This window comes from Nannospalax galili, unplaced genomic scaffold, assembly GCF_000622305.1.
Source record: "Nannospalax galili isolate Female #2095 unplaced genomic scaffold, S.galili_v1.0 scaffold548, whole genome shotgun sequence".
In the NCBI taxonomy this organism is placed as follows: Eukaryota; Metazoa; Chordata; class Mammalia; order Rodentia; family Spalacidae; genus Nannospalax; species Nannospalax galili.
The window spans coordinates 550,176-620,731 of NW_008358999.1; the positions used below are offsets into that span (position 1 = coordinate 550,176).

General features: G+C 51.8%; 1 protein-coding gene across 1 annotated transcript; it reads left to right on the plus strand.

The window, feature by feature from the left end:
• Window positions 1-28,643: 28,643 nt before the first annotated feature.
• On the plus strand, window positions 28,644-56,274 carry Epha2 (EPH receptor A2). The gene is made up of 17 exons (XM_017795487.2): window positions 28,644-28,877; window positions 33,807-33,874; window positions 35,771-36,440; window positions 44,041-44,196; window positions 44,270-44,602; window positions 45,840-45,955; window positions 46,317-46,470; window positions 47,386-47,485; window positions 47,969-48,024; window positions 48,140-48,265; window positions 48,381-48,569; window positions 48,706-48,767; window positions 48,848-49,060; window positions 49,172-49,321; window positions 49,940-50,133; window positions 50,814-50,969; window positions 55,335-56,274. The coding sequence occupies exons 1-17, from the start codon at window positions 28,793-28,795 to the stop codon at window positions 55,438-55,440; spliced, it is 2,934 nt and encodes a 977-aa protein (XP_017650976.2). The 5' UTR covers window positions 28,644-28,792; the 3' UTR covers window positions 55,441-56,274.
• The last annotated feature ends 14,282 nt before the right edge of the window (window positions 56,275-70,556 follow it).

Genomic DNA, 70,556 nt, shown 5'->3' on the forward strand with positions numbered 1-70,556 from the left:
GGGTGGCTCCACAGGACAAGCCTGCTGCTTCTAGGGCTGGGCAAAACCTGCCCAGGGGCCCCCGGCCTGGCTGGGCTCCCGTTACCCGCCCTGTACTGTGGCTCCTGTAGGCACCCAGCCCTGCCTTCCTCACTCTCCTTGTCTCCCGTCCCACCCTGTGGCCCCAACATCACCTCATGCCCAGCCCAACCTCTCTCCAATTCCACAGATGCCAACCCTTTTATCCTTGGGTAGGCTGGGGTGTCAGAGACCTGGATTTGAATGCAGGGCCATCCTTCCTCACTTTGCAGTCTTGAGCAAGTTCCTTGACTTCTTTAAACCAGTTTCCTTGTGGATGAGATGCTAACCAACCTCCATCAGATCATACTGTGGAAAGTATATTAAGTGCCTGGCATGGTGCTGGGCATAAGGAGGGGTTCAGGAAGTGACTCTTACAGAATCCCAGCAGGCTCTTCACCAGTGTAGCCTGTTCTCCAAGGGCTTCTGGGGAAGGAGGAAGCGTGGGTCCTTGTGGGCTGTTAATCAGCATGCACTGTTCAGCTCCCCTCCAACTCCCAACTGTTCACTGGGGAAATGGCTCTGGTCCGCAGACTGCAGCAGACAATACCAGGCCTATGGCTTTGGCACCCCAAAGCCTGAGGTGTGGGTAAATGGAATTAGGACTTGGGAGACTCAAGCTATCCAAGAGAGGAGGGTGGGGGTGCAGCTTAGTTGGTAGAATGCTTGCCTGGCACACATAGAACCCAAAATTCAATTCAATTCAATTCTCAGCACCTTTTTTTTTTTGGTCTTTTGGAGACAGGGTCTCCCTATAGACCAGGCTGGCCTCGATCTCACAGAAGTCTGCTTGAGTGCTAGGATTTAGGATTAAAGGTGTAAGCCACTACACTCAGCTAATTCTCAGCATTTTGTAACCTGGTAATTCCAACATTCAGGAGGTGGAGGCAGGAGGATAAGGAGTTCAAGGTCATCGTTGGCTATATAGAAAATGTGAGCCAGCCTGGGCTACAAGCGACCCTGGAGAGAGAGAGAGAGAGAGAGAGAGAGAGAGAGAGAGAGAGAGAGCTGGTGTCACAGGCTTGTGGCTTCAGCTACTGGGAGAGGTGTGCTAGTGCACGCCTTTAAACTCAGCACTCAGAAGGCAGAAGCAGGCAGATCTCTGAGACTGAGGCCAGCCTTCTCCATATAGCAAGTTCCAGGCTAGCTGGGGAACAGCAAGACCCTGTCTCAAGCAAAGCAAAACAAAACAAAACAAAACAAGTTCAGGGACGGCCTAAACAACTTAGTGAGTCCCTGTCTTAAAATAAAAGTGAAAAAGAGACCTGAAAATATAGCTCAGCAGTAGAGCACCTGTCTAGCATGTGCAAGGCCCTGGATTTGATTCCCAGTGCAGCCAAAAATTTAAATTTAAATTTAAAAAGAGGGTAGTAGGTAAGGCTGTTAGGTAAGAGCATCGGCCACCTCTGGCAGCTCTGGTGCTGGCCCCTGGCCAAGGGACTACTCAAGGGACTGAGAGCCCACACCCTGGTCCTGGTCTTAGCATGTTACCCTGATCCAGAAAGTTCTTGTTTGGGGTTTGGAGGAATTAAAGAAACTGCTAGAGTCATTAGCAGCTTGGTGGCACAGTTGGGCATGGGAGAGGGGTTGGGAGGAAGGAGCAGTCTGGGTACTCGGGGATTGCCCAATGTATGACTGGTGAGGAGGGAGGAGCCTGGGATTGGTGGACTGAATTAGGGAGTGAGTCAGTGAATGAGTGAGTGAATTAATGATTGTATAAGCGAGCACCTAAATAATGATGTCATTGAAGGCGTTAAGAATTCTTACTAAGCATCCAGTATTTTACCCAGCTGATGTAAAAGCTCTATGGAGGAGGCACTCAGAGAGGTGAAGTAACTTGTCCAAAGCCACATGGTTTGGAAGTGACTGAGTGAGGATTGGACCAGGGCAGGCTGGCTCTTGAGTCTCCAAGTGGGACCATGAGGAGGGGACATGCACAAGGTGTGGGAGGACAGGTGCAAACTTCAGACTTCAGTCAGTTCATTTTGTGTGTCTTCAGGCACTTGATCAGTCATCCTCTTGTCCAAGCCGTGAGACTGCAGAGGGTGACGTTAAGATTCCTGCCCTACTAGACTTCGCCCTTTAGGGCTCATCTCAAGTTCCACTTCCTCAGGGAAGCTTTGTCCAACTTCTGCAGAGAGACATTCCCCTCCCCAGCCTGGCTCCCCAATGTCCTCTTCCCCCAAGGGTCCCTCACTGCTCTTCTCACGTGTATGTACTAATGGTGCTTCTGTCTTGAGTTCTTAGAACACAGTAGGTGCTCAGTAAGTGCCTAATGGGCATCCCCTCGCTGCTGGGCCGCCTCCTAGCTCTCTTGACTCTCTCTGCTCTTGGCCTTTTCCCTTCCCTCACTCTAGCCAGGATGCTCTGGGATTTGGTGGAGGGAGGTGACATCCCCTATGTGTCCCCCATCTCATGATCTGTGGAATGGAAACTCCCCAGACACTGACTCTGCCCTGGGCCATGGTCAGCTGGACTGGGATTCACCCCTGCCCCGGAGGAGGGTTGGCCTGCCCTGGCTCAGCAAGCAGGGGCAGCCTCTTCCTTCCCTGGCCCAATGTTTGTTTTCAAATTCCTGAGGCCTGTGTCACCTCTACCAGGAGTGGAGTCCACTGGCCCTGGGCCTGCCTTCACTTCCTTCCTTTATTAGCTTGACCAGGCTGGTCTACAGGGTGGGGCACCCAGCCAGGCCTCTCCTTGTCATTGCCCACCAGATAGGCTGGAGGACTGGAGGGCCTGGAGACTGGTGGGATGTGGGAGAGGAGCCCTCAGGAGCCCTATAGGCCCTGTAGAGAGAGTTTGGAAATGCCTGCTCATTTGATCTGTGGGAACAGTGCATGCTTACATGGAGTCAGCCACTGGTGGCCAGAATTAGTTATCTTCAAGTCTGTGTGAGCTAGGCTGGGGAAGCTCTGGGGGGTGTGGGTTACCCCAGCCTCTACATATGGCCTGGTCAGAGCCAGGAGCCCAAGCACAGGGAAGGCCTTGTACAAACTTTTCCCAGCCAGGAATCTGGAACTAGTTGGGGGGTGAGGGTATCTTAGACTCTACCAAAATCACCAGGGGAGCTGGGTAAAAACAGTCCAGGTCCTGTACTCCTCGGTGCTGACTCTGTGGGTCTGAGTGGAGCCTAAGATTCTGCATTTTATTGTGTCTCTGAAGACTCTGATGTAGGAGGTCCCAGCAGCTGAAGCAGTGTCTAGAAGCCTGAAAAAGACCAACCTGGGCAAGGTGAGCTGGAGTTCCAGGGCTAGCTCTGGCCTTTCCCTTCCATGTGGCTGATTGAGTTCTGTAAGCCCTAGCTATCTGCAGATGTTTAACTTTTTTTCCCCTTGAGACAAAGTCTCATATAACCCAGGTTGGTCTCAAACTCACTACATAGCTGAGGATAACCTTGAACTCCTGGTCCTCCTGCCTCTACCTCCTGAGTACTGGGATGACAAGTGTGTGCCACCATGTCAGGACTGGAGGTCAAATCCATGGCTTCCCTTCTAGCAGACAATCTATTAACTGAGCTTCATCCCTAGTCCCTTTTATTTTAAATTTTTATTTGAGACAGGATCTTGACATGTGGCCCTGGCTAGACCCTTGTGGATCCTCCTGCCTCTGCATTCTGAGTGCTGGGATTCCAGGCACCTAACTGCACATCCAGCTTTTGTTTAACTGTGAGTTCATTAAAATGAAATAAAATCAAAGGCAGCTTCTCTTTGTTTGCAGGAACTATAGTCCAAGCACTCAACTGCCTGGTGGTGTGTGGCCACTGGACTATGCAAACTGTGACAGAACACGCCCATCCACCTGGCATTGGAGCCAGAGAAGGTTCTCGAGGACAGAGCTGTTCTAGAATCTTAGCTCCACAAAGGCAGGAGTATTTGTCTCTACAGTATTCAGTACAGCACTCAAAAAAAAGTTAGGGAGCAGTGAACATTTCTTTTTTTTTGTTTTATGTGTATAAGTGCACTTGTGTCATGCAAAGTCCTCGGAGGTCAGAAGAAGGTGTCAGATCCCCTGGAACTAGAGTTACTGATGGTTGTTATCTGCCATGTGGGTGTGGGGAATCAAACATGGGTCCTCTGCAAGAGCAGCCAATGCTCTTAACTGCTGAGCCATCTTTCCAGCCCCACATTTCTTTCTTTCTTTCTTTCTCTCCCTCCCTCCTCTCCCTCTCTCTCTCTCTCTCTCTCTCTCTCTCTCTCTCTCTCTCCCCTCCCTCTCTCTCTCTCTCTCTCTCTCTCTCTCTCTCTCTCTCTCTCTCTCTGTTTTTGTTTTTGTTTTGAAGCAGGGTCTCCCTATGTAAGCACTGACTGGTTTGGAACTCACTTTGTAGGCCAAGCTGGCCTCAAACTCAGAGATCTGCCTGCCTCTGCCTCTCAAATGTTGGGATTAAAGGTGTACACCACCGTGCCTGGTTTAGTAAACATTTTTTTTTTTCTGTCTTTTTTGAGACAGGGTCTCCTTGTAGCCCCAGCTGTCCTGGAACTCACTATATAGACCAGGCTGGCCTCGAACTCACAAAGATCCGCCTGCCTCTGCCTCCCAATAGTAAACATTTCTTAATTTTAAAAAATTATTTCTTTGGGGCTGGAGAGATGGCTCAGCAGTTAAGAGCACTGGCTGTTCTTGCAGAGGACCCAGGTTCAATTCTCAGCATCCGTATGGTGGCTAACAACCGTCCTTGACTCCAGTTCCAGGAGAATTCAACACCCTCTTCTGACCTTCCCAGGCATTGCAAGACACCAGTGCCCTTATGCACATGCAGGTAATACACACATTCATACACATAAATACACATACATACACTCATACACATAAATACACTCATACACATAAATACACATACATACACTCATACACATAAATACACTCATACACATAAATAATAAATAAAGGTAGATGTGGTGGTGCACGCCTTTAATCTCGGCACTCAGGAGGCAGAGGCAGGCAGATCTCTGTGAGTTCGAGGCCAGCCTGGTCTACATAGTGAGTTCCAGGCCAGCTGGGACTATAGAGAGACCCTCCACGGCATTGCACTATGTGGGTATACTCACATACATGCAGGCAATACACGCATGCACATAAAATAAAAAAATAATAAATATATTTTAAAAATTATTCATTTTGGGGCTGGAGAGATGGTTTCGTGGTTAAGACTGCTGACTGCTTTTGCAGAGGGCTTGGGTTCTGTTCCCAACACCCTTATGGCGGCTAACAATCATACATAACTCCAGTTCCAGGGGATCAGACACCCTTTTCTGGTCTCTGTGGGCATTGTAAGCACATGGTGCATTTACATGCATGCAGGCAAAACATTCATACACATGAAATAAAAACATAAACTTAGTATGGTTATAAAGAAACAAAAAAAATCTCTTTTTATTACATTTGTTTATTGTGTGTGAGTGCAGGCATGGGCCATGCTTGTTTAGGTCAGGACAATTTGCAGGAGTCAAATTCCCTCCTTTCACCATGTGGATCCTGGGATCAAACTCAGATCTTCAGGTTTGGTGGCAAGCACCTTTACCCGCTGAGTCATCTCATTAGCCCAGTTTGGGTCCTTATTGCGGTAAAATAAACAGTGTAAAACTGACCATTTTAACTTTTTAGTTTTGTTTTAATTTTTTTTTTATTTTATGTGTGTGTATTGCCTGCATGCAGGTAGGTGCACCAGTGTCGTGCAATGCCTGCGGAGGTCAGAAGAGGCTGTTGGATCCCCTGGGACTGGAGTTACAGAGAGTTCTTAGCTGCTATGTGGGTGCTGGGATTCGAACTCGGGTCTTCTGCAAGAAGTCAGTGTCCTTAAGCGCTGAGACATCTCTCTAGCCCCTAGTTTTTGTTTTTTGAGACAGGATCTTGCTATGTAGCTCAGGCTGGCCTTGAACATGCCTTCCTTCTGCTTCGGCCTCCTGAGGGCTGTAGTTTCAGGTGTAAGACACCACACCCAGTCATTTTAGCCATGTTTAAATACGCAGTTCAGTTAAATCATGTTCGGAAGAAGGAGAGCACAGCTTGCGGGAATCACATGGCTATGTTTTGTTTCCAGGGTGTGAACTAGTGCTGATCTTTTGATTCCTGTCAGACTAGTCACCCCAATGACCAGCGGCCTGTACTGGTGCTCTGTTACACCCTATAGGTGGGGATAGAAATTGGAAGGCTTCCTTGCATGATGCCATTGTACAGACAGAAAGGCTGAGACCCCCAGAACACAGGAAGTCAGGGCAGAGCCCAGGACTCAAAGCAGAAATCAGACGTCACTCTTATACCTTCTATGTGTGGGTGACACATAGGAGCCACCCAGGGAATGAATGAGTGAACGAACGAACGAACGAACGAATGAATGAATGAATGAATGAGGGAGTGGATGAATTGATGTACAGCTTAACAAAGGATAAGGCTGGCCTTGATCTCACAGAGATCTGCCTGCCTCTGCCTCCTGAGGGCTGGGATTAAAGGCATATGCCACCATGCCCATGAGAAAATACAGATCTTAATCCTTGTTTTCTCCCACTGTCTCTGTCAGCAAATTTCAGCTGACAAGTTTGTGGTTAGAACGGTAACACAGGGACTGGAGAGGTGGCTCAGTAATTAAGAGCACTGACTGCTCTTGCAGTGGACCCAGGTTCAATTCCCAGCACCCACATGGCAACTAACAACTGTCTGTAACTCCAGTTCCAGGGGATCCGATGCCCCCTTCTGGCCTCCGTGGGTATTGCACAACATAGGTGCACTTACATGCAGGCATAACACTCATACACACAAAATAAAAATAAATAAATCAAACAAAAATGTTTTAAAATGCTAACACAGCTAGCTAGAACCACTTGCCTTGTGTCCCCATGAAACTTTCTCAATTCTGTTTGTCTCAGACAGAGACTTCTGCAATGATTCTCAGACAGAGAATTTTTATAACCATTTATTTTCTTTCTAAATTTATAATTATTTGCCTAATTTTGAGGTTATACTGATAGCTAATCAATATGTACATTTCCTTCTCACTGTGACCTAATGCCCAGAGTACAAAAGATGTGCTACTTCCCTTCGGGGTCCAGATTTTGATGTTTGAGTTGATCAGACCAGGCTGCAGCCTAAATAAAGTTACTTGCTTCTTGTACACTTCTGGTACCCACATTTCCCACAACAGAGTGAGTAAGTGAATGGGTGGGTGAAGGCAGTCAGATGAGCCCCATCTAGCAGATGAAGAAACAAACCCCAAATTAGGCATGGTGGCACACACCTTTAATCCCAGAACTCAGGAGGCAGAGGCAGGCTGATCTCTGTGAGATGGAGGCCAACCTGGTCCACATAGCAAGTTCCAGGTCAGCTGGGAGACCCTGCCTCAAAACCCCCACAAAAACCCAGAAGTTAAATGAAGCACTTGGCAAATATTTATTTAATCAATGACACAGTGTCACAGGGCAGGACTGGCTGTCCAGAGGCTCTGAACCTGCAGAGGTTAATCCCTTCCCAAAGGGACAGTCAGGACCATTCCTTTCCCTGGACAGGAATTTGTGTGGTAGACTCTTCAGAGAAGCTATCTCTTGACCACATGAGGGAGGAAGGAATTTCTTTGGTTTTTGAGTCCTTAGCTCAGATCTATCTCCTGGCATAAGACCAGGTATCAGCGTGTCTAAGCGCAAGTTTTCTAAGGCAGGGATCCCTCTGAGACATTGTGAAAGTGGTGGCCTCCAGCCAAGAGAGCTGGTAAATGTTTAACATTCTACTCTCAGGAAGAAAGGAAGGAAGGAAGCAATGGAGGGAAGGGGAGGGAAGAAAGGAAGGAAGGGGGTGAAGGGAGGGAGGGAGGGAGGAAGGAAGGAAGGAAGGAAGGAAGGAAGGAAGGAAGGAAGGAAGGAAGGAAGATTGGTTCCCTGGGAACTCTTCCTCTGCTGACCAGCAGAGATGCCCACATAGCCCTCTTCATCTTCTCTTTCAACCAGGTTCAGAAGCCCAGCAGGGAGCAGGCAGAGCACCTGAGGCTATGTCCAGTTTTTTGGAAAGACTGCCCTGTCCTGCACCTCCTCTCACTAATCCCCGGTACCCTGACTCAACTCCTGGCTCTGTGGGAGGGGAGAAGTCCCCTCTACTGCCAGAAGTTCCTCCCACCCATCTCTGAACACTGCGGTGACCTTGGGCTCCTCCAAGGGGGTGAAGCCTTGACAGTGGAGTGTCAAGGTGCCTCCTACACTCATACCGTGGCCATCTCCCCTCAGTGATGTCATCCAAGGCCCTTGCCTGCTGGGGACGGAGTGCCTGAGGTCTAGTGGAATTGAGGTCATGCTAAGGGTCTTTGCTAATGGGAGGTAGGCTACATTCCTGGCTAGATGTTCCAGAAATTCTTTCCACAGAAGGAGAGAGGATCAGAACAGGAAGGTGCTCTATGCAGAGGTAAGCCTTCTGCTACAAAGATGGGGAAACTAGGTGGGCATGGCTGTACATGCCTTTAATCCTAGCACCGGGGAGGCAGAGGCAGGTGGTACTCAAAAAGACAACAACAAAAAAGATGGGGAAACTGAGGCCAGGGAGGACAAAGGTCATGTCAACAATCACACAAGGACCCCTGTCTGGGCTGGGAGCTGGGCCCAGTACCTGCATGGTCCATCTTTCTTCTCTCTGCCTAGCACAGGAGCTGGGGGGGGGGGAGAGATACTGCAAGGTGGTTGTCCTGGGAAGAGGGGTGACCGGCCAAGGCCCGGTGCTTCCTTGGGGTCCTTTTGTTGGATGACCATCTCAGGGACTGGGTGTCACCCTCCTAGGAAGCAGTTCTACAGAGGCCCACTGTGATCCTGAGTATGGGTTGAGACGGGACGGCCTTCCCCTTTCTTAGCAAAGGACTGGCTTTGCCTGGTCTTGCCCCTCACTCCCACATGGCCTTAGGGCCCCTTGGCCCCCTCTCTGGTTGCAGAATGGGAGGTACAGGTCAGACTGATGTCATTTTGTTCAGTGCTAGGGATGGTACCTACAAGGTAGGCAAGTACTCCACGCTGAGCTACACGTCCAGCCAACTATTGTTTTTTTTTTTTCGGTCTTTTTGAGACAGGGTCTCCCTGTAGCCCCAGCTGTCCTGGAATTCACTATGTAGATCAGGATGGCCTTGAACTCACAGAGATCTGCCTGCCTTTGCCTCCCAAGTGCTGGGATTAAAGGCATGTGCCACCACGCTCGGCTAGCTAACTAATGTTTTGAAACTTATTTTCAGCTGCAGAACGACTTCCTAGAAGCGTAGTGTGGAAAAGAGATGTGGAAGGGCAGACCAGACTGGAAGCCAGGGGTTCAGGGAGAGGCCTGCTTAGACACCCCTTCCTGGGAGAGCAGGATGACCTCCTGGGGCTGAGGCACCAACTGGAGGTTTTATAGCAGCAGTGAGCCTGGTCCACACTGGAAGGAGGGGGCTAGAGAGGCCGGAGAATCTGCCTCCTGGAAGCCAGAAAGGAAGATGGGGAGAGAGAGAGAGACAGAGAGACAGAGACAGAGACAGAGAGAAAACACACACACACAAACAGAGAGAGAAACACAGAAACAGAGTGTATATGTGTGTGTATATGTGTTGTGTGCGTGTGTGTGTGTGTGTGTGTGCGTGTGTGTGTGTGTGTGTGTGTGTGTGTGTGTGTGTATGCGCATGTGCTAGGAGAGGGGGAAGCAGAGGAAGAAAGGAAGAAACACACATTTCCATTTGTTCTCTGCTGTTGACAATTGGCTGGCCCAGGCAGAATGTGACCACGGGGTTCCTGGCCCCTTGCCTGGAAACTCAAGTCATCATTGTCTCAGGCTCCTCTGCCTGGGCACCTTGTCCCCTGATACTGGCTCCGGTCTGAGAGTTCCTGGAGAGAGTCCTGGACAGACACGGCTCCTGAGGTGGTTCCCACATGCCCTCAGAGGTGACTAAACCTGTTGGTCATTTCTGGCTGGGGAAGCTACCAGAAAGCCTGGAGCTGAGGGCCAGGCAGGAACTGTGCCCAGAAAGGCCTGAGAGGGACAGGCTGGGGCTCTCTGTTTTAACTTGGGGTCTGACCAGCAGGGGTTGGGTATCCCCAGCAGGCAAGGTCTCCATTTCTTTCCAGGGACACAGCCCTGGGGGCCCTCAGCTGGGAGTGAGACACATGTTGTAGGGTTGTGGAGGTATGAGGGGCAGATTCAGGTTGGCCAGGTCTTAAAACCTCTGGATCTGCTTACTCAGAGCCCCCATCACACTTGCACGAGGGCATGCGTGTGTATACACACACGCACATAGACACACACACGTTTTCATATGTTCTGCATTCAGACCCAACTTTTGCTGTGGCTATGCCTGGCAGGCTTAAGTCTAGATTGAAGCTAATTTAAAAAAATAATTTATCTTGTTAGTTTTAATTGTATGTGTGTGGGTCTGTGTGTGGATATTTACCAATGCCCACAGAGTCTAGGATCCCTTGGAATTGAAGTTGCATGCAGTTGTGAGCCACCTGAAGTGGGTGCTGGGAATTGAACTAGGGTCCTTTTTAAGGGCAGTACACGTTCTTAACTGCTGAGCCATCTCTCCAGCCCCGAGATCAAAGCTAATTAACCTCTGTCCTGTGGCTGGGCTCTGGCAGTGTTTATTTATTTATTATTTATTGTGTGTACATGTGTGTAGGTATATCCATGTGTGTATTCATGTACATGTGTGGTGCATGTATGTATATGTATATGTGGTATATGTATGTGTGTATGTGGGGGGGGATATGTGTATGTGGTGTATGTGTGTGCATGTGTATGTATATGTGTGTTGTGTGTATATATTGTGTGTGTATGTGTGTGTGTATGCATGTGCATCATAGGACAACTCTGTGGAGTCAGTTCTCTCCTTCTACCATGTGGGACCCTGTATCAAACTCAGATTTTCATGTTTAGCTGCAGGAATCTTTACCCACTGAGTTACCTCACCAGCCGAGCCCATCATATCCCCTTTTAAATATTTCATTATTTTTATTTTACATGTATGAGTGTGTTGCCTGCATGTATGTAAGTACACCCATGTCATGCAATGCCCAAGGAGGTCAGAAGAAGGCATCAGACCTGGAACTAGAGTTACATATAGTTGCTAGCCACCATGTGGGTGCTGGGAACTAAACCTGGGTCCTCTGTAAGAGCAGCCAGTGCTCTCAACTGATGAGCTGTCTAGCCCTACCATGGCCCCTTTTAAAGGACAGTGAGACTGGGGCTTGGCAGGCTCAAGTGCATGCCCCAATAACCTGATGATGAAGAATCAGAATTCTAGTTTGCTCACCCACCACAGTTCCACATCCAGGGAACTGGGAACCAGGGAGCACCCAGAGTGGTGTGACTTCCCACTGTCAGGCCCAGAAGGGGCCCAGCACATCCCTCAGACTCAGACTTCCGGGAGGGAGCCTCTCAGATAACAGCTGATCCTCAGGTTTTGTTCCTGGTACAAAGGCACCCGGATCCAGGCTTAGCAGTGAATGGTGAGTGGAGGCCGCAGCCCCCTCCCTTGGCCAGGCTGGCAGCTCTGTGTGGCTGGGGCTCCTTTGGCTCTTCCAGGGCCCAGAGTGCTCAGCTTGCTGTACAGGACCTGCCTGGATCAGTACCCACAGGAGCAAAGGCAGGCAGATCAGGGGCATGGAAGGAGGCCGTGAGGGGCTTGGGGCAGTTGATGTGGGGTTGGGACACACATATTGGACTTTCACTATACGTTGGGACGCCCTGTTCTTGGTGCACTATTGGTAATACAGCTCAAATATCCCTTATCTAGAAATTCAAAACCTGAAATTTTGTGAGTACTAAAGAGTACCCTATCAATTCTGAACTTTAGACTTTCAGATGAGGGATGTTCAACCTTGGTTTCCAAAATCTGAAACGTTCTGGTCCAGAGACAGTAAGACACCCACCCAGTATCACACAGAAAGTCAGAGACCAAATCAAGAAGCAAGTCCAGCAGGCCTAGCTCTGAGCTGAGGCTTCTATCCATGAAAGAGTCCCCTCCTCTCTGCCTCAGACACCCAAGTCCCAAGAAACACAGAAAAGAACAAAGGCAGCCGGAGGAGTGAGAGAGAATTTCCTGGGGGAAGAGCCTCCCCTGACCTGCTAGCACCCAGTTTAGTGGTGGAGCCCTGAAGGACCAGGGTCCCCTTTCGGCTAGAGATCCTGAAAGAGGGGAGGTAGAAACATAGAAACCCAGGTTTCCTTACCAAAGCCCCCAACAGCCTATGCTCTCTGACCTGGAGCTCAGATTTGCCAAGGAAAGAAAGAGTGCCATGCTGGAACTCTGGTCAGCTGTGGAGGTCAGTGATAACCAGCAGCCCAGCTCCTGAGTCTGGCCTTGCTGTGTGGCCTCAGGGAGATGCAAATCCCTCTCTGGGCTTCAGTTTCTTTCCAGGGTCTCAAAGCCTCAAACTCCCTTCATTCTGCTATTGTGGTATGAGCTCTATAACTGGGGGTCCCCTCACTAAGCCCCTCCTCAGGACAGGCAGGTTGTCTAAGCCTGGTCAGCTTGCTAGAAGGTCTGCCTTACAGATGAGGAACTGAGGCTCACGTTTCAGAACCCCTTGGGGCTGGAGAGATGGCTCAGTGGTTAAGAGCACTGGCTGCTCTTACAGAGGACCAGGTTTCAGTTCCTAGCACCCACATGGTAACTAACAACCATCGGTATCTCCAGCTCCAGGGGATCCAGATCTGGTGCCCTCTGCCTCTATGGACATTGCATACATGTCATGTACTTAACACACATGTAGGCAAAACACTCACACATAAAATAAAAGGTCAAAAAGAAAAGGATTTCAGAACCTCTTGACCCTCACTTTAACCCTGATCCTTCAGACTGCCAGGTCTTGACATTGGTTTGGGACAAGGTAGACTGGCCCTAGCAACAAGGCTGTTGCCCAGCTCTGAACCCTGGTATGAGGCTTTCTCCTGCCCAGTGCCAGGGTGGCAGAAGAAAGGAGGTGAAGGTGACTACCTGCCCCCTCCAGTCCCAGCACTGCTGCGGCACCCCCCAGGAATGCTCTTGCATTCCTGTGGTGGGGGTGTGGCTGTCCACAGTTCTGTTTGCCTGAGGCCTGGCCCGTTGCTAAGTAAGCTTTAGCTCCAAGCGCTGAGTCAGCAAGCTAGCCCATCATTCTATCAGGAGGAAGGTAGTGGCAGGAGCTGAGGAAACACCACTTCCCCTAGAGGAGGGAGGGGTTCCTGGGTGTTCAAATTCGGAGACACAGGCTTGAGGGGGGGAAGAAGCCAAGCCCGGAGGTCTAGGGGAGGTGGTAAGAAGTTGGGGAGCTGAGGATTTTGGACCCAAGGGGACTGCTTTGCCAATCACCTGCGCATACCTGGCGCCGTGCTGGCTGCTCTGTTCCGCTCTCTTATCTCATATAATAAAACTGACTCATTGATTTTTTTTTTTTCATCCTGGATTTTACATACAGGAAAACTGAGATATATCTCAGGTCTGGCTGTGAGAACTCCTCCTCCTCTGAGCCTCAGTTTCCCTTGCTGGCTGGGGTTCACAGAGGATCTTTCTAAGCCCTGGAAGGAAGGGAAACGTGAGCCCCATGGGCAGGCAGGACAGGCCATATCCCCTGGCTGGCCTCTCCCCTGGGACCGCCTTTGATCAGCCAACAGTGCCTGCCGGCAGCCTCGTATTCCCTTATCTTTATGGGCAGCGTCTTTGGCCTGCCGCCTCCACACCCCAGGCTGGTATCCTGAGGGTAAGACAGGGCATCCTCCTGAGAAACAAGATTAGTGTGTGGCCAGGGCCACAGGGCAGGGGACTTCGGAGGTCTCAGATGTTGGCTCCCTGGGTCAGGTCTTCTCCCTCTGGGGCCTGCTGGGAGCTGAATGGGCAGGGTGTGGGACACTGGGTGCCAGGGTGGGGCAGGTAGGGCAGACAGGGTGGGGTGTGAGGGTCAAGAGGCTGGGAGTTTCGATGGCTGGTTTTGGTGGTTTTTGATAAGAGAGTCAAGGCACGGACTAAGTCCCTGGGAGATGAGGTGGTGGGGTGCTGGGGTGACTCAAGGTGCCTGAGAACTGACCCAACTGTCCAGCCCAATCTGAGGCCCTGCTGTTCTCTGCCTGGCTTTCTACTCAGAGCCTCAGAGCAGATGACATTAATTTGGGTAAGGGCTGCAGGTGGCAGGTCTGCCATTTCAATTCCCCCTTCTCTGAGACACTGATGGGGGAGGGGGTTTCAGTCTGACAGTGGAGACTGACCTCAGCTGTGGGAACATCCCTGCCCCTGGGTGGCCGCACACTCTGTCCCTAGAAGGGTTGTCGTCTCAGGTGGAGGAGGCATTGGCTTCCCCTTGGGGAGTTTACAGTATGAGGGTAGGGGCAGACTTGTTCTCGGCCAGGCCTTTCTGCTGGGCTTAGGCAGCCAGTCTTGAAGTAAGGGAAACAGGGTAGGGCCCCAGGACTCTGGGGTCAGACCTGGATGAGGACAGGGCAGGGGAGGGGGGTCTTCCTTGGGTGTGCCCGAGGCACATGTTCAGGCCTTAACATGAAGCAGATGCTCTGTGAAAAACAGTTATTACCTATGCTCCCGGGTGGCGAGACAGGGAGAGTCTGTTACAGGGCAGCACAGGCAGGCTCCTCCTCCCCAGCTCCCACAGCACACACTCCTGCAGGGACTGACACACTCTCCTGCACACGCACACCACACTGGAGGACACACTACTTATATGATTTTGTGAGTGTGTGGTATGTGTGCAGGCATGTGTGTGTGGAGTCCAGCTTTTTTTTTTTTTTTTTTTTTATATTGAGACTGGGTTCTCACTGACCTGGTGCTTCCCAAGAGGCAAGGCTGGCCCCTGTCTCTGCTTCCCTGGCATGGAGATTACAAAAGAATTACATCATTTCTGGCTTTTTATGTGGGTTCTAGGGTTGGGACTTAGGCTCTCCATGTTTGCAAGGCAAACTGAGGACTGAGCTATCTCCCCAGCCCTAAATTTGTTTTATTTATTTATTTTTAATATATTTTATTATTTTTATGTTATGTATATGAGTGTTATGCCTGCATGTAAGTGCACCTGTGTCAAGCAATGCCCTCAGAGGTCAGAAGAGGGTATTAGATCCCCTGGAACTGGAGTTACAGATGGTTATTAGATGCCATATGGGTGCTGGGAATCCAACCTGGGTCCTCTGCAAGAGCAGTCAGTGCTCTTAACCATTGAGCCATCTCTCTAGCCCTTATTTAATTATTTTGACAGTTTCATGTAACCAAGGATGGCCTTGAACTCCTGATTCTCCTGCCTCTACTGTCTGAGTTCTGGGAGTAGAAGTACGTGTGTCATCACACGTGGCTCTTTTTTCTTTTGGTTTATTGTGATAGGGTCTCACTTGGTATCCCAGGCTGGCCTAGAACTCACTGTATATCCTAGGTGGACATTATACTCAATGCAAATCCTCCTCCCTCAGTCTCCTGAGTGCTGGGATTGCAGGTATGAACCATCATCACATTATATCCAGCTAGTTGTATTTTTTTTTTTTTTGAGATAGGGTTTCATGTTTCCTTGTTTCTTTCATATTTGATGTCTAGGAAGATGCCCTTGAACTTCAGATCCTCTTGCTTCTACCTCCCAAGTGCTGGGATTACAGGCATGCAGCGCCATGCCTAGTGTATGTAGTGCTGGGGATTAAACTCAGGGCTTTGTGCATGGTAAACAACCTCTCTATCAAGCTGCCTTCCCAAACTTGGTTGTATGGTTTTGAGCAAACTGTTCACCCCTCTGGGCCTCAGTTTCCTCATTTGTGAAGGAGGATGCTGACAGTGGCCTGTCTGATGTGGTGTCTGCGCATCCCAGAGCTTCCCTTCCTATCCCATCCTGTGAAGCTGGGACATTCAGATATGGATGGAGATTTGGCCCGACACATTTACTTGAGCTCTTTCATGCCCTGCCACCAGGCTCAGCCTCACCTCTAGGCTCTCACGTCATGTGCCTGCTGACCCTTGTTCATGTGCCTTCATACAATGGCCCAGTAATGTATCTATGACATGGAAGGGCTATGAACAGGGTGCCAGAGGAAGCCTTTACCCCCTTCACCAGCAGCATGCTACCTCTAGGGCAAACCCCAAGTCAGCTAGACCCCATAGGGTTCAAAGTCCTTGTGCCTCCTCTTCTGGGAACATGCCAAAAGGACAGAGTGATAATGAGTGTGGGAGCCACACAGATCTATCTGGTTTCAAATGCCAGCTCTGCCCCTCAGTTTCTCCATCTGCAAAATGGGGAAATTAATGGTCATTGGGAGGTAACTGGTGAAGACGGGGTTTGACTCTGTGTGATGGTCTATATGCAATGTGACATGTATGAAGTTCTGTTCAACACATACTGGCTCTGAAAGACAAGACGTCCGTCCGTGGGGCTGGAAGAAGAGATAATTACCAGGTGCATCCAACAAACCTGTTATGTTCCAGGCTGTGAGCTGGGCGTGGGAGCTTCAGATTAAAAACAAAGTAAAACCAAGCTCCGTCCACTCCCTCCCTTTCCTGAAGGCACTCATCCAGGTCCTGAGATGCATCAGCAGTCAGTTTCAAGTCAGTGCAAGGTACACTGGGAAATGCGGGGTGCAGGAGGACAGGATTGATGGTTGTAAAGTGATTCCCTTCCCCCTTTTCTTTTGAGAGAAGGTCTCCCTGTGTGACACTGGCTGGCCTAGAACTCACTATGTAGACTAGGCTAGCACAGAGATCCACCTGCCTCTGCCTCCTAAGTGCTGGGATCAAAGGCATGCACCACCATCACCACTACCACGCACAGCTGGCTGTGACTTTCCCTCTGACTTGGTTTTCCCATCTATAAAATGGGCATGAACTGATACCCTGAAATGACATTCCAGAGGTACTGGCACACAGCCAGGCTCACCAGCAAAAGGGATGTTGGTTCTGGGTGGTTGCCACCCTGGAATGGTGTGGTTTCTGAGCCCCGAGCCTCAGAGTGTGCTGAGGCTGTCATTCCCACTGTAGGGCCCACACCCAAAGACACCCCATCTCAAGGCGAGGGAGGAGGCCTGAGAAGGACCCCTTGAATGTGCTTGGCCAGCCTGGCTTGGGCATTTCTAGACCCAGGAAAGTACTGATCCTTAGTGGCACTGTGTGAAGGAAGAGGCATTTCCACCCTGGGACCACTCAGAGGAGGGAGGCAGTACAGAGTCATGCCTGGATGACCCCAAGACTGCCCAAGACTGCAGGATGTGGGAGCCGGAGGTCCTTAAAGATGTCAGCAGGTACCAGGAACAAGGTCCAACTGGAGCTGCTTATCCATTCGAAGGTGTTCAAAGTCAGTGTTGTGAGGCAGACAGAGTTCAGTGGGAGAGTGCTTGCCTGGCATGCTCAAGACCCTGGGCTCCATTGGGGGTGTCACACAGCCCTTCTGAGGCTCTTTCCCACCTTGGCTATTCAGTTTCGAGACTCTGGTACTGTACCCTTCCCCTTTAAAAATTGTTTATTTGTTTGTTTATTTATTTAAACTTTTTTGGTTTGTTGCTGTTGTTTAAGACAGTCTCACTCTGTAGACCTGGCTGGCCTGGAACTTGCTATGTAAACCAGACTGACCTTGAACTCAGAGATCCACCTGCTTCTGCCTCCAGAGTGCTGGGATTAAAGGTCTGTGCCACCACACCCCACTTGATTTTCTTTTTTAAAGACAGATCTTCTTCCTGTGGTCCAGGCTGGCCTCAAACTCCTCGGCCAAATTACACTTATTTATTTTTATTATGTGTGTGTGTGTATATGTACATGTGTGCACATGCAACAAACCTGTGGAGGTCAGAGGACCTTATGGAACCCGACTCTCCTTTCAACTTGTGGTTCCCAGGGATGGGGACTGAACTCAGGTATTCAGGCTTGGCAGCAAGCACTCCCGCCAGCTGAGCCATCTCCCTGGCCCCTACTCTTCTTACAAATGGGGAAACTGGCTGTCAAGGTGGCCTGCACCTTTAATTCTAGCCTGGTGGATCTCTGTTCTGGATCTCTGGTGGATCAAGGCTACCCTGGTTCACATTGTGACTTCCAGGTGTCTATGACTAGAGAGAGACCCTGTAAAAAAACCACCCCCCCCAAACCTGACAAAAGACAAACAGCAACAACAAAACCAAAAAAAAAAAAAAAAAAAAATTGGGGCTGGAGAGATGGTTCAGCGGTTAAGAGCACTGCCTGCTCTTGCAGAAGACCCGGGTTCGAATCTCAACACCCACATGGCAGCTAACAGTCTGTAACCCCAGTTCCAGGGGATCCAACAGCCTCTTTTGTCCTCCGCTGGCTTTGCACAACACGGGTGCACTTAACATACATGCAGGCAGTACACTCATAGACATAAAATAAAAATAAATAAAATATTTACAAAAACAAAAACAAAAAACGAAACAAAACAAAAACAAATGGGAAAACTGAGGTCGGAGGAGATTTTTTTTTAATTAATGGTTGTCCTCAAGGGGTTGGTGTGAGGACATTTGATGGCATCCTGTAAAGGGCATCTTGGTGCCTGGCTTTCACAGTGTTGGTTACCAGGACTCTAGGGCACACTGTTAGGAAGCGTCAGCCCCGAGCCCACCCCCACCCGGACCCCCTGCAGGTGACAGTGGCTGAAGGGCCCGCCCCCCAGAGGAGGTAACTCTCAAAGGCGCTTGGGGAGAGGGGCGGAGAGAGGCGGCTCGGTGGGGAGCATCCGGAAGCCCGGATGTGGGGTTCCCCGGGTCGCCACCCCTGTTTCCATGGCAACAGAGGCAGCCCCTCCGCGGGGCCACGACCCCTTTTTACGAGATGCAGAGCCGGTTCCTCCTGGCGGGAAGCAGACTCAGCCGCGCCATAAACCGCACGCGGCGACCCTCAAAGGCGGCACCTGCGGGGTCGGAAGGCGGGCGGCCGGGGTGCGAGACGGGGCGGGGCGGCTGCCAGGAGGACCAGGTCGGGGACCCCCGCCCCGCCGCTCTCCCGGGACCCCCGGGAGTCCTGGCAGGTCGCACCGACCTCGGCAGCCCTTCCCCTTTCGTCCCCTCCTGGGCCCCAGGGTTCCACGTGGCCGCGGCTCGCGCCCGGGCTTTTCTGGGCTACAGCATTTTCCGTGTCCCTGTGTCTGCCTGGGTCTTGTCTCTCAGCAACTGGGAGGGCAGAGGGGGCAAGGGTAGGAGTGAGGGGCCCTGGGGGAGAGGCTTGGGGGATAGGCCTGTCCTTCCTGGACTGGGCTATCTAAGACCCTCTTGGGCCCCTCTTAGAGCACTCAGGAAATAAGAACTAAGAACGTTTTGGGCCTTTTTGAGACAGCGTCTCCCTGTAGCCCCAGCTGGCCTGGAACTACTATATAGACCAGGCTGGCTTCCATCTTACAGAGATCCACCTGCTTCTGCCTCCGAAGTGCTGGGATTAAAGGTCTGTGCTACCACACCCCACTTGATTTTTTTTTAAAGACAGATCTTTCTCAGTCAGACATAGAGGCTTATGCCTTTAGTCCCAGCACTCAGGGAGGCAGAGGCAGGCAGATCTCTGTGAGTTCAAGGCCAGCCTGGTCTACATAGTGAGTTCCAGAACAGCTGGGGCTACAGGAAAACCCTTTTTCAAAAAAAAAAAAAAAAAAAAAAAAAAGATCTTTCTCCTGTAGCCTAGGCTGGCCTTAAACTCTTAAGTAACCAAGACTGGCCTTGAACTCTCCGTCTTCTGGCCCTCCACCTCCTTAGTGCTGGGATTACAGGCCTAAATCATCATACTCAGAGGGTACATGTGTGTTTTGTGTGTGTGTGTGTGTGTGTGTGTGTGTGTGTGTTGAGACAGGTCTCCCTCTGTAGCCCAGGCTGGCCTTGCATTCACTATGCAGCAAAACCTGGCCTCAAACTCACAGCAATCCTCCTGTGTCAGCTTCTAGGATTCTAGGCGTAAGCCACCGCACCCAGTTTATGTGTGTATTTTGAAGAGACCATTGATATATCCGTGTTCGAAGAGTGAACACAGAGAAAGAACACACAGTAAACTAGCCACCCCCTCCCTCCAGGAGGTTCCCACACAATCACACTGGGTCCTCATGCAAGGTAGTGGCTAAGGCTCTGGGCTCCTGGGGTTCCTGGAACTCAGTATGGATGCAGCACAGCCACAGTGGGTCATAGAGATACCCAAGGGCACATCCCCCTTTCCCTTCAGTGTCTGCTGAGGGGAACCTCAACCAGGGAGCATGTGAATGGTGGCAAAAATGGACAGGTGGCTTGTCGCATGATGGATGAGCTGGTGGACAGATGGATGGATGGGCTGGGAGACAGATGGATGGATGGGCTGGTGGACAGACAAACAGATGAGTGGCCAGGAGGTGATTACCTGGCAGGGCATGGCTGTCTGATAAGTGATGGATGGGACACAGGGAGGGTTGAGAGAGATGGGGCCCAGCAGGGAAGGGAGGAAGGAAGGGTGGATGGATGGATATACCGACAGACAAATTGACAGATGAGAGCCACAGATAGGAGGATGGGGGATGGATGGGTGGGGGTTGGACGAGTGATGAGAGACCCTGCTGAGGAAGGGAGAGGGTCTTGCTGGGGTGGGTGTGGCAGAGATGAAGGACAGAACCAGTGGGCGAGGAAAGATTCTTCACTACCAGGCAGGCTGCAGACAGACAGATGGATTCACACCAGATGGATGGGTGGAGGGGGCTGGGAAGGAATGAGCTGGGTCCTCCTGGGGACTGGCCGATGGAAATGGATGGACAGTAGAGAGGAATGGGACAGGAAAGGGAAACAAGGATGGGGTCACGGAGGAGCCTGGGTCTTGTCCTAAGGTGGTCCCTAGAGAGCCCCAGAGATCTGGCCATTAGGAATGTGTATTTCAAGATAGTGTCTCTTGTACACATACACAGATGTGCATGTTTGCACATGTGCATGCATGTGAACTTGTGAGGGTAAAGGGCTGGTAATAGGTGTGGGGGTTGGGACTTAGGAGGGTGGGGGCCTGCCTCTTCTCTCAGGGTTTAGATATGAGTCTAATGGGTTTATTAAGAAGCAGGGAAGGACAGGGCTCTGGAGCAGGTTGCCTGGTGACTACCCTACCCCTTAGTGCCAGCAGGGAGGGGAAGGTCCTACCTTCCCTACCCTTCCATTCTTTCTCCTTCTGAGCTTCCACCCAGGCCAGCGGCCAAGCTGTCAGGATTCGGGAAGGGGGTGGCACCTGTCAGGTCCCATGCCAGCCTGGGGCCCCCAAATAGGGTGTCAGTGATAAAAATAATCAGAGCTGACGTTTTCAGAGTACCTGCCATGTGCCAGGCATCGTGCCAGCCTTTCACACTTGCCTGTCTACCCCCACAAGGTGGGTATTGTATTATTTTTATCCCCACTTGACCAAGGAGGAAATAAATTCAGATCCCAGAAGCACCTCCTCGACCTCCTCACAGTGAGTGGTGGCTGTGGAAAGCCAGGGGAGGGTGTTTATGACCCTCCTGGGGACTGGCCGATGGAAATGGATGGACAGTAGAGAGGAATGGGACAGGAAAGGGAAACAAGGATGGCCTTTACATGCATGTGTATGACCCTGGGCCAACGGTAACTCCATCCTTTCATCTGCCCAGGAGACACTGGTTTTCAGGGGAGGAGGCTGTGAGTAGCTGAGGTATACCAGGACCAGATGAACTCGATCAGCTTATGGTTTTACCATTGAACTGTGGTGCAGCCTTGAGCAGGTTACATCATCTGTCTGAGCCTCAGTTTCCTTGTCTGTGAAATGGGGCTGTAATGAGGATGAAATAGGATAATACAGGAAAAGCACCTGGCATAGAAGGCCCAAGGGCCAGAGTGGAGGATTCTGGGACTGGGGTGAGGTCACTTCCTGGAGACCCTCTTGCTCCACTCTGCAGCAGCAGTGGGAATCTCCCACTATTCATGATCTCTGAGGCCTCTCTAGGGCCTCTAGGCATGATGTCAGGCTTTGTGCTATGCATTCCATGACCTGAGCCAACCTGACACCTCTCTTAGTGGGTGAGATACTGCCATCCCTGCATGTACCCTTGGGTAAAGTGACAACTAGCCCAATCACACACTGCATGGCAGGGGGCAGGGAGGGCAGGCTGAGGTGTGACTTTTAAATACCGTGGTCAGGAAGTGTCACAGGTAAGCTGAACCAAATCAGGAAGGAACCGAAGGGAAGTCAGCCCTGGAAACGCCATGTGGGGAGGCGGAGGGATCCAGTCAGAGATAACAGGAAGTGCAGAAGCCAGCATGAGGCAGGATCTCCCAACTTCTGTCTGAATTGCCAATTGACTTGTTCAAAGGAACCAGTTTCATAAAGCCCACAGCCTTAGCCCACAGCCTTCTGAGCTTTGAAAGTAAGTGACCAGATAGAGCGCCAGGACAGAAGTCAGAGCAGACTTCAGCCTTCATACTGGCTGTGTGATCTTGAACAAGTCCCTTCCCCTTGGTGGACCTGTTTCTTCCATATAAGAGCCAACACATGGGGGCAGGAAGGGTGGCTCTGTGGGTAAAGGCACTTGCTCCAGCCAGATGACCTGCCTTTGATCCCTGTGGCCCACAGAGCAGGAGAAAACCAACTTGCTCAACATGGACTTGATATCATATCCTGATATTCTAAACTTGGTTGAGGGAGCTGGGTTCAGGGGTCCGGGAAACTGGTTTCAGAGCAGGGACTTTAGAGACACATTGGCCTTTTCAGGCCTTCAACAAGTGACTCCAGCTTCCAGGACCTTAATAGTTTTATCTGTAAAATGGGGATAGAATTCCCACTTCTCAGATGACTTGGGTGCTGGGATGTGTGAGACCACAGGTCTGGACACATAGGTGCAAGTAGGCACCTATTTTACTTTGATTTTTGCTACGTAGCCCAGGCTGGCCTGGAACTCTCAAACAGTCCTCCAGCCTCTGATTCCCATTTGCTGAAATTCCAGGCTTCATCCACCGCCTGGTTTGTTTTACTTTTTAAAATACCTAATTGCAGATGGGCACTCAGAGGCTGGAGAAAGGCCTGCGGGTGGACAGGGCAGGAAGGGGAAGGAGTGGAGATCTAAGCCCAGCTGGAAGTCCAGGAGGATATGGACAGATGGGGGAGGGAAGGTGGACGGGAATGGGAGGGAGTAGTGGGACTAGAGGAGGGGGCTGAGAATCCCGAAGGGAGGTGGGCGGAAGGCACCCCTGCCTCCCTGGGGGCGGTGCCCGGCTGAGTGGAGGCCCCTCCTTTCCAGGAGGCCCCGCCCATCCAGGCCCCGCGGGCAGGATTTGTGAAGAACCCACTTCAAAGGGTCCCAGGAAGTGCTAGCTAGCCCCAGAGGAAGCGGTGCAGCCTCTAATCCAGTTCTGGGGGTGGGGGAAGCCCAGCAATTATGGAGGGGTTTCCTTCCCCGCCACCCCCTTGAAACTCTGGGAGCCCACACGTGAGTCCTCGCCTCAAACCGCCTTTCCCGGGTGTGTGGGGAGGGGAGCGGTGCTCAGGAAAGCCTCACCTGGAAAGCTGCACAGTCAATCTCACTTGCCTCCCCTGCGCTTGAAGACAGGGCTCTAGTAAAAGCCTGTGTATACAACCCACAAACATTTGCTGAGCACCTACTGTATACCAGGCACCACCGGAGCCAGAAAAATGACATGAACTGGGCCTAAGTGGTATAGTACACCTGAGTTTAGGTTGATTCCGCGGTGGAACCATTTATTTGACCTGGGAACCCCAGTCAGCTTTCAGAAATGACTTAATTGTAGAGTTAGGGATAGCTGAGATTTAAGGTACATTCACTACCGGCCCATTCGGGGTGCCAAGGGCATTAGCTTTGTGATCTCTTGAAATCCCAGCAGCTGCCCTGGAGGGGTACAAATCTTTATCCCATTTTACGGACTACGCAGCTAAGCCATTGATTCGCTACATGGCAGTAGACAGATCTGCTGGACCACCATCCCCCCATCCTTCCCTCCTTGAGTCCATTTATCCCTCCACCTATCTCTCCCTCCCTTTCCGTCCATCCAGCATTCATCTATCCAGCATCCAGTCATCAAATCTGTTTTTGGTTCTCTCTGCACTCTGGGCTCCATTAAGTTAGGTTTGAAAGAATGTATAGGAACCGCTCAGATGGAAAGGGCATCCAAGGGGGCTGGAGAGATAACTCAGTGGTTAGAAGCACTGCCTGCTCTTGCAGACGACTTGGGTTCAGTTCCCAGCATCCACATGGCAGCTAACAATGGTCTGTAACTCCAGTTCCAGGGGATCTGACGCCCTCTTCTGACCTCCATGGGCATTGCACACATGTGGTACACATTTACACATACATAAAGGCAAAACACTTATACACATTAAATAAAAATAAATCTTTTTTAAAAAAGAAGAAAGAAGCTGAGCATGGTGGCACATGCCTGTAATCCCAGCACTTGGGAGGCAGAGGCAGACGGATCTTTGTGAGTTCAAGGCCAGCTTGGTCTACATAATGAGTTCCAGGACAGCTGGGGCTACAGGGAGACTCTGTCTCAAAAAGACCAAAAAAAAAAAAGAAAAGAAGAAGAAAGGGCATCCAGGAAGAGCACAGCTTGGACAACAGCATGAAGGTGTGAAATCTCATGATGTACCCAAGTGTGATGATTCATGCTTGTAATTCCAGACTAGCAAGGCTAATACAGAAGAATCAAGAGTTCAAGGTACATGCAAGCAACTTCGTGAGACATTGCTTCAAAAATCAAAAGTAGGGGCTGCAGAGATGGCTCAGCCATTAAGAACACTGGTTGTTCTTATAGAGAACCAGGGTTTGGTTCCCAGCACCCACATGGCAGCTAACAACCATCTATAACTCCTGTCCCAGGGTTTCCAACAACCTCTTCTGGTCTCTGCAGGCATTGTATAACACAGGTGTACTTACATACATGCAGACAAAACGCTCATACACATAAAATTAAAATAAATAAAAATGAACAGGGGCTGGGAGAGATGGCTCAAGGGTTAAGAGCACTGGCTGATCTGCCAAAGGACCCAGGTTCGGTTCCCAGCACCCATATCAGGCAACTCACAACTGCCTGTAACTACAGTTCTAGGGACTCTGATACCTTCTGATCTTCACAGGCACTGTACACGTGTAGTCCACATACAGATAAGCAGTCACACATGCATACACATTAAAAAATCAAAAGTACAAAGACAAAAAGAAGAAGGAAACTGACTCAGAATGTGACCATCAGACAGGAGCATCTATGGAATGACTCCTGTATGCAGGGCACTGTTCTGATGGCGCCAGGAATGTAGATGTGTCATCATCTTTATCCCCTGTCCCTGCCTCAGGGAGTTTTTCAGGCTGGTTGAGGAGACAGTGAGTTCCATTGGCTAAACTGAGGATTTTGAAGCAGCCGGTAGAGCTCCAAGGTTTAGGGGAGGGTGGAACCCTGGAAGTCCACTAAAGAGAGAGTCCAGCCATTACACTGCCCTGGAAATCCCCACTGCAGAGAGCATGCATGCTGTTCCAGGTGGGGGACTGAAGAATTCAGAGACAGAGGAGGAGAGAGAAACCCCAGAAGGTGCACTGGGTCCAGACTGGCTAAGATCCCAGCTCTAGTTTTCCTGAGTACATTTGTTACCCCTGTACAGTGAGAGCAGGAACTGTCCATCTAATGGGGAGTATTGAAAACTAAGGGGGTCAGCATGACAAAGTCCTTAGACCTGAGCCTGACACAACTTAGTAAGCCCTTTATAAGCACTTGGCTCTAACTGTCCTTTTTGATTATATCTGGCTCTTGACCAAAGGCAGAAGCAGATCAAAGCTGGGGTGGGGAAACCAGTGTCAAATTTCTTGTAGGTGGTCTGCCTGTGCCCAGCTCTGAAGTAGAGTTCTAGCCAAGCTAGGCACCTGAGCGGTCAGGTGAGGCACAGACACACACACACACACACACACACACACACACACACACACACGCTCACCCTAGGGTTCCACCTGCCTGTCCTGGAAGCCTTGCCTGCTGCAGTGGCACTTAGGCCCTGAGGGCTCCTTGGGGCCTTTACAGGGTAATTCCATCTTCATTAGAGTAGATTATGTCGCAATAAATACCATGTTCCAGGGCTACTTTATGAGACTCACTAGGGAACTTTCCCCCTTAGCATCCAGTCACCCAGAGCCAGCCAGGAGAGCAGAAGGGACGGAGTGCCAGCAAGTGGGTAACTAAAGGCCCCCACTCCCTACCCTCCTACCACCTCATACGCCTCTCCTTCCCACCAGCTTCTGGTCCTGCTATGTGCTGTAGGGACACCTAGCTTTGTGCTCAGTCCCCAACTGCAGCACACACCTTTGGATAAATGACCCGAAGCCATTGGGGTCTGACTGTAGCCTAGCATGTGTGTGTGGGCAACCATTTGGGGCTATGCATTAAACCCATACTTTGTACAAAGATTAGTCAATGCTACACAGGGAAACTTTAGCAGAGAGCTGACGAACAACACTTTTTTCATTCATAAGTTTATTCATTCAGCAAATTTTTTTTTTGCTGAATACCTACTAAGTGCCTACACTATTTTTCACAAACATCCTTGCCCTCCACAATGTATTTTCTAGAATCATACTTAACATACAGAGTCTGTGAAAGGCAGGCCACACACATATACAAACAGGGTCTTACAATGAGCTCTCAAGGCTGAATATATTGGTGCATACCTGTAATTCCAGCAACTGGGAGGTAGAGGCAAGAGGATCAAGAGTTCAAGGCCAGTCTCAACCACATAGTAAGTTAAAGACTAGCCTGGGCTACATGAGATCCTGTCTCAAAGATCAAATCAAAACAAAATAAAAGCAACTCACAGAAAGTTTTACAACAGTGTCTCTAGTGTGTCCTACAGAACATATAACGGTACCGTATCATGTACTAAACACATGGACAAACTCATCTCTACACACATGCACGTGCCTATCCACAGGACCCAGGCACACCACATTCCTGCCTCCCCAAATGTGACTTCCTCTTGCTGAACCGCATGTAACAGTAATAACAGCTGAGATTTGACTAGCACTTTCTGTGTCCCAGTCTGTGCGGTTTTCATGCATGACCTTATTTGATCTTCACAGTAACCCTCCCAAGTCAGTTCTTAGTCTTCCTGATGAGCAAATGGAGGCTCAGAGAAGTGAAATGACTTATCCAGAATCTCACTGGCTGGCTGCACAGCCTATGTCCTCCACTGTAGTGAAGCAGGCACACCCACACAAATCCTCTCACACACTTGTATACACACTAACACTTGCATCAACACACACATCCACACTCAATTTTATTCTTCTTCTTCTCCAGCACACACTGTCTCCACAGACACTTACATTCTCAGAGGACCAATGCTTTTCTCCCATCATCCTGATCAAAGGCTTTAATTAACCCCAACACCTGTAATTAACCCTTCCTCTCCCCCTTCAGGAGAGATGTCTGGACCCGCTTCTCAAGGGCAGGAACCAAGGCCAAGATGTCCACCTCTGGTGGGGAGGACCTGGTACCCTAGTAACACCATATGGGGCCAGGTGGACAGGGCCAGGAGGGTCAGAGAGAAGGAAGTGGCAGAAGGAGCTGTGGAGAGCCAGTCCTGCTACAGCTGTTCTTCCCTACTGGCCAAACAGTAGTTGGGCAACAGGCAGCTGTGGGTGCCTGGGCTAGCTGGCTTCAGAGACACATTTCCCATTTGTTTCAGTAACTAATGCTAGCTGCTTCTGTCCAGAGGGAAGATGAACTCAGGTCTGAGGAACCTTGGCAGAGAAAGGGCAGGTGGGAGGCAAATGTCTCCAGAGTATCAAAACATACCAGCTCATTCTGCCATTCAAGGATGGGGGTGGGGGTGGAGGGGTGGGGGTGGGGGGTACTCTGCTGGAAGTCAGAGTCAGAGGTCCAGAGAGGCACCCACAATGCTGTGTGCTGGGTCCCCAAATTAGGGCAGTGGTTAAAGCAGAGCCCACCCAGATTCAAATTCTGCCTCTGGGACCTGTAAGTTGTGCAACTTTGGGGCATATTCTACAAATTCTTGGAGTCTAGTCTCAGTTTTCTCCCAAGATAGATACTGGCCTCCCAGATAAGAATTAAACGAGACAGTTGCATATCTGATCTGACGTAGTCCCAGAGGCACCTATAGAGGTTCCTGGGGACAGAGATGCTTTTGACCTTCCTGGGTATGACATACCTCTAAGGAGGTCCCGGGAACTCTCTCTCTCATTCTCTCTCTCTCTCTCTCTCATTCTCTCTCTCTCTCATTCTCTCTCTCTCTCTCTCTCTCTCTCTCTCTCTCTCTCGTTTTATTTCCAGGCTCCTCTTCCAGGCCTGCCCCTAAGGAGACATCTACTTCTTGGACCACCAACTCACTTCTGCCCAGGTCTTTAAGCCAAAAGGGCAAAAAGCGAGGGCGGAGGATGGCTCAGCGCAGATCCATTGCCACATCTGGTCTAAGGATCCCCGACTCAGAGCTCTCCGGGGACTAACACGTGGAGGCGCTGGCACTTAGAAGCGCACAAACTCCGCAGGGTCCGGGTGTGTGTATGTGTTGGGGCGGGGGGAGGGACGCCGGTATGCGCATAAGCCCCTTACAATCTTCTCCAAATCCCTACCCCCGCCCCCCCCCGCTCCCTCCCACTTCCCCTCCCTCCTGTCCCAGTGCCAGCCCGGCCCCTTTAAAGACATTCCTGAGGGCGTGGTTTCGGTGACGTCAGCGCGGGGCATGAATGAACAGGAGCGGGTTCTCACCCAACTTCCATTAAGCACTTGGGGCAGGAGGGTCAGAAGTTGTGCGCTGCGGGCGGGCAGGAGCGGGACACCGAGGCTGGTGTGCGGGCACCGGGCATCGCGTGGCAGCGGAGATCGGACTGAGAGCGAGGCGCGCGGCATGGAGGTTCGGGTAGCCGGCGCCTGCCTGGCGCTACTGTGGGGCTGCGCGCTGGTGGTGGCCGCGGCGGCGCAGGGAAAGGAAGGTGAGAGGCGGGAGCCCGCCGGGACCCTTGGGGGACCCCGGGACCCCCGAGCCTCCTGGAGCCCGGAGCGCCTGCACCCGGCGCAGCTTTGGAAACTGGCGGGTGGCTGCCGGGTCCAGGCGCGTTGGGGTCAGGAGGGCGCACGAGCTGCGGTCGGGGTCTCCCCCCAACCCCCCACTTTGGGATCGTAGCGACTCCCGGGGCCTTGGAGCGCGCAGGGCTCGGAGGCTGCGGAGACCCGGACGCGGCAGCCGCCACACGGTGCTTGCGACCGGGCGAGGGGCGCAGGGTCCCTCGGAGGAAGGGGGCGTCTGAGCACGCTTTCCGGGCCATCAGCGTCTTAGCAGCCCAAGTTCACTTAACTCATCTGCTCCGATTTTGCAGAGAAGGCGATTCGTTGAAGGCCCCGATTCTTGGGGAGGGGGTTCTCGGCTGCCTGCGGGCGGGCGCTGCCAAACACCTGCTGGGTGGGGGTTTCTCTGCGCCCCGCTTTTGCCTCCCATCCAGAGGTGAGAACCCGGAGCTCTTGGGGTCCATCCTGGAGGCCCACACCCTTCCCCTGCCCCAGCCGCACTCCCAGTCTCCGGAGACAGGTTAGGGGCCGGGAGCGAGGACAGGAAGTCCCAAAGTCAAGTGTTCTGAGCAAGGGGTGACTCAGTACGTGGATATGCTGCAGGTGGGGCTGCGGCCTCCGAGGTGTGAGGAGCCATCACCTCTGGGCCACCCGGAGCCCGGGCACCTGGAGGTGGGGGACTGAATCACCCGCCCCCGCCCCAGCGTTCCTGGAGCCATGCTGGGTGAAGGTGGGGGGGGGGCGCAGACTTGGACTTTGCCCAGGGCGGGGCCCATGTGTGGCTGGGGGCGTTGTCCCTCTGCTGGGGTAGCCGAAAGGATGGAGGCTCCTGCCCTTGGCCGAGGACCTTTTTGTCCCCCCACCCCACCCCCCCAGCCCAGGCTGGCTTCCGTTTCCCACTGCAAGAACTTTTCCCTGCCTGCCGCGGCTCCTGCAGGCTCCACCAGGGGGAAGCGAGGAGGAAACCCTGGTGGGTGAGAAGTTTCCTTTTTCTGCCTCCCCACTTGGAGATTCTACCCTTCCATACTGGAAGGATAAAAGGCCAGTCTGGAGCTCTTGGAGGGTGGGGAGTTGGGGCTAGGGGTGTCACATCTTCGCCAGATTCCTAGGAGATACTACTCCCCAGGTCCCGCCCTGAAACTGTGGTTGTCAAGGTGTGCGCGACTGGTCAGAGATTTCTGCGACCCTCGTTACTTCCTCCCTTCCCCCACTTCAACTTTTGGTTCACCTCCTTCCTGGGAATTTGGTTGGAGAGAACGGGAGACAGCTGGAATTGCTACAGGCCTTTCTTGGACTGCTTTCGAGTTGAAGATTAGACGTTTGCTTTGCTTTGCCGGCCCCCGGGGCCCCAGCAGGGAAGCCCGGAGCAGCCTGGTTCTTGTGCCTCTGGGTGCATCTGTCCCCCTCACCCTAGCCTTTATGATTAATCCAGTTCCGTACGGCATGGAGGAGAGAAGGGAGCATATTGTCTTGTGGTTGTGGAGAAATCTTGTGTAGGCTCCAGGGTCCCTGGGAAAAGCTCTCCAGGTGCTGTGCCTGTGTAGGGCAGGTGGGGAATCCCAGCCCAGCTGACAGAGGCTGGTTTCACTTCCCTCGGGTTCAGGCTGGATGTGCTGGGTCCCCCTGGAGAGTAGGCCAACAGCAGGTAGGAGGGCTTTTCATGTCCTCTTGACCCAGCTGCCTGAACTCCCTTTCTTTACTTAGTTTAGGAACCCAAGGGGAGCCTGTTAGGTCCTTAACAACTCCTGTATCTTATTTTTTATACAGTGACTTCAGTTTTTTATTACTTTTATTTATCTCTTGTGGGTGGCTGGAGAGGGGGGATGAACATGCCATAGCACGTGTGTGTGGAGGTCAAAGGACAACTTACAGGAGTTGGTTCCCTCCTACCATGTGGCTTCTGGGGATGGAACCCTGGCTTTTACCTGCTGAGCCATCTCACTGCCCTTGCACTTACAAATGGGGGGAGTGTGGGAGGTCTGACACTGGCCTGCCAGTGCCTTCTACACAGAGGGTCTGGCTTCTCAATCTCCTGAAACTGCTGGCCACTTACTGGGGTGCTGGGATGGAAGGGGGTTACTGTCTCAAGAGGCCTAGAGAGCGCTGGGCTTCTTGGTTCTGCAAAGGCCCTGTCTGCTTTCCAGTCCCTTCCCTTTTGCATCCAGTGTCCAGCCTGCCCCCTTCCTTTAGGTGTAAGCTGATCTTGGGTAAAGACCTTAGGAGGAGGTGGCAAGGGGGGGAGCGTATTGCACTGTGGGAAAGGCTATAAAGCAATGTGGAGACAAGGGTGACATTATGGTGGCGAGATGTTTTTTCTTAGTGTCTCTTGGGGGACAGAGGAGTTATGGGGTGCCCAGTCTAGGCCAACTTTTTGATGAAGCTCCTAATGGGGGAGTCATGCTGAGGGCCTCCCAAGTTCCCTGCTTCCAACAAGCCCTGCTTCCAACAAGCCGGGGCCTCTGATTGCCTGAGCCCAGGGCCTCTGTCAGGGCAGAGAGATGGCTGGGCTCCCTCGTTCCTGGTGGTTGGTTCTAGGGAATTTCCATGGGAGGGGGCTGTGGTGGGCAGGCCCTGAGGAGGTGCCTTCCTGCATGAAGCCTTCTTTTCTTCTCTGATTGAATCTGGTGATAGTTCTAGACCAAGCCTGGGCTGGCCCTCCTGTCAGGTTAACCCTTCAGAGCCAGCCCCTCCCTGATGGGCACAGCCTGAGGTTTCTGTGCTACAGAGTGTGCAGGTGGTGTGTGTGTGTGTGTGTGTGTGTGTGTGTGTGTGTGTCTGTGTGTGTGTGCCTGTGTGTGTATGTTTGTTGTGTTGAAGTGCTCTTGGGTTGGATGTTGTTTTAGAAGGCAAAATAATAGCTTTGAACTCTCCAGAGTACCATCAACCAGTCTTTCAGTTCTACAGGGTGGAGGTTTAGGTTTCACAGCAGACCACCCATGAAGAAATAAAAACAGCATCTAAGCCTTCAAGCAAGTTTTTTACTTAGAATTATGTGTGTGTATGTGTTGTGTGTACTGGGAGGAACACTCACCTTCGTCCTCCTACCCACCCAGCTGGATTCAGGAACCCCCAGATTCCTTCCTGTGCAGTTGGAACATTCCACTTGCTAGTGGGGTTAGTGAGTTTTCCAAGCTTGGGACCTGGGCATGTCTGAACAAATCCCTGCCCTTACCCACCTCACCCACCACTCTCCCCAATCCACACCCTCTGCCGGCTGCCATGGGGCCCTCCACTTCAGACTTCCTCTTCCTTGTCTGAACTGTCAGACCCTTCCTAGAGAGATGTGGCAGAGGCCAAAGTCAGGGTGACAGTGCTCAACCCCAGGGCCTTCACCAGGTCAGAGGCTGGCTAACCGCAGAAGGATTTTCTTTGTTCTTTTTCTTTCTTCTCTTTCTTTCTTTCTTTCTTTCTTTCTTTCTTTCTTTCTTTCTTTCTTTCTTTCTTTCTTTCTTTCTTTCTTCTTCTTATTATTTTTTTTTGAGACAGGGTCTCACTGTGTAGCCCTGGCTGACGTGAACTCCCTGGGTAGACCAGGCTGACTTCGAAATCAGAGCTCCATCTACCTCAACATTGGTTGTTCTGTTTTTGGAGACAGGGTCTTATAGAGCTCAGGCTGGCCTTGAACTTCTGATCCTCCTACCTCCACCTCTGGGAATATAGGCTTATGCCTCCACACCAGATTTATGCTGTGCTGGGGATCAAACCCAGAGCTCTGTGCATGGTAGGCGAGCAGTCTGTCAACTGAGCTACACTCCGGCCTTCTTCATTATTCTTTTATTGGTGCTGGGATACGGATCTGGGGCCTTGTACATGCTAACTGTCCACTCTACTGCTGAACTACATATCCTCAGGGCTGTGACCCCTCCAACTCATCTCCTATCTCTGGAACCTCAGCCTGCCTCAGTTTCCCCTGGTGAGTCATTCTCCCAGGTCTGGATATGGAAGAGTTTTGCTTCTTGGGGCCAGATCTCCAAGCTGCAGGGACCTAGAAAGTGATTACAGTCTCTTCTCCCTCCGCCATAAGGCTTTGCCTTCCGACTGTGAGAACCTTACATAGGTTCCAAGCCTTAGTTTCCCCAGCCTCCTTGCTCTCCAGGAAGCATGACACTTATTAAGCATGACTTAGCCTTTACTTGGATATGGAGGAGGGACAGAGCCTTGGGTCTTGGCTGCAGTCACTGAGCCTGGCAGAGAAGCAGAGGTGGCCCCCGAGGCCGCCCGAGGGCAAAGCCAGGTTAGGGAAGCCCCTGGCAGAGAATCCCTCTGCCCAGCTCCAGATGCCTCTTGGGGGAAGGAGTGTGGTCATGGCACCTGGTTCCTCTGGGCCTGGAAAATCCCCTCTGAGGGTTTCCATCCACCACCGCCATGTGTGTAGCTTCGGGCTTCTTCTAGAGACCTCTGCGGGTTCAGAGCCCGTCTGCTCCTCCATGGTTTTGTGGTAGGAAGATCAGTTTTCCGGTGCCCTCCTTTCCATAGAGCTGTTCCCACCTGTTAACAGCCCTTTCTTATGGAATACCAGAGACACACGTACCTATGTACTGATGTGTGTGCTGAGTGGCCCCGAGTTGGGTCAGGGGTTTTATGCCAGGGGGATGTGACAAAAACACCCAAGGCAGATGGGGTGGCAGGTGTCACTTTATACTCTGCTCTCCCCAGTGCTCTGCCCAGTGACTGCTCTCCCTGTGTGCATCCTGCTCTGCCCGGTTCGAGTCTCCTCAAGGGGGCAACATAGCTGCCACGGGTCTAGTCCTGTCCCTGGTCTGTTGTGTGGCACTGAGCCCCACCTCTTCCCAGGTCAAGGCCACTGTGGCCACCTCGAAGCAGACCTACTCACCCCTTTTCTATCTCTCCTGCAGTTGTTTTGCTTGACTTTGCTGCAATGAAAGGGGAACTCGGCTGGCTTACACACCCCTATGGCAAAGGCGTAAGTATAAACTCCAGGGCTGGGGGTGGGTGGGAAGGGGGCTGCTAGTGCCTGGAGAGATGGAGGATGGGGGTCTGGTTCAGACCCAACAGTTCAGCCAAGCTTCAAACTGTTCCCCTGCATTGGACTGAGTTAGTGGCCCAAACCATGGCAAACTGGAACTGGGCAAAAGTGAAGGGACCTTGAGGGTGGCTCAGCTGGGGAAACGGTTGAAGGCCTCAGCAGAGTGGGACCCTTAGATGCTCCAGAGGGGCTCATGGCTCTCTCCACCTTTCTCTTGGAGGGAAGGGTTAAAGGCTGTAGTCTTGGAGGTCTTAGCCCAGGAGGTGAAGAGTAAAAAAGATAAGGGACAGTGACTCCCTCCTGCCTGGCCTCTTTCTCCCACTCATCAGCTGTTTTTGCCCTTGCTGATGCTCTGCCTTACTCCCAGCAGGGATTTCTCCAGTCCAGCTGTGACCCTGGGAGCAACCAGTGTGTGTGTGTGTGTGTGTGTGTGTGTGTGTGTGTGTGTGTGTGAGGTAGCAGTTGTACCTTGGGGAAGATACTGCTGTGTCTTGGGCCTCAGTTTCCCCCTCTGTACGATGTACCCTTGCTTACTTTGCCTTAGGGCTCTGAGCCAGAGAGAGGGGTGTCTCCAGGGAGCTCTTTGGGGCAGTTCCTACAGCTGGCCAGATCTGAATGACTCTGGTGTCTCTCTCTAGTCACGGCGCCAGTGAGGCCCGAAGTGTAGCTATGAGCAGACTCCGAGGGGCCTTGGAATGTTCAGCTGGAGGCAGGTAGCCTTATCCAACCCAGTCATTATACAGAGTGGGAAACTGAGCCTGGGGGCATGTGGGTCTTGGCCAGTGTTTCACAGTGCAAGCCAGGCCTCTTTCATCGCCTCCTGGCTGCCTTCATTTAATTACTCATTAATTTTTTCCTTCCTTCCTTCCTTCCTTCCTTCCTTCCTTCCTTCCTTCCTTCCTTCCTTCCTTCCTTCACATGTTCGTTCATTCATCCATGATCTTCCTAACTAAGTACCCACTCTGTGCCAGGGAGGCGCTGGGGATTTAGGGCTGAGTCAGATGTAGCTCCCTAACTAAGAAGTTCAGAATTCAGCCTGGGAGTCAGGGGGATGTCACCATGTGCCCTGCAAGTTCTATGATCAAGGAAACATGGAGATTGTGAGGGTGCATGGTCCCACCCGAGCCTATGCTGGGAAGTCTTTCTGGAGGAGGCTGAACTGTATATTAAGCATGAACAGATCAACTCCAAGTGCTGGAGGCTCATCCATTGCTTTGATGTCACCGCTTTTCTGGCTGCTGTACCTGGACAATGGCACAGTGTTTGTGATGGCCATAGCTATAATGACACAATGGCTCTTACCCCAGGCCAGGTGTTGTGCTCAGCATTTTGTCATTTATCTTTAGACCAGTCCTATGAGGTAGGGCATATGGCTCCCAATGTATGGATGGAGACCCTTGGCTCAGAGTGCCCAAATGACGAATGATTACACAGTGCCCCAGACTCCACCCCAGGCCCACAATCTGATAGGGAGTCTCAGCACCTAGATAATAGGGCCAGAAAGACCCACGGACATAGATCTTGGCCCAGCTGCTTTGAGTAAAACCTCCACTCCTTTCCTTCCCTGTAGAATGGGGACAGTGAGAGCCAGTGGTACATGCCTATAATCCTAGCACTTGAGAAATGGAGGCAGGAGGATCAAGAGGTCAGGGCCATCCTTGGCTACATGGTGAGTTCCAGGCCAGTCTGAGCTGCAAGAATACTGTCTCAATAAGATTAAGAAAAAGAAATAAAGGGAAAGGAAAGAATTGTTTAGCATTACTCCTGTGCCCTGTTCTGCGACCCGGGCCACAGTCTCTCTGGAACTAACTCTCACCTGTCACCCCACAACAGTGGGATTTAATGCAGAACATTATGAACGACATGCCCATCTACATGTACTCGGTGTGCAACGTGGTGTCCGGCGACCAGGACAACTGGCTCCGCACCAACTGGGTGTACCGAGAGGAAGCTGAGCGTATCTTCATCGAGCTGAAGTTCACAGTGAGAGACTGCAACAGCTTCCCAGGCGGTGCTAGCTCCTGTAAAGAAACCTTCAACCTCTACTACGCTGAGTCGGATGTGGACTATGGTACCAACTTCCAGAAGCGCCAGTTCACCAAGATTGACACCATTGCCCCTGACGAGATCACAGTCAGCAGCGATTTCGAGGCTCGCAATGTCAAGTTGAACGTGGAGGTTCGCACCGTGGGGCCGCTCACCCGCAAGGGCTTCTACCTGGCATTCCAGGACATTGGTGCCTGTGTGGCGCTGCTCTCTGTCCGTGTCTTCTACAAGAAGTGTCCCGAGCTGCTGCAGGGCCTGGCCCACTTCCCCGAGACCATCGCCGGCTCTGAGGCACCCTCTCTGGCCACTGTGGCTGGCACCTGCGTGGATCATGCTGTGGTGCCATATGGGGGTGAGGAGCCTCGTATGCACTGTACAGTGGATGGCGAGTGGCTGGTACGAATTGGGCAGTGCCTCTGCCAGGCAGGCTACGAGAAGGTGGAAGAAACCTGCAAGGGTGAGTGGAGGTTCCTAGGGGGCCAAGAAAGGGGCACTGGGGTGGGAAGTTGCAGCCATGGGACTAGGGCATATCTTGGGAAGCTCATGGTGGGCAGTGGCCCTGTAATAGGAAGCTGCAATTCCCTGTTCATTCCTGGATTCCCTCCTTCTTGGAGAATGAATGTCTTGAGAAGCCAGACAGTGTGGGGATTATGAACCAGGGCTCTAAGACAACAATGCCTGGGCTCCATTCCCAGCTCTACATTTAGCCATGGGAGTTTCGTCCATTTCCTTCACCCCTCTGCCTGAGTTTCATCATCTGTAAAGTGGAGAGGGTCATAGTATCTGTCTTGAGGGGGGGTAGTTGTGATAATCACATGACCTCATGCTTGTAAAGTGCTTAGGTCAGTGCCTGACACATAAATGCCTGTAAGCGTAACTGTTATTTTTGATTCATCTCATGACTACTAGTTCCTGCTTTGCTTGGGCACTGCAGTCTAGTCTCAGGAGCTAGTTCTGATTCTGTTAACTTGCTGTGTGACCTCAGGCAAGTTGCCCAACTTCCCTGGGCTTCTCAGCCTCCTTGTTAATAGATGTTGTTGGTTCAGACCCAGGATCTATATGCTAGAATCAACTAGAGAGTGGTGAAAGGAGGTACAGTTGGCTACAGACCCAGTTCCTCTGATGGGGTGTTACTGATGACACGTTGAGAGCACAAAGGGCCTAGTTCTGATAAACTCTCTGGTAACAGTTCTGGGCATTACTGGGTTTACACAGAGGAGGCTCTGGTTTGGGTGGCAAAGGCCTGTGCCACCGGAAATGTGCAGCACCTCAGATTTGCGATGGATGACTCTGGAAGCACTGTGGGGCAGGGCATGTGAGGAATGCGGCTGACCTTTGGAAGGCCACACATCCCCTCTCCCTGGGAGCTGCTTTGCTGAGATAAGGCCGCTGTTGAGAAATTGGGAGCTAGGGCCTTGGGTTCCTTGTAAGCGCACATACCTGCTGGGTGACCCTGGGTAAGTCCCTCCTCATCTCTGCCCTCAGGTTTCCTATGAGCAAAATGAAAAAATTCTCTTCTATCTGTAGATGATATACTTGCATACCACAATGGTGGCTAAAGTACTAGAGGACCCTGAAGCCCTTGCTTATGGGTGCCTTATGCCTCCCTGGGCAGATCTCAGAACCTTGTTTAAACACAGTGTATAAGCCCCTGGGTGAAGAGTTTCGAATGCACCTTTCTGGCCATGTGATTATAGAGCTCTTCCCATCACCCCTGTTGTCCTCCCAGCTGCTCACTGCTGAGAGCCCCCTTCTCTAGGCAGCCCCTGCTTAGGTGACCTCAAGTGCACACAGATCAGACAACGATCATGGAAGCAGGGGGGAGGACACATGAAGACCAGGGGGTCCATAAACCCCTCCCATATGACATCTTCACACAAGAATGCGGGGTGGGGGTGGGGGGGGTGGCGGAAGGGCAGCTGAAAACTTTCCAGCCTAGTGGTTCAGGCCCTGCTGAGATAAGTGGGGGTTCTGGCTTGGGGGGCAGTCCTCCAGGCATCTTGGGGCAAAGGGAGTGGCTACCTCCCCTTGAATAAAAGGTCAGGGTACTTGGCAGGCTTTGTTTGTAAAGAGTCAAGCCACCCCCCTTGGGAGGACTCGTTGCCGAGAGGGACGGTTGACTTAGCCAGCCAGACCTTCTCAGCTGCTAGCCACACGCCATCTATTGCCCTGGTTTTACTGTCTTGGCATCCCCCTCCTGGTGGGGTAAAGGTGCTTTACGTGCAAGCCTGGCACCCTTAGTTCAATTCTCTGAATCCACATAAAGGTGGAAGGAGAGAGCCAACTTCACAGAGTTGTCCTCTGACCTCCATCATGACCTCCGTGACATGTATGTGACAATCATAATAAATACAGTTAAGTTCAAAATTCCTTCCCCTGCAAACTGCTCAGCAGCACTTAGGTGGTGACACGGATGGGGATGACGACAACATGTTCTGAAAGCTTTGTCTGAATATGCCTTTCACATCCTTTCAGTGAGGCTGGGACTGTTGTCAGTCCCACTGACTAGATGGGGAAGTTGAGGTTCAGAGGCTCCCCTGGAGTCACATAGCTATGTCAGGGTTTGAATCCCAGTGCACCAGACCGCCATGGGTCAGGAAGTGGGGCGGGAAATGACCAGATCCTGTGGAATCCCTGACTCAGCTCCGGGCCCTGAGATGGGCTCTCTGGGCAGTGCTGGGATGGCAGGTCCTGGCACTCAGGCTGAGGTTTCATCCGAGGGAGGGTGACTAGAAGGCCATCACTCAGCATGGTGGGGACATGGTAGGAGATCTTTCCTCCCTGTTGGCCTTCCCCAGGCCACAGCCCCAAGCTTTCCCATTATAAGCATCCCCTGATGAGAGAGGGGACGTGGTACCCCAAGGCAGCTTGTCAGGAACTCCCAGTGTCATCTGGCTGCTCGTCTGTTTCTCCTTGGGATTCTTTCGCCAAGTGGGCCAGAGTCGGTCAGGAAGGAGTTAAGTGGACAGCAGAAGGGAGGCACCTCCCAGGTACAATGTGGACAGGTGGGCACGCTGCCCGGCTGAGCTACTGTGAGCTATGCCAGGAATGAGCCAGCCCACCCCCCAGTCCCATCCAGGGGACAGTGGAGTCACTCAGGCTGACCGCCATCTCCCCCCGGGGCTGCTTTGTCTCAGCTGAGCTGGCGGGGGCCCCTGGCTGGCGCCTCGGCCCAGGAAGACCCAGGCCAGGTGAGCAGGTGGCCAGCGGCCTCCTCCAGAGGCTCAGCCCAGCAGCTGGGAGACAGACTCCGTTGGGGGAGTCCTTTCCCAGCTCCAGTTTCACAGCCCCCTCCTATTCACAGGGACTTTTCATTGCAGGCACCAGAGTAAATATCTTCCTGGCGGGATCTCCTATAGTCTGCAAAGCTAGAACAAGTGAGGACTGTGTCCCATTTTACAGCTGAGAAAACTGAGACCCAGAGAGAAAATAACGATCAAAGAATGGGGGCCTGGTTCCAGCAGGGAAGTCTCCAGCTGCTTCTAGAGTGGCATAGCTGTGTCAAGGCCCATGTGGATCTCATCCTCACTGAATGTGTGGCTCCAAGGAACCCTGTGATCAGACGCTAGTTGCTGTCACTTTCTGGAGTAGCTTGGTCTGAGCTGTTGCACGTGACTTACTACATATAATGAGAAGAGAGCCCTGCACTGGGATCTGAGTGGCCCAGGCCCAGCCTGAGGTCCACAGCAGTGAGGGAGTTTTTCCTGGGCAGAAGGTGGCCCTGGGCTATGGCTGGCTGGCACGAGAGCCTGGTGGGACTGGGGGCTCTATGGCCTCTTGCTGGCAGATTTCAGGCTTGTGCTTTCCCTAGTGTGTGATGCTGGGCCTTATTTCTGTGGGCTGCAGGGGTAGGGGTCATGGTGGCAATCATCCAATCCTACCCTTGTGTAGTTCTGACTTCCGTGCTCCCAGGGACAGGTCTGGCCAGGCAGGCTCAGCCCCTCCCTAGTCACCGGAGGTAAGGAGGTAAGCGGGTCCCCAGAACGGAAGGAAAGAGGCAGGGAAAGCAAACAGAAGATAAAGGCTGGAGGTAGAAGAGCTGGGTGGGCGGAGGGGAGGGCTTAGCTTATCGGCTAGGTGGCGGATGTGTCCACAGATAGGTCCCAGGGTGTGTATGTAAGGGACAGGCCCCTGAGAACGAGAATGGGGCCCCCCATTTTCTGCAGGTACCCCAGGGGCCCTCAGTAACTAGTTCAGTAACTCACAAGTTCACTGTCAGGGCAGAGAGACAAAGTCCAGACTCCGTGTGCTGAGCCGAGGTGGTGTGGTGGATGGTCACTGTTGTTCCTGGCTCAGAGGTGAATTGCCACCATGACCGACCTCGACCTCTTGACTTCATGACCTTGCCACCCAAGGCCTGGGAGGTGGTTGGGCCTGGAGGAGGGGTTCTACCGTGGAACTTGGATTAGTGCTACACAGAGGGCGTCTGTCCCTGAGTCACCCTGCGCTGCCACCTGAGGGCGGGCATCGGGAACTGGAAAAACCGGGGTACAGCCCTAGCTGCAGCTTCTGTGCCCCAGTTCCCTGCTTGGAATGGCCTGGGCCTGCCAGGCAATTGGGGCCAGAGACGCGTTCCACAGGTGCGCCCCAGGTGCACCCAAGCCAGGCTCTCGTGCCAGCCAGGTGGGTGTCCAAATGGATGGTAAACCCTGGGTGCTCAAACCCCACTCATCTCTGGAGCTCTTGGCAGGTTTTAATCATGGTGGGTTCTGTCACGTTCTTCATTACCACCTTTATTCACTCCTTCATTCCTCGCTCCATTTATCCAAGACCCATCAGCTGAGTACCTACATCACACCAGGCCCTGCACTCAGCCATGTATAGACCAGACTCCCTTCCTTCTCTCCCAGCAACTGCCAGTCTCAGAGAGAGAGGATCCTCATGTGCACAAATAATTTCAAATGAGGCATAAAAGCTAGGCTGTGAATTCCCCTGGAGCTGAAAGATGCTAATCTGTCACATCACCCCATCTCAGTTCTCAGCATCATGCCAGACACGTAGGACGAGCTCATTTCTGTTTGGTAAACATTAGCTTAGGCAATAACATGCCCTAATGGAGTACTGGGGCCCAAGAACTGAGCAGTTTGGGAGGACCTTAGAGGAGTTAAGCTGGGTATTGAAGGATGCATAGGAGTTCGCTTGTTGGCTAGGGGACAACCAGTGGGTATTTGGTGTGGTAGATGTGTTTGTGTGTGTGACCCCTGTTCTTATTTGATTGCTCAGGTTACCAAGAGATTCAAGCAATTCAGAGACTGCCCATGGTCCTCATGTACTCTGGGACCTCCCCCTGAGCACTTGCAAACTCTGGCAGGCAGGGCCTGGGGGCTCCCCAGAGCTCTGTGGTTGGAGGAGGGGGGCAGTGCATTTTCGGCAGGCAGGCGCATGCCCTGTAGATGCCGCCTCTCTTGCATTATCTGGCACATCCGTAAGCGGAAATCTCTCCAAATTCCCTCTTTCCTGCCTGCAGCAGGCAGGCCACCCCCAGGCTCTGGGGCCAAAGAATGGAACCCATCTCTTCCCCCACTTCCTCTCTTGGCATTGGACAGTGGGAAGCAGGGGCATGTGGGGGTTGGCAGAAGGCTCAGGCCTTGTGGTCCCCTCCACAGGGTGAGCACTGGGACCAGGAAGATTTGATTGTGGTTTGGGGGCTGGACCCTTCATCTCCCATTCCCCTAATTCCTGGGCCCCAGAGAGCTAGCACGTACATGCAGGCATGCCTGGCTTTAAGTCATAGCATTTAGGGGAGTGGAAACCTGGGATCAGTGTGACCTAGGGTTCTGGAGTCTCATTTTTGTGTGAAAGTTGGGGGGGAGGAAAGAGCTATTTTTGTATTATAGCAGAGCTATGTTACTTGGGAGGGCGGCCAAAGACACGTGGCTTTCTCAAACCCACCAAGAGACTGGAAAGACATTGGAACTTGGAGGAGATCACTGTAGCTAACCCCACAGACCCCTGGGGTGGTATCGGAAAAGATCTGGGGTGCTCCCCACCAGGCTGCTCTGGATTGAGTCTGGCCCTTCTGTCCGGTAAAGCAGGATGCCAGGACTCATGTCTCTTTAGGCTTTGCACAACATTAATTGTACTTTGCTCCAAGTTGAGGTGTTTATGGAACAGAAAGGGGCAACAGGAGAGGTGCTCAGTGTCAGGCATCTTCAGTTTACCTTTGACTTGGAGACCTCGGGCAAGTTGTTTCATCTCTTCGGGCCTCTGTTTCCTCATCCGCAGAATGGGGTGAATGTTAGCCACATCCACTTGTTAAAGATGACAACTAAAGGGACAAAAAGCCCAGATCTTGCACACAGTAGGTGCTTCACCCTTAGGGGATCAAGCTTTGTGCAGGTTGAGACCTGGTGTGGGTCCCTCTTGCCTTGCCACATGGCCCTGGATAAGTCCCTTCCAGTGATGGGTGCCTAAGTTTGCAGGGCCTGTATATTGGCAAGTGGCTGTGTGTTTCCCATAGGCTGGGCTGCCTTGAGGGGCTTTGGAAGGTGGGGATGTTACCTGTCTGACCTCTAGAAACTCAAGTCACTGTCTAGCCCATCCCCCTCCCAACTCTGTTATGTTTCACAAGGAGAGCTTGGCTCCACCCTCTACCCTGGCTTGGTCAGAGATTTGTTGAGGCCCAAACCTTGAAAGTTGTCAGACCGTTGGGGTCGGGACTGCCCCATATCTCAGGCAATCTTTGTCCCAGAATTTTTCCTTACGGTACGAACGTGACTGTCATTATTCCCGAAATCAGACCTTTGATGGCTCCCTGCTACCCTCAGAATAAGTTCTAGCTTCTTTGCCTGGCATGCAAGGCCTTCCTCCACTGCCTTATCGCCTGTTGCCTCCCTTCAATTTGTACCCAGAAAGCTGCTTGTACCCCTGCTTCAGGCTCTTTCACACCCTGATTTCTTCCTCTAACACCTGTGGGTTGAACGTCTCTACAGCCTTTCACTCCCAGCTGAAGTGCTCCCTCCGTGACCCCCTCAGACTCCTGGTCACCCCCTTTGCTCACCACCTGACTATACACACCGTTGTGTACTCCTGCTCCGTGTTCATGAGGCTTAGTTTTCACTTTGGGTCCACGTCCCACACGGGACCAGGCAGAGGAGACAATCACCGAGAGTTTGACACAGGAAATTAGGGGTATCTCAGGACCCTCCCTGCAGAAAGAATTAAGGGGGACATTGCAGGGTTGCAAAGGGAGGTCCCTAGGGACAGCCCACTCTGACTACTTCTGCAGCCGTTCAAGCCCCGAACAGCCACGTAAGCCCTGGACAGCCATGTGAGGTGGGCCCTGTGTCTGAGCAGTTTCCTGTATGTAAGCCAGGAAGGGGCTCAGTGGGGCGGAGGCCGCAGGAGAGGGTCATAGGCGGAAGAGGTTCCGGGAGTCAGGTGCCTGAGCCCCTAGCCTACTGGGCTGGGATGGACCACTAGGGGAGGAAGAGCTGTTTCCTGGCGTCCCCCTGAGAGGGAAATGACTCTGCTTTGGAAATGGGTCCAGAGAAAGAGCTAGGGGCCCGGCCTTTCCTGGTTCCTGGGGGCCAGCCCCGGAACAGGAAGGTGGTGGGGTCCTGGGGTAGAGGAGCCTTGAGAGGAGGACATCCTGAATAGGGAAGTCCAGCTGGTCAGTCATGGTTGCTGATAGTCAATCAATAAACACCGTTGGCCAAGCAGATATAGTCACTACCCTGGTCAGCGCAAATCAGCTCCAGACAGGGTAGACTCTGGCCAGGCCAGTCTGGACAAATCAGCTGATAAAACACGGCTCGCACTCCATCAGGTGCTGAAGCAGGATTCTTAGGGTCTTGAAAGGCAAGCTGTGGTCCTCGAGTGCCAGGCTTAGGGGTGTGACACTTCCTGTGAAGTGGTGGTGGCAGATGCCAGGGTTTTAGAGTGCTTGCGATGGCTCTTCCTGGTGCCCAGCAGGCACTGGTCCTGAATGGTGACACTCTGAATCATAGATCTGTGGATATGCAGTGACTTGCCTGGGGCCTTGTAGGGATGGAGGTCATGACCTCTGGGGAGGGTACAGACAGAACTGACCTCCTGTCTGTCCCTGTTCCTCTTAGCCTGTTCTCCAGGATTCTTCAAGTCCGAGGCATCAGACAGCTCCTGCCTAGAGTGCCCAGAGCACACATTGCCATCACCCGAGGGCGCCTCCTCCTGCGAGTGTGAGGAAGGCTACTTCCGGGCACCAGGAGACCCACTGTCCATGTCCTGCACACGTGAGTATCCCAGAGGTCCAGGGAGGGGTAGCTGAGTGAGGGGCGGCCTGCCTGACCTCCATTCTCTGTGCAGGCCCACCTTCTGCTCCGAGCTACCTCACGGCTGTGGGCATGGGTGCCAAAGTGGAGTTGCGTTGGACAGCCCCCCAGGACACCGGGGGCCGCCAGGACATTGTCTATAGTGTCACCTGTGAACAGTGCTGGCCAGAGTCTGGCGAGTGTGGGCCCTGTGAGGCCAGTGTGCGGTACTCGGAGCCTCCTCACTCCCTGACCCGAACCAGCGTGACAGTCAGTGATCTAGAGCCTCACATGAACTATACCTTCGCTGTGGAGGCCCGAAATGGCGTGTCAAGCCTGGTGACCAGTCGAAGCTTCCGCACTGCTAGCGTCAGTATTAACCAAACAGGTGAGCCCAGGGTGGTGATTGGTGCTGGGTGGTGGGGGCACCTACCCAGGTGAGACTTGAGGACAGGTACCCAGGGGTTGGCTACACTCAGAGAGGCAGCAGAGCAAGTGGTTTCAAGTGCCATCTCTGCTGGGGGCGGTGGCACATGTCTAATCCCAACACTCATGCTGTGAAGGTGGAAGCAGAGGGATTGAGCTGAAGGGCAGCCTCAGCTTTGAGGCCAGTGTGGGATAAGTGAGATAAGTGAGACCCTGCTTCAAAATCCGAGGCAGGGGAAAGGCTGTGGAGATGGCTCAGTGGGTAAAGTACTTGCCATACATGAGGACCAGAGATTGGATCCTAGAGCCTATGGAGGTTGAGACAGGGAATCCCTGGAGCTGGCTAGCCAGACTAGACAATACATCAAGCTGTTGGAGATTCTGCCTCATATGCGAGCTGGAGAGCAATGGAGAGAGACACCTGACATCAACTTCTGGCATCTACATGCACATGCATGCATGTGAATGTTCACACACACATACACATGCAAAAAAAAAAGTGCCATCTTTGGAGCCACTCTGAGCTCTGGGACCATGGAGAAGTAGCTTAACTTCTGAATTTTTTTTTTTTTTTAGAAGAGGGCTGTTGAATATATATTATATCAGGGATAGGGGAGATGGCTAGGTTGGTGAGTGCTTGCTGTATAAGCATGAGGTCCTGAGTTTGAATCTTGGCACCCATGTAAATGTCTGACAGCACAGTGTGTGTGTGGCTATAATCCCAGTGCTGGGGACGCAGAGACAGGTGAATTCCTGAAGGTCATGGGTCAGCCAGCCTAGTGGAATCAGTGAGCTCCAGGTTCAGTGAGAGTCCTTGTCTCCAAAAATAAGGTGGAGAGCACCTGAAGAAGACACCAATGTCAACTTCTGGCCTTTACATGCATGTACACACATACATACATACATACATACATACATACATACCCACATGTATTGTGTGTTAAGCTCTGAGAGCCTTGACTGATTTCCAGAAGGATTCAGAGGCAACGAGCTATTGTTTTAGTTCATTATTTATGTGTGTTCATGAATACCCACAGGACCTCCGGTGGGCTAGCCTCTATGGTGGGCCAGGGTGGCATCTAAGCCCTGTACTCTGGAACTGGAAGTAAAGAGCAGGAGTGTTGGGAACTGGCTCTCTATCCTTGCACCACCCCCCCAGCAGATCTTCACACCCCTTCCTCATCTTCTTTCCTATTCAGAGCCCCCAAAAGTGAGGCTGGAGGGCCGCAGCACTACCTCACTAAGCGTCACCTGGAGCATCCCAGTTCCACAGCAGAGCCGAGTGTGGAAGTACGAAGTGACCTACCGCAAGAAGGTAACTAGCTGTGGGTCAGTGCTGGCCCTGCTGGCCATGTTGATGTTTAATTCACAGTCATTGGGAAAATGAGGTCTAGAGTATCCCAGGGATGCAAGCAGAGGACTACTATAGAGAGAGAATGTTCTGGGTCCTCAGAGCACTGGTCAGAGTGGGGGAAGTTTGGTTATTTGGGATCAACAGTCTTAGGCTTGTATCCTGGGGGTTGCATGTACCCTTTCTGGCCTCTCGTGAGTTGTTGCATTCTGAGCATCCATTTCCTCATCACAAGCGTGTCCATCTGGTTGGCTACTGCTGGCTGGGATCTCAGCTCTTTACCAAAGCTCTGCCCTGCCCTCACTGCCCGTTCCTCCACCCACAGGGGGATGCCAACAGCTACAACGTGCGCCGCACTGAGGGCTTCTCCGTGACCCTAGATGACCTGACTCCTGATACCACCTACCTGGTACAGGTGCAGGCACTGACACAGGAGGGCCAGGGTGCTGGCAGTAAGGTGCACGAGTTCCAGACACTGTGTGAGTTGGGGGACCAGGGTCTCTGTCTGAGCTAAAGAGTGGGGCATTGTGGGAGGAGGAACCAAGAGTTTAGAAATGCCCCCTTTTCTTTCAGCCAGGGCATGGGCCAGCTCTGTGTGGGGAGGTGCAGGGCTGAGAACAAGGGGTGTGCATGAGGAGAAAAAAGACTGTTGCTCTGGCATTGATATGCCCGAGTTCAAATCCTGCATAAGAAAGTACCAGAGCTGGCCTCGGGATAGAATTTAAATGATGGAGTGTTTACTTAGCATGCGCAAGGCTCTGGCTTCAGTCCTTAATGCTGCAATACACCAGGCATGGTGGCACATGCCTATAATCAGAAGGCTCAGGAGGTGGAGGCAGGAGGATCAGAAGCTCAGAGTCATCTTCAATCATGTAGTGAGTTCATGGCCAGCCTTTTTTTTGAGAACTTATCTCAAAAAAAAAAAACCCTAAAACTTAGGGTCCCCACTCCTGTGAGACCACTAGGAAGGCCCCCCCTTTTTTTTGCCTCATTGTGGAGTAGGAATTAATAGCCTAAGGCGAGGGACTTTAAAGAGATGGCTCAGCACTTAAGAGTCCATATTGCTCTTGCAGAGGACCTGAGTTCAGTTCCCTGCACCCGAGTTGGGTAGCTCACAGCCGCCTATAGCTCTAGCTCTAGGGGATCCAGTGCCCTTTTCTGACTGCCGTGAGCACCTACACTCACATGCATATATATATAGTCCCCTATATATACATATAATTGAAAATATACAATATATCTTTATAAATATCCTCAGGAGATGTGCAAGTAAAGCACACTATGTTGTAGACGGTCAGGCATCTCAGGTCCCCAGAGAGGGTCTTGGGTGCAGCAGGGTATGCTTCCAGGATTTGGGAGGAGGACTTCTGCTCATCAGCTGATCTTTCCAACAGCCGTGGAAGGGTCTGCCAACATGGCCGTTATCGGTGGTGTGGCTATCGGCGTTGTCTTGCTTCTACTTCTGGCAGGAGTCGGCTTCTTCATCCACCGAAGGTTTGTTACACCCACCCCCAGGTTCCCCAAAGGCTTGGGTAGGACACAGAAAGTCAGAACCCATTTCCCCACCTGAAAAACAGGCGATGGATATTTAGTCTTATCTGATCCTATGGGACTCCTGCCTATGGGAGGATGAACTGAGTTGTAGTTGCCTAGCACAGCTCCTGGCTCATCAAACAAGGCTAGGCCACGGCACTCACTGTCTTTGTTAACGGTGTGTCCAAACTTCCTCTGGATGTGCTGGCCAGCTCAGATGAGGAAAGCCCTCATTACAGCTGCTTACGAGGCCATTATTGGGTGTGGTCTCTAAGTGTGAGTCCAGGCTTGCTCACTTCCTCTGCCTTCTCCACACCCTCTGCCCCAGATGGAGGCTGAGTGGAGCGCTGGGCACAGTGAGGCCAGGGCACAGTCAGGAGGTCATTCTGGCCAGCGCAGGCCATACTGACCATATGTGTCTGGGTTCCGGGGGACTTCTTTCAGGAGGAGGAACCTGCGAGCCCGCCAGTCCTCTGAGGATGTCTACTTCTCCAAGTCAGGTGGGATTCGGCCTCCCCACTTACAGTCCCTGTACCCAGGAGCTTCCCAGGGGCTCACCTCTCTAGGAGCCCTCTCCAAACTGTCTGTGACTCAGCTTCTCCTTCTGCCTTGCAGAACAACTGAAGCCTCTGAAGACCTATGTGGACCCCCACACCTATGAAGACCCCAACCAGGCTGTGCTCAAGTTCACCACCGAGATCCACCCATCCTGTGTCACAAGACAGAAGGTGATTGGAGCAGGTGAGGCTCGCATACCCACTGTGTGCACCAAGGGGGCACGTGATGTGTGGTCTAGGCAGGACCTACCCAATACCCTGGCTCACTGGGGAACTCTCCCCTCCTTGCCTGTCTCCAGGAGAGTTTGGAGAGGTGTACAAGGGGACGCTGAAGGCGTCTTCAGGGAAAAAGGAGGTGCCCGTGGCCATCAAGACACTGAAAGCTGGCTACACAGAGAAGCAGCGTGTGGACTTTCTGAGCGAGGCCAGCATCATGGGCCAGTTCAGTCACCACAATATTATCCGCTTAGAGGGTGTTGTCTCTAAATGTAAGCCTGGGAGGTGTTCAGGGGTGGTCTTTGGTGGGCAAGGAGAGGGTTTATTCCCTAGGGCCTCTTGACCCTGGTTGTGCCCAGTCATGTGCCTACTGGCCTCCCTCTCACACCTATGTCCGTTGCCCTACAGACAAACCCATGATGATCATCACAGAGTACATGGAGAATGGAGCCCTGGACAAGTTCCTTAGGGTAAGGACGTGGTCTGTGGCAGGTAGGGTGGAGGCGGGGGTGTCTGGAGCCAGCCAGCACTGAGGGCCTGTGCTCTACAGGAGAAGGACGGTGGTGAGTTCAGTGTGCTGCAGCTGGTGGGCATGCTTCGGGGCATTGCATCTGGCATGAAGTACCTAGCCAACATGAACTACGTGCACCGTGACCTGGCGGCCCGCAACATCCTTGTCAATAGCAACCTGGTGTGCAAGGTGTCCGACTTTGGCCTGTCCCGAGTGTTGGAGGATGACCCTGAGGCCACCTACACCACCAGTGTGAGTTGGAGGAGGGGCTGTCATAGCTGTGCCTGGATGGCTCTCGGCCCATGGAGAAGGGGCTGTGATGGCCAGCTAGGACAGTAGTAACTGGGGCTGGATGTCCTGCAGGGTGGCAAGATCCCCATCCGCTGGACAGCACCAGAGGCCATTTCCTACCGCAAGTTCACCTCTGCTAGTGATGTGTGGAGCTATGGCATCGTCATGTGGGAGGTGATGACTTATGGAGAGCGGCCCTACTGGGAACTATCAAACCATGAGGTAGGCCCCTCTCCCAAACTGACCCACTGTCAAGCTTTTCCTCATTTCCAAACCCTGATGGAGGAGTTCTGGGATCAATCTGCATCCAGTAGAGGCTACATAGATACTTGTTTAGCAGCCTCCCATGTGGGGGACCCAACCCCAGTTTACAATGAGTACAAAGGCAGCGAACAGGGAGAGAAAGAGAGAGAGAAAGAGAGAGAGAGAGAGAGAGAGAGAGATGCTCGCCCTGTGTGTGTGTGTGTGCGCACATGCATGTACCTGGTACCTCACCCAGCCTGGAGATCTGTGACTCTGCTTGTGGGAATTGCATCCTTGCAGAGATCTGGAGCACAGTAAGCACAGGCTAAGACTTGGCAAGGGAAGAAAGCCCTAGATTAGAGAGGGAAGGAGGCAGGACTGTGTAGGGCACGTGGGACTGACCTGTAAGGATCTGGAGACAGCACCTCAGCACTTGCTCTATGGATGACTTTGAACTTGTGTGCTGACTTAAAGGATGCTTCTCTGGTCTGTTTCTGGGGTTCTGCTCACTCCCTACCTCCAATTCATTGGGGTCCCCCAGAGGATCTGGGCACCAGGCCTTCTTGCTGACGCCACCCTCACACTTGTGACCCCTAGGTCATGAAAGCCATCAACGAAGGCTTCCGGCTCCCCACACCCATGGACTGCCCCTCTGCCATCTACCAGCTCATGATGCAGTGCTGGCAGCAGGAACGGGCTCGCCGCCCCAAGTTTGCCGACATTGTCAGCATCCTTGACAAGCTCATCCGAGCCCCTGACTCCCTCAAGACCCTTGCTGACTTTGACCCTCGGTGAGTCCTGTGACCATGGTAACACCCGTTTGCTCCTGTGGACTCTTCAGCTACTTGGGTTGAGTGGTTGACTGTGGGAAATCGGATAGCAGGGGGCTCAGAAGTGACACATGGGCAGCTGGGGATGTAGCTCAGTGGGAGAGTTTGTCTAGCATATGAAACTCTGAGTTCAACCCCCAGTGACTTAAAAAAAACAACAACAACAAAAAAAAAACCCAGTCAGGCATAGTTCAATACGCCAGCACACAAAACCAGCTTAAATGTTCATGTGTGGGCACTGAGCTCAGCACATACCATGTTCTAACTCACTGAAGCATCCGGAGATGGGTTCTATAATTGCCCCCTTTCCATAGATGAAGGAACTGAGACACAGAGTGATTAAATAACCTCTTCTGGCTGACCAGTGGCCAGGCTAGGATTGTGATTCCAAGACCCAGAGTCTCAGCAATAACACTGCAGGATTTAGGGTTCCTGGTGATGGTCTTACTGTTAGGAGTGGAGGGATGGCAATAGCACCAGGCCACCAGGCCATCTCATGACTCTTCCTCATTTACCCAGAAGGAGAAACTGAGACACAGACAGCTGCATGTCCTGCCCAGGGTACAGAGCAGCAGGGTCAGGGCCTGGCGTGGGCCAAGCACAGCAGCCCCTCATCCATGGGCTGTGGGTTTCTATCCCAGAGTGTCCATCCGGCTACCCAGCACCAGCGGCTCAGAGGGAGTGCCATTCCGCACAGTGTCGGAGTGGCTGGAGAGCATCAAGATGCAGCAGTACACAGAGCACTTCATGGCGGCTGGCTACACAGCTATTGAGAAGGTGGTGCAGATGACCAATGAGTGAGTAACAGCTCCCCAACCTGCTGCTCACCTCCAGGGGCTGCCCGTGACCCTCTGTTGCTTTCTCTCCTCTCCTTCCCTCTCCTCCCTTCTCCTCTTCCCCTCTCTCTTTCTCTCTCTCTACTGAGTACTCTCCCCCTCTGCCTCCTGCTCCAGAGTGGGAAAACACCAGTACATATAGCTATCCCAAGGCTGTCAGGTATAGAGGGCTGACTGTGTGCTCGCCCTGGGCTGCAATACACCCAGAATCACCCTTTACACAGACTCAGAAGGTCGCCTGTGAATAGCCCTATGGACAGGTGAATAGCAACTTACTTACCCAAGACCCTATAGCTACAAGAAGAAGCAGGAATTGTAGCCCTGGTCAACTGGGACCCAGAGCACAGAGATCACAGATCCCTGCATGTCATGGCTGGTGTCTGGGATCACGGGCCCTGCCAGCCACTTCCTGGCCATCCTCCCCATGTGATTGGCCCTTAACCCTGTCACTCATCCCTTGCTGGCCCTGGGCTTGCCCTGAGTCAGGCTGTCCCTCCCCAGTGCTCTTCTCCTCACCCCAGCTCCATCACTGTGACCCTTCCCAGCTCAGCCTTGGCAGGGACATCTCTTCCTGTCCCTGGAGGGACATGACATTGTCCTTAGCCTTTGTGCTTCTAAAAATAGTGATGGGTTCCAACAGCCCAGTATGTGTAGTGTCCAAGGCCATAGCAGAAGCAGGCCCTGCATGGGAACTGCATGGAGTTGGTGACCTGGGCTTTTTGTGGTTCTGGATCACAGAAGCTCTGGGACTTGGGCCTATGCATGAACATTCTCCAGGACCCCTGACAACCTCTCAGCTGTGCTTCTGACCTCTTGGCCATGGCTCTGGCCAGCCCAGAAATGACAGGTCATGGGAATTAGATAGGGAGGGTGGACCAGTGGGAGGTATGGGGATACGAGAGGAACGGGATCCCAGGATATCGCTTGCTGCCAATCAATAGTAGGGCTCACACCAAGTAGACACACCTGAGTTCATGTTCCATGCCTGCCACTTCCTAACAAGTAACACTGATCAAATTTGGTCCAATTTTGACCTTGGTGCCCATTTCTCATAGTAAGGAATGCATGGGTATGACTCAGGTGATGTGTCCAGGACATCTCAGGGTCTTGATCCAAATCTCCTTTGTTCACTTACTCCTGTGGACAGATAGGTCATGGTCACATACTCTGGTGCTTGAGCCCCTCTGTTTCCCTGGCAAGCTGGGTCAGCCCCCTTGATTTCTCCTGGTCCTCTCCCCCAGGATAACACAGCTTTTCTCCTGGTGCCAAAGCAGAAGGGTTTACAGGAAACACATGTTCTTAGAAACATCCCGAAATAGCCCGGGGCGCCCCTCGCCAAGTCCTTTCCCACGAGCTGAGACAGGCTTCTGGATGGACAGGCTTTGTGTGCACGAGCAGGTTGTGTGCGCGCACATGGGTTGTTTGGAAAGGGCCTGGATAAAGCCAGGAAGTCATTTAGCACTCCTTCCTCCTCCCACTGGAGCAGAGAGCTGGGACCCATGGACTCACAGGGCTGCCTCTGACTCTCGGAGCACTTTTTAAACCCTCAGACTGGGTTGACCACACATGATCCCAACAGGCTCTGGTGGCAAGAGAATTCGATTCCTTCCCAGTAGGGTCAGGGTTTTGGAGTTCAGTACCCCTGTCCTTCTCCTTTATGGCCTCCCTTGCCTTCCTTGACCACCCTCTCCCAAGGGACTAGCTACTTCCCATGATCCCACAGCAACCATCTCTTCTTGACTATTTCCTGCTATTTTGGACTTGGTTGGGTTTCTAGCTAGATGAGATCAAAATGATCTTTGGAGGAACTGATGAAAAAGGTGTGTGTTGTACCCAAGGAGAAACAGCAGCTCCAAGACAGGCCCTGCCCAGCATTAAGGTAACAGCATGCAGTGTCCTTTGTGCAGGCTCAGAGCACAGACACAAGCTGGTGGTTCTTAAGGTTTGGGGAACACTTGCTGTGTACATGGCTGATGCCACTCTTGAGTCTCTGGGAACCATTTCTCACATACCTACATGCACATAGTAGGTGTTCATGGGCACACTGATTGGATTTCTAGCACTGTGTAAGCACTCAGGAGAAAGACAGATGGAAAAGTGTCCTGGCTTATGTCTCCTCACTCCTGGGCAAGGTTTGATGGGACACCTGCTCTGTATCCCTGAGGGGGAACCTGAGGTGGGAATAGGGACCAGCTTGAACCCTGGCATGTCTGTGACCTTCACCCCAGTGTGGTGTTCTGTCTGTGATCAAGAAAGAAGGGAAGGTTTGAGGGCTTTGGGGAAAAAGCACATTTCTCAGAAGGGAATCATCCAAGCCTTACTTTTCCATAAAAAGAAACCGAGGCACAGAGGTAGGACCAGACCCACCAAGGCTTTGACATGAGTCCAGGCCTAGAATCTTTAGAACTCCGCCTCCCAAATAATCAACAGAGGCAAATTTAGCTCCTAGCCTGTGAGATGAACTGTTCTGCTGGGGCAAGGGCCTGGAGGTAGCCCAGCAGTGCTCAGCCCCCACAGTGGCGTTCATGTGCTCCTTTATTCAGTGACACTTCTTGGGGACCTGGCATGTTTGGGGGCTCTCCTGCATCCTGGAGAGGGCAGGGTGGGTTCTCAGCCGGTAGCCTCCTGAAGTGTACTAAATCTAGTGGTTCTTAAACAGAACTACAGGGTCTTCTGGATTCCAATCACATGTGAACGCCCTGCCTACCTCTGGCTTCTAGTTGTAGTAGGTCTAGTGCCCAGGACCCTGCCTTTTCTTGCTTCCCTAGTGGTCTCTCCAGTGCTTATCCAGGCCTCACATTGTGATTCCCTCCAGGAATGGGGGAAATGCCCGAGCTGTATAGGGTAGATGTGTGACTTTTGTGGTAGATCTGGAAGTTCTTCCCTAAATCTATCTTCTGGTCTTCCCGCTGCAGTGGGAATAGCTCTCCCTTCTCCCTACCTAGGTCTGCCCATCCCCTGCTCAGTGCTCAGCTCTTTCCGAGCCTGTGGGAAACTCATGTCTTCGGCATGGCAAACAGGAGCTTACACCATATAATTAGCTCCATTTACAGCTAAGAGCCGGCCCATAAAAACCTGGGTGTTTTCATGAGTTTGGGCTGGTGGGTGAGGACGGTGGAGGGGAGCACTCCAGAGGTTAGCAACAGACATCCTGCTGATGGCTCCTGGTTCTACCTAAGATGGAGGGGTGTGGTGGGAAGGCCAGGACAGCCCACCCCTTCCTCATGGGCCCCCTGCATCCTGTTGGCAGGCTAGCCTCAAAGCCTTCCCTGTTACCTCCAGCTTCAAAAGTCTCCAGAATCCCACAGGGATAAGATACCTGCCTCAGGTGACCTGGTCATTGGAGATGACCTGCAAGCCCTGCCTATCAGAATCTAGCAGAGCCTTCACCCTTGAAAGCCCTTCAGCAAGTGCTTCCTGAACCTCTGTGGGGAATGAGAGAGTGTGGAGGGACTTGAGGCTGTGGATGGGGAGATGCCTTGGGTGGAGGGGCTTGGCACAGACTCCTAGAGGGTCCCTGGAAAGCCACCATTTTCTGTGTGACCTTGGAAAAGTCTCTTCCCTTCTTTGAGAGACAGGGATAAAATGGTCATCTAAGGCTAGGGAGATAGTTCAGTCAGTAAAGTGCTTGCCTCACAAGCATGAGGACCCGAGTTCGATTCCTAGAACTCACATTAAGAAAGCAGGGTGTGGTGGCATGCATTTGGAATCCTGGTGCTGAGGAGGTATAGACAGGAAGGTTCCTCAGGCTCACCAGTGAGAGACCCTGTCTTTAAACAAAGTGTCAGGGTATGGTGGTACTCACCTTTAATCCCAGGCAGAAGTGGACAGATCACTGTGAGATTGAGGCCAGCCTGGTCTACATAGTGAGTTCCAGACCAGCTGAGGCTACATAGTACAACCCTGTCTTAAAGAAAACTAAACCAAACTAAACAAAAATTCCCTAAGAGATACCTCAGTGAGGTTGTGTTCTAGCCTATACATGCATGTGTACACATGTGAGCCACACACACATGAATATATATATATATATACACACAAAGAGCACCTACCTAATGCCCCTTGTGACGTTGTGATTAGAGAAAAGACTCACAGAACAGGCATTTCTATCTTTTTCCCAGCTTGGTTGACAGCAGGCCACATTAGTTAGATTTTAGGATGTGAACCGTCCTACTTCTCTAACTGGACCTCTCACCTACAGGTCCCCAAGGCCTCTTCCCCATCCTGTTTTCCTCTCTGCCTCCCTCCCCCAACTGCCCAGAGTGCCCAGTTCTGTCCCCTTTGGTCCTTAACTTTCCCTCTCTCTCTCTCTCTCTCTACCTACAGTGACATCAAGAGGATTGGGGTGCGGCTTCCTGGACACCAGAAGCGCATTGCCTACAGCCTGCTGGGACTCAAGGACCAGGTGAACACAGTGGGGATCCCCATCTGAGCCCCCAACGGGGCCTCGTGCCCGCCTCGGCCAACAATACTTGAAGAAACATAGTGGTCTTACTGCCGACTCTGTGCCAGGCCACTGGACCTTATTTATTTCCAGTTCTCCCTCATCAGTGCCACCCTGAGCTAGGGAATCGCTCTGATGCTGGACCAGGGATCAAGCCAAGCACTTAGCAAGTACTGAATTCCCAGCATCCCCTGGGACTGGAGTGAGTGCCATCAAGACTATTGAAGTTCCCTCGGGACATATCTGAACTGACCTCTTGGTCACATTTTCCCCCAAGAAGTCACTTTGGGAGCTGGGGTTCTGAGGGGAAGCATTCAGCCCAGGACAACATATGGCTAAGGCACCCTAAGCCCCATCCTTTAGTGTCAAAGGACAGATTATGAACTTGGCTGGGCGGGGGCCATGGTGATCTTCCAGTGCCTTCTGCAGACCCTGGGCCCTGCCCGTAGCCCCCATGGGCCAGTCTCTGCTTTCCTGGGGCCCTTTCAGGATGCTTGGTTGTGTTGAGGTTTTTTAAATATATATTTTATACTTGTGGGAAGAATGAGTGTATGACAGACTGTGCCAGGGCTGGGGGCAGATGATGCCATGCAGCAGACATTCCGAGCTGGGGGCTGGCCAGGCTTGCAGGAGGAAGTGTCACTGCCCAGCCATCCCTTCCCTAGCCCCTTTAGACCACTGTCACTGCGAATGCTGTCAGTGTTACTGATTTGTTCTGTTGGGTATTTTTTTTTCAAACCTTAATTTATTATTTTTTTATATTTATTGTTAGAAAACGACTTATTTCTGCTCTGGAATAAAGTTGCAGATGGTTCAAACTGATCTTGGCTTTCAATCTTGGGGCACTAGGTGGGGTCTGAGGCTGCCTCTGTGGGAGGATGAAGGTCACCCCCACAGCTCTGAGTATTTAAATAGAGCTGCTTGCATAAGAGGCTGTTGTATCACCCTGGGAGAAAGGGTGGGTGGGAGAGGGCAGGGGGCCAGGGAGCGAGCCCTGGCTGGGCCTCCAGGCCAGCAGGCCCAATTACCTTTCATCTTGCGGGTTCTTGCAAGGCCGAAGGTAACAATGAGAACAGCTGTCAGCCTCCCTCCCACGTGGGCTCTTCCATCACCTATGTGGGTTCTGAGGTTTGCAAAAGCTTTCACAGTTTTTGTCTTGTCGAAGTCTGCGATTTCATGAATATTGTGAGTGTGCCCCATTTTAAATATTTTATTATTTTTATTTTTGTGTAGAGTGTATTGCCTGCATGTGTATAAGTGCACCCGTGTCATGCAATGCTGGAGGAGGTCAGAAAAGGACATCAAATCCCCTGGAACTGCAGTTATGCTTATTAGCTGCCATGTGGGTGCTGGGAATCGAACCTGGGTCCTCTGCAAGAGCAGTCAGTGTTCTTAACCACTGAGCCATCTCTCCAGCCCCAAGTCCCACTTTACAGAAGAGGAAAACTAAGGCTGAGCCCAGTGACCAGACTTGCCTGAGGTTGCACAACAAATTAGGAACAAAGATCAGAACTGAAAGAAAGGCCAGGAACCCCAGGGACTTACTTTTCCCAAAGAGACTGAAGCTCAGAGACTTGTTCAAAGTTACACAGCAAAAGGCCTCAAGGGAAGTCAATCCCAGTTTCAAACCCTAAGCATTTGCTTCTCTAGCAGACTTACATGTCAGAAATCACTCATAACAGGGGCTTAGATGATAGATGCTGAACACAGGGGACCAGGGAATGACCAGGTGAGCAGAGCTTCCAGGGGAAGGCTTCCTGAAGGAGGGGACCCCAGAGCTGAAGCCTCTGGACTAGGAAGAATTAACCAGTAGGCAGTGCGAAGAAGCTGTGCAGGCTCAATAGGGTGCGGGGGTGTGAAACCACATGATTTTGCAAGGGAGCCACAAGCAATTTGATGTTATTAAGGCATGACGTGGGATGCTGGAGAGGTCTCCAGGACCTTGCAAGGCAGGTCCAGGAGTGGGGATTTTAGGTTGAAGGCAATAGGGAGCCACTGAAGGTTTTAAGCAAGGTGTGGCATGATTATAGTCAGGCAGGCTCAGAACTCAGGCCTCCCAACTGAGCCTGGAGTTGTGGGAGACAGAGGAGAGACGCTGGCAAGGATGAAAAAGCACTCAGCTTGCCCTGGGGTGTTGGGGCTGGCCTGCTCTGCCCTGACTCCCTGCTCCTGCAGGACAGCTGGCGCCCCTCTGGGTCCCAGCCCACTGAGCACTGGTGGGGACGTGCCTGTGTCAGGTGTGGCTGGGGATGGGTGAGGCTCGGGCACTCAAAGCAGTGGCTTCCGCCCGTTAGAGCCAGGCCACCAGGGTGTACTGGGCACAGTGGCTGAGTCAGGACTTCTGTGTCTGTCCCTTGCCTGACCTGGCCTTGTGACTACTGTAGCTTTGGTGATAGGGCAGGGCCACCACTGACAGTCTGATTTCCAGAGCTTGCAAGCTGTGTTAATGCAGGCTCTGAGGGAGCTTGGAGATTCTGTCCCCAAGTGACCACTGTGACCAGACATGGACTGTCAAGCCCTGATGGACATAAGGCCTTCCTAAGAACCCATGATATGGTACAAGATGGGGACCATAGATCGTCCAGTGCTCAAAGGCCAGTGGGCAGCTGCCTGTATTTCCATTGGCTCCCTTAATCAGTAAGAATAGAAACCTTATTTTCCTATTTTCCTTTTTTTTTTTTTTTTTGGACTTTTTGAGACAGGGTCTCCCTGTAGCCCCAGTTGACCTGGAACTTACTACGTAGACCAGGCTGGCCTCAAACTCACAGAGATCCGCCTGCCTCTGCCTCCCAAGTGCTGGGATTAAAGGCGTGTGCCACCATGCCTGGCTTATTTTCATTTTTTAATGATGATGATGATTATCAATGTGTGTATGATATATGTGTGTGAATGCAGATGGATGTGTACTGTGGCACGTGTGAACATCAGAGGTCACCCTTTTGGGAGTCTGTCCTTTCCTTCCACCTTGGGATCCACCAGAATTGAACTCGGGTCATCAGGCTTTCGTGGCAAGTGCTTTTACCCACTGAGCCATCTTGCTCATCTAAAACTTCATTTTTATTTATTTGTTTATTTATTTATTTTTTTTTTTTTTTGAGACAGGGTCTCCCTGTAGCCGCAGCTGACCTGAAACTCACTATGTATACCAGGCTGGCCTTGAACTCACAGTGATCTGCCTGCCTCTGCCTCCCGAGTGCTGGGACTTTTAAAAGCATGCCAGCCTCAAAACTGCATTTTTAGATGAAAGCAAACCCAGGTCTGTCCCTGTAACCACTAGCAACCCAGCCTTAGGGCTCCATTTTCTAATAAAAGGAGCCAAGGTTTCTGGGAGAAATCGCTGAGCCCAGACTCAGACAGTGAAGGTTCAAGATGAGCCGGAACATCTACAGGGAATGAGGAAGAGTTGGAAGGATGGGCAATGGGCTATGTCAGAGACGGGAGCAAGCGGAAAGAGCCTCCCGTGGGCAGGTCTACAGCAAGGTGAGCAACAGAGTAAATAAGGTGAGATCACATATGGAAGAAATACACATGAGTTCATGCTCCTGCAAATAAACAACTGAACTGACAAACAAGAGGGGAAGAGAGACGGGTGAGGTGGCACACCCCTGTGATTCCAGCACTCGGGAGGCTGAGACAGGAGGACTATAAATTTGAGACCAGCCTGAACTACGCAGAGAGACCCCATTTCAAAAATAAATAGACTGGGGCAGGGGGCTGGAGAGATGACTCAGAGGTTAAGAGAACTGACTGCTCTTGTAGAGGACCCTGGTTCAATTTACAACACCCATATAGAGACTAACAACCATCCATATCTCCAGTTCCAGGGGATCTGACACCCTCTTCTGACCTCTGTGGGCATTGCATGACATGGGTACACTTACATGCAGGCAATACTCATGCACATAGTATAAAAATAATAAAAAATATTTAAAAAGATAGGTTCAGCAAGATAGCTCAGAAGGTAAAGATGTTTGCTACTAAGCCTGAGGACCTGAGTTCAATGCTTGGGGTCTCACATGGTGGAAGGTGAGAAATGACTCCTGCAACTTGTCCTCTGACATCCATGCATGCACTGTGGCACACGCGTGTGCCCTGCAACAATAAATAAATATAGTAAGATAGATAAATAGATGGATACATAGACAAATCTTTCTTCCAGATTTCTAAATAATTCCTGTACAGTGGGGAGAGCTCACTTTACCACTCCTTTGAATGTTAACGGGGGCCTTTAAAGAAAGGAGGTGTGGAAGTCTAAGGAGAGTTACAATAAAAAAAGAAGGAACTTGGCACGCTTTGCCGTAACCAAGTGATCAAAGTCAACATCAGAGCAAAAAGCAAAGAAACGGGCTGGAGCAGGAACACCGTGGGTGATCATAGCTAAAGCCCAGTGAGCTGCCCGCCACCAGCCACTGCTTCCTAAGTTCCTGTCCTGTGCTGCTCAGTCCTTCCAGCAGCCCTTTCAGGCAGGTACCGTTGGTATTCTATTTTAGAACATTGGATACCAAGGCCAGGGGCGATGCAGAAATCACCACAGCCACCTGGCTCCTCGGTGCAAGAGTGACATCAAGCCTGTGAAGCCCATTTGCCATTTTGAACCACCCAGACAGGACTCTCCCCCTCTACCACCCTGGGCTTCTCCCTAAAAAAGGTCTAAGAGCTACTGACATGGTAGTGCAGGTCTGTCAACCTAGTGCTTGGTAGGTGGGAAGCAGGAGGATCAGGATTTCTTGAGCCTCGGCTACACAGGGAGTTGGAAGGCAGTCTGAGCTACGTGACACTCTGTCTCAAAAAAAACAATCAAGATAGAGCTGATGTGGTGGCACAGGCCTTTAATGCCAGCACTTGGGAGGCAGAGACAGAGACAGGCAGATCTCCATGAGTTTGAGGCCAGCCTGGTCTACATAGTGAGTTCCAGGCTAGCTGGGGCTACAGGAAGACCCTGTCTCTAAAAGACCAAAAAAAAGAAAAAAGAAAAAGAAAAAAAAAAAAAACACAAACAAATAAATACAAGAGAGAGGGGGCTAGAAAGATGACCCAGAGGCTAAGAGCACTTGATGTTCTTGCAGCATCCACATTAAGTGGCTCATAATCATCTATATCTCTGGCTCTAGGGGATCTGACACCCTCCTGTGGCCCCCAGGGGCAACTGCACTTATGTGCACATATACAGACACATACATAAAATAATAAATATTTTACAAAAAACAAGAGAGAGGAAAGGAGGCGGGGCTGTGGGGAAAACAAGTTCCTGCCTATACCCCAAGCACCCAGATGGTTTGCAGTTTGGTTCCTCCCTTCCTGGTGACTTCCTGCTTTATGCCAGGCCAGCATAGGGGCCAGACATGAATGAAGCCCCTCTCTGTCTCCCACGGGCCCTCAGTCTGATAATGACAATGGAGAGGGAACCAAACTTGGGGAAAGGAGTCCCAGGAGGCCACCTGACCCCCAAATCCAGGCAGGCTTCCTGGAGGAGAGACCCCAGCAGCTGAGGCTAAAGTGGGGAAAGCCCACAAGGTGGGGAGACAGGCACGTACCCCAGAAGAGACTGACCCTGCCTTGACCTCTAACCTCCATGGGTGAGGCTGAGCCTCCCCTCTACACCTGTGCCTCATTTGGTTTGGACAAGTCTCTATTATCTCTATTGCCACACTAGCTGCTTGGTGATCCTGCTGCCAACAACCCTATGACACCAGCCTGTTCACCCTCCCCGGAACAGAACAGCATGCCTCTCCCCTCAGTCTTGTCAGCTGGACAGTGGGTACGAAGTTGGCTGCCCTTCCAGGGCTCTGGGCTACAGGGACTGTTGCAGCCTTTTGACGAGCCCAACAAAGTCCAGACAGAGGTAAAGACTGCAATTAGAGGATGTTGGGTGGGGAGCCTCTTCCTCTGAAACTCCTGATCTGGTAGCAAGTTAAAAGTTTTTCCGGGCACCAACCAGCCTTAGATTTCCCAATGAATAAGTAAGTCTGGGAGGAACCAGGAAAAACTCGGTCTCTTCTCCCTACACACACCCCTCAGCTCTGGCTGTGACCTGGGCCTAGGACAGGCCTGGGGTTCAACAGATGCCTCTGGAACTGAGCTGAATGAATGGATTACAGCTCCAACCTGGATGTGGGCACCTAAGCTATGTGCAAACCTAGACCACCACCGGCCCAAACAATACCCAGTGGCCACCAGGCTCCCCAATACTATTTGCTCAATAAACAGGAAAATGAGTGGGAAGAAGGATGGAGGCTTGAGGGCCAGAGGGTTTAGTGTCATCATATGGAGGCCAGCACTCAACATCCAAAGATTGGGTTTGGGCAGTAAGTACTGTGTGGATGGTCCAGCTCCAGCCTCACACATGGAGCCACAGTCAAGTATTCCTGAGCACAGAGGCTGTGAGACCCATTGTTTTTTTGAGTCAGGCGCTCATATAGTTGGCTTCAAACTTACTATGTAGTGGACGATAACCTTGAAATCCTGATCCTCCTACCACCACTACCTGAGTACTGGGATGACACATGTGCATCACCACGTGGTACTGGAGAGGGAACTCAGGGCTTCATGCATGCTAGGAAGCACTCTACTTGCTAAGCTACATCCCTAGCCACCCCCTCCACTCACTGTTTTATTAAAGGATCACAGCCCTGCAAGGCACTGATTTACTCCACTGAGGTTTGGTGAGGGTACCGAAATCAGAATAAGATGCCCCAGTTACCAAGGACATGACACTGTGGGATAAGAAACAAAGACCAGCTCAAACCCATTGCCTGCTCCGAGTGAGAGTAACATTTGGAGACCTAGGGGGTTTCTCTTGGAACAACCTGGGGACAACCATGGGCTGGAAAAGGAAGAGTTTTGGCCTGCATCTCCTCTCTGGTCTCCTCCCGGCTGAGGGGCCCTGTACTGTTGTCTCTTTGGGCTTTAGTGTAGCTGCCTGGTCCCCAAGTCTTGCCACTCCTAACACCAGAGCCTCAGGCAGCAGGCCCCATTCCAGGCTCTCTCTCAGCCTGGCTTTCTAGCCCAACCCTGTTGGCCAGCTCTGTGTGTTGGGGGAACCAGGCCCAGTTTCTGGGAAGCTGCAGCCACATGCATCCCACCCTGCTGAGGATGGGGGCCCCTGCTCTCCCGCTGCTCCTGGGCCCCAATTCAGCAGCCTCATCACATTCCCCGAGGCCTCAGCAGTCCAGGCCTACCCATGCAGTTTCCACGCTGGTCTGGCAAAGCCTGGCAGCTGGAGACCAGGTCTCCTGTTGGACACCCAATCCCTCTTCGCCCCCAGAGACCAGGTCCAGGGGCTGCTGGCCAATCCCAGCTTCCGTGCACACTTAAGAGCTCCCAGGCTCTCCACCCTCTGCTGTCCCAACTCCGACTCCCCAAGGCCCACCCTTGGTTCTTCCTGCAAGGTCTCCCTGTTAGAATTCAGGATGAGGGGACTAGAGAGATGGCTCAGCAGTTAAGAGCACTGACTGCTCTTGCAGAGAACCCGGGTTCGATTCCCAGCACCCACATGACCGCTATGAACTCTCCTTAACTCCAGTTCCAGGGGAATCCAAAGCCCTCTTCTGACCTCCGTGGCATTGCACGACACAGATGCACTCACATACATGCAGGCAATACACTCATACACATAAAATGAAAATAATAAGTAAAATATTTTTTAAAAAGGATCCAACCTTCAACAGATACAGATAGCTTTATTAGCTATGAAGGGCACTCACCCTTCCCTTGGGAATGGAGGTTGGGCATTGGGGTTGGGGAGGGTCCCTATCACCTAACACTTCCACTGTAGTCCTCCAAAGGGCCTTTCCAGAGCCCTCTGCGGTCAGCCATGTTCCCTCCGCAGCAGTTTCCCCGGCCTGACTGTCTGTCTGTCTGTCTGTCTGTCTGTCTTTGACCTCCCCCCCTCGAAATGTTGACTCTGACCAAAAGAAAACTGGGGTTTTTCACTGCTCTTTGTGACCCTGGGCCTGCCCTTCAGAACCCACCCAGGCCTAACAGCAAGATGCAGGTGTCCCACCCCACCCCCACAAACCAGTCCCCAGCCATCTGTCCTGCCCCTAGGCTGGGAGACTGGGTAGGGCCATTATGTGGACCCCTGACATCACAGCAGGGGGCAATGTGATGTCACAGGGCTCCATTGTGGCTATGCAGGGGGAGTGGCCCCCCAGCAGAAACTGACTCTCCCAATTGGCCCAATCCTATTAAACAGGGATCTGGACAAAGGAAGGCGCTTTGTGTTTTAACCATGTCTGAGGAAAGAGTGGGCAGAGATTGTGCATTCCAGAGCCTCCACCTCCCACCTCCCATCCTCCCGGCCCCCCTCCTCCCCTCAGCTGGGCCTCCAGGTCAGGACAAGGCCCAGCTGCCACTGTGATGGGCTGTCTCATGCCTCCAGAGAAAGGGTGACAGAGGCAAGGAATTCCATTTCCAAGCAAGCCAGCGTTCTAGTCACGGCACCCACAAAGCTATCCATATCTGAGGAGGCAGAGCCCACATTCTGCCTGTGGAATGAAGAGGGATGAAGAGGGGAAACTCCGGAGGCCTCCCAGCCCATGACCAAGGAAAGGGGCAGTCAACAGAAACCAGAGAAGGGCCGAAGTCCCTGGTGGGCCTGGGGGAGGCGGTCTTGGGACAGATGGGGGAGGAGGGCTGGGGAGGGAGAGCGGGGGTATATCAGGTATACTACCTAGCACTCGGTAAACACTGATTAGCAACACTGCTGAGTGTTAACCTCAGGAGCCCCAACCCCAGACACAACCACTCTGGAAGGCTCAAACTGTACTGGGAGGAGGGGCCAGTGAGGCTCCGGAGGTTCAAGTCGGGCCCTGTGAACTCTGCCGAATTCTCCCTCCTTTCTCTGAGCCTTAGTTTACCGTTTGTAAAGTGGGACCCCGAGGGTGGTTATAGGACTAGAGGAGGTAGGGTAAGCACTCCTTAACCCACCCCTTAGCTTGTGACAGGTGTTTCCATAGTCTGGGCACCATTACCCCAACCTGCCTCTCTTTGGACTCCTGGCTGGCACCTGTACCCTCTGTGGTAGCTGCCCAGGCCTCAGGAGAGGAGCACAGCTGACGGGGGACACCCAAGTCGGGGCAGGCTGTGGCAGAGGCCTTGGCTCCCCCACCACTGCCATGTGGGCTTCTCTGTCCTTGGCAGAGTGCCTGGCCATGTAAGGAGGCTGGGGGAGGCTCAATTTCAGGCAACAAAGCTCCCTTTCTCCCCAGCTTATGGAATGCCTGGCACTCCCTCCATCTGTGCCTCCATGCCAGGACCTAGACCCTAGGGTTCTCTCCATGGGTTCAGGCTACAGCCGCCACTAGGCAGCCATGGCCCCTTATGGCATAAGATGCCAACCCTTCACAACAGCAGCCCTAGCTCATCTTGACACACACACATCCTTGTCCCCCCCTAAACAGGCTAGCCCTCAGATCAGACCCTCAAGTCCCATCATGAATACTAAGCAATCCGAGGCAAAGGTATCCCCCGCTAGCAAGGCCACAGAGCAAGCTCTGTATGCTCAAAGCCCTGCCCTGCTTCAGCTGTTCTGTGTCTTTGACAAAATAGTTTGGAATTGGTACCAGCTCATGAAATTCCAGTTAGCCCTGATTCTGTCCAAACTTCTCTTTCGGTATTGGGGATGAACCCAGGCTCTCATACATACTAAGCAAGTGTTCTATCACTGAGCAATCTCCCCAGCCCTTTTTTTTTTTTTTTAATTTATCTCATTTATGTATTTACTTGTGTGTGTGTTCACATGCCAACAGCTCACATGTGGAGGTTAGAGGACAATCTTTGGGGGTTGGTTCTCTCCTTCCACCATGTGGGTTCTGGGGATCCAACTCAGGGTATCCAGCTCAGGTCATCAGGCTCAGTAGCAAATACTGATTGTTAGAGGACAATCTTTGGGGGTTGGTTCTCTCCTTCCACCATGTGGGTTCTGGGGATCCAACTCAGGGTATCCAGCTCAGGTCATCAGGCTCAGTAGCAAATACTGATTGTTAGAGGACAATCTTTGGGGGTTGGTTCTCTCCTTCCACCATGTGGGTTCTGGGGATCCAACTCAGGGTATCCAGCTCAGGTCATCAGGCTCAGTAGCAAATACCTTTACCTTCCGAGCCATCTCACAAGTCCCACGGCCATCTTTTTACCTTTTGTTTTAAGACAGTGTCTTATTTTAAGGCAGGCCTTGAACTTTTGATCAACCTGCCTCAACTTTCCAAGTAGCTGAGACTCCAGGCCTGAGCCACTCGTTAGGCCCAGAACACTCATTCTTTTTTCTTTTTCTTTTCTTTATTTTATTTATTTATTTTTTTGGTCTTTTTGGCCCTGGACTGAAGCTTGTTATGTTGGCCTTGAACTCACAGAAATCAGCCTGGCTTTGCCTCCCCAGTGCTGGGATGATTAAAGGAGTGTACTACCATGCCCAGCCTTTATATCTTTGAGAGAACATTGAAAGGCCTTATAGTATATATACTTCATTATGCTATATATACGAACTTGTTAGTAGGCCTTTAAAAAAAATTTACCTTTACTTGCCAGGCCTGGTGGTGCATGACTGAGTTTGAGGGCAGCCTGGTCTACATAATGAGTTCAGACTAGCTGGGCTACATATTGAGACCCTGTCTCAAAAAAAAAAAAAAAAAAAAAAAAAATGAGAACAAAATATGACCGTTTCTTCTAATTTTTAAGTGTTATAGTATACTCACATATGCATTTGTTTACACATATGCATGTATACACTATGGCCAGGAGCCACATATAAGGGAAGAACATGCCTCTTTGCTTCCTTTCTGAGACTGGATGACCTTACTTAATATACATTTTAGGTTCATCAATTTCCCTGCAACTTTTGTGATTTCATTTTTCTTGAGAGCTAATATTCCATTTTATATGTGTACTAGATTTTCATTATTCAGTCATTGAATGATGGGTAACTATCCATTTCCTTGCTATTGTGAACAGAACAGCAATAAACAAGGGGGTGCAGATATCTCCATAGTAAGGTATGGAGTTCTCTGGGTACATGCCCAGGAGTGAGATAGTGTAGTCATTTCGTAGTTTTATTTCTAATTTTTTTATATTTAAGTTTTTTCAAAACTGCTTCCATAATGGTTATAGTAATTTGCCCTCTCACGAGCTGTGAATAAAAGTTCCTCTTTCCCTACATCCTCTACAACATCTATGGTCATATTTCTTGATGACAGCCATATTGACTGGGGTAAGGTGGTCTCTCAAAGTAGTTTTAACTTGCATTTCCCTGATGACTAGGGATGGGGATATTGAATGCTTTTTTTTTTTTCCTTCGGTCTTTTTGAGACAGGGTCTCCCTGTAGCCCCAGCTGGCCTAGAACTCACTATGTAGACCAGGCTGGCCTTGAACTCACAGAGATCCACTTGCCTCTGCCTCCTGAATGCTGGGATTAAAGGCATGAGGCACCACGGCCGGCTATTGAATGCTTTTTAAAATAGTTTATTTTTGTATTTCTTTTTCTGAAAATTGTCTGTTTGATTTGTTGGCCTGTTTGTTGATTGGTGATTTTATTTCCTTGGTATTTGATTTTCACAGTTCTTGATTATTCTGGATATTAGGCCCTTGTCTGACCTGGTAAAGATTTTCTCCCATTCTGTGGGCTGTCTGTGTGCTCTGTTGATCTTTTCCTTTGCTGTGAAGAACACTTTAATTTCATGTAATCCCATTTGTTAATACTAGCTCTGGGGCTACTGATGCTCTGTTCAGAAAGTTCTTGTGCACCCCAATGCCCTGAAGAGTACTTCCTGTGTTTTCATCTAGAAATTTCAGGCTTTCGGGTTTGACATGAGGGCGCTCTGGCTGTAACGTCTGTCACCCCACTGATCAGCAGGGTTAATTCAGTTGATCTGACTTACCAGGCAAGTGTCTCCTTCCTCTGCGTCCCTCCCAAAGCTACATACTCGGTGGAAGAGGATGACCTTTCCTATAGAGGAGGACTGGTCTTTGGTCAGGGGCATCTTGGTAGCTGTGTCCTCTGCTAAAACCTCCAAACAAACTCCTCATTCTTACTTCAGAGGCCCAGGGAGGGCAGGCATTGCTGAAGGGCACAGAGCCTGGCAAGGCAAGGAAGGAACAAGGGATAGGAGTAGGGTGGGTAAAGGCCACCGTGTGCTCTGGGGGCACCGCTAACGGGAGAGGAGAGCCGTCTTCCTGGTGACAGTTGTACTTTTTGTACTGTCTTACACTGAGGCAGCAAAAGGAGAGGCCTTGGGACTGGAGAGATGGCTCAGTAGTTAAGAGCGCTGGCTGCTCTTGCAGAGGACCCAGGTTCGATTTCCAGCACCCACATGGCAGCTAACAATAGTCCATAACTCCAGTTCCAGGGGATCCAATACCTTCTTCTGACTGCTGTGGGTCAGAAAATAAAAATATTTTTTAAAAACAGTGCTTAAAAAAAAAAGGAGAGGCCTTGCAGGGACCCAGTAACCAACAGAGAGTCTAAGCTCCAGCTGAGGGACCCATGGGTAGGAGGGGCTGTGGGAAACGGGTCCCCAGGTCTCCTGGCAGCAGTTGCCCAGTATAGCCTCAGCATAGCCCCAAGCTTTGGCTGGTAGGTTTCAGTAGCAGGCTGGATGCTCAGCCCCAGGCTCTTGCACTGGTCTTGACCCTGGGCTAGATCTGCCCTTCCCACTACAGTCAAGGACAGACTCTGCCCAAACTCCTCAGAAATTTGGGGGTGGGGCAGGTGGGGAAGACACTCAGCTAAGCTGGGACCTGGGGTTCCAGAATCTGCACACTCCCACATCCTTAGACTAGACCACAGGTGTCTGTGGCAGGAGCACAGGATTCCTTCAGATGCTGTGTGATCTTTGGTGTGCAGTTGCCCATCTCTGATTTTCTGGGATGCAGAATGGAGTGTCAGCTTTGGAGCTGAAGCCAAAGAGCCTGCTGAAGCTCTGAGGTTGGGACTTCTGGCGGAGGAGAGGAGGGCGAAGTGGGAGCCAGCCTTCTAGTGGGCTCCTCTCCCTGCCTCCTCCCGGCCTCAGGAATCATCCTAATTACAGCGTCAGCCTCCCCGTGCTTCCTGCCATAAACCCAGGAATCTAAATTAGAAGGCAGAAGGCTGGTCCCCCCTTCCCTCCGACCCCCCAAGTCTGCTGGGAAGCTCTCTTGGACACAGGCCACCAGTGGAGGGCTAACTACAGAGGTGCTCAGGACCCAGACTTGGGGGAGGGGTGGCTTGAAGGAGGACACAGATCTGTGCATCATTGCCCAGTGCCTGCTGTGGGCCAACAATGCTACCAGACTGGCGCCAGGACCCTGATTTGCAGAGCAGGAAACTGAGGCACATGCCAGAGTCTCCCAGGGCAATGATGGCTGTGTTGGTGAGACCCAGGTCTCTAATTCCCAGCCTGGATTTGGTACCTTTGCAGAAGGCAGGGTGATGGGGGCAGGGAGGGAGGATGGGGGGGAGAGGAGACTGGAGACTGCCAGTCCCTTTGGGGAGTGGGAGGATCTTGATGCACAGCCTGGACTCTTCAGTTCCAGGGGGAGGTAGAAGACAAGCTAATGAAGAGGGGTTCAGGGGTTCCCCTGCAGAAACCAGGCAGGGTGTGGGCAGGCTGCACAGTGAGCAAAGGTGACCTCCTCCAATCCCAGCCTGGCTGGCCCCATGTGACATTGTTCACTACTCCCCCAGAACCCGGTGAGGCCCATGGGTGGAGTCAGGGCTCCCTCGGACCCTGCAAGAAACACTGCAGAGATTGTGTGTGTGCATGTGTGTTTGCATATCTGTGCATGTGTGTGCATTTGTATGTGCATGTGTGTATGTATGTCATGTGTGTCCTTGCATGTTTGTGTGAGTTCATGTCTGTGTGTTTTCGTGTGACAGTGTGTGTGTGTGTGTGTGTGTGGTGGGGAAGTGAGGTCATGCGGGCAATTGGAGCTAAGTGTGTCCAAACCACTGGAGCCACTCGGGGAGAGACAGACTCTGGAAGGGAGGGGGGGCTGGGTGAAGGAGGCTGGAGAGAGAGCAGGAGGCTGAGGGAGGGAGAGAGATGGGTTAGAGGGACCCAGCAGGCAGGGAGGAGGATGGGGCACGCTAAGTTCCTGGCGATGGGAGACAAAGGGGAGGCCCCAGACACCCAGAGAGAAGATGGTCTGTGGACATGGTGAGCAGAGAAAGGCCCAGAGAACACAGTGGGGTGAGTGTGAGGAGCTGAAGAGGAGGGGATGTTCAGACTCAGGGGAACTTACTCCTAGTGGGAACCAAAGGGGACCCCCTTCTTGCCACACACACACACACACACACACACACCACACATACCATGGCTGCATTTTATCCTGGTTGGTGGCTCTGAGATGACCCACCCCAGGGGCCTGTTCTGCATGCCAGGGTGAACCTATCTCAGGAATGAGGACTCAGTGGAGAGATGGAGGGAGTTTGGGAGCCCAGGAAGGGATTTCAGATGCATGGGGCTAAAAAGGAAACTGGAGGACCAGTAAGATGGCTCAGTAGGTAAAGTCTTGTGCCACTAAACCTAACAACGTGAGTTCTAGCCCCAGAGCCCACATGGTGGAAGGGGAGAACTGACTCCTGCAAGTTGTCCTCTGACCTACACACACACACACACACACACACACACACACACACACACACCACAAATAAATAAATAATAAAATAAATGTAATAAAAAAATAAAAACAAACACAGCATCTAAAAATTAAATATGGGCTAGAGAGATGTCTCAGTGTTTAAGAGCGTGTACTGCTCTTACACAAGACCCAAGTTTGGTTCCCACGAGCCACCCACTCCACATTAGGTGTGTCACAATTACCTGTAACTCCAGCTCCAGGAGATCTAGTGCCCTCTTCTGGACTCTGAAGGCACTTGCACTCACATGTGCATATACCTGCCCCCTCAACATAGATATAATTTAAAAATTAAACCTTAAAAGAAGTTTCAATAACTAAAGGAAGCTGGCACAGGTCAGGTCTACCCTGTGCAGGGGCCAGGGACCAGTTGTTGCTTCTCACCAGTCACACACACACAACCCCCGCCCCCGGCTCTTTTTTATTTTTCTTTTTTCTTCAAGACAGGGTTTTATGTGGCCCAGGTTAGCCTTGAACTTGCTATATAGCTCAGGTT

What these genes read in the sequence shown, in the direction of transcription:
- Epha2 (XM_017795487.2), top strand. Translation starts at nt 28,793, where the DNA reads ATGGAGGTTCGGGTAGCCGGCGCCTGCCTGGCGCTACTGTGGGGCTGC. An exon ending in CACACCCCTATGGCAAAGGC is followed by an intron (nt 33,875 to 35,770) that starts GTAAGTATAAAC and finishes ACCCCACAACAG; the next exon opens with TGGGATTTAATGCAGAACAT. An exon ending in CTTGCTGACTTTGACCCTCG is followed by an intron (nt 50,134 to 50,813) that starts GTGAGTCCTGTG and finishes TTTCTATCCCAG; the next exon opens with AGTGTCCATCCGGCTACCCA.